Here is a 72,089-nt window from a genome sequence, read left to right as displayed (position 1 = left end):
TGTTGTTGTGTCAGACCTGCAGGTGGAGACACAGCAGAGAGCAGAAGTGGGAGATTCAGTCACTCTGACATGTAAAAGCAGCTGCTCTCTGACTGAACAAACAACATTCATCTGGTACAGAAACAGAAAGATATTAACTGATCGAACAGAGAATCAGCTTCATCTGCAGTCAGTCAGTCAGTCGTTCTGATACTGGATACTACAGTTGTGCCGTTACAGGACATGATCATCTGATCTCTCCTGCTGTTTATCTCAAAGTAGGATGTGAGTACAAACTGATTCATTAATATTAGTGAAATATTTCACACACTTGGAATTTCCAAATTTCATTTGGAAGGTACAACAATCTTTGGTGTGTGTTGAAAAAAATACAGAAGAAAATGAAAGATTTCTGCTTTAATTATTTTCCTCATTTCTGTGTTTCAGGGGTTGATGGTCTGCAGGATCGGGGAGTGAATTACAGCCCTTCATATGTTTGTGCATTAAAGGGATCAACAGTGAAAATATCCTGTACTTTAACACATAATTATAAACTCATAAAAGGTTTCTGGACCAAACCTGTTGGAGAATCACCTGATCTGTGTTCAGATCAGGAGAAGAGAGGAGGGATTCAGTGTCAGAGTGAATATGAACACACTCACAGCATCACTTTGGTGAATGTAAGAGAAGCTGATAAACACGTCTACTACTGCAGATTTACAGGTTATCAGAATAAAAGATGGACAGTGATTCCTGGATCTTGGCTTGATGTCACAGGTAAAACCAGTGAACTCTTGGCTTTATGCATTTATTATATAGAGTAGTGCATAAGTGAAGTTCCTAAGTGTAATTTCAGGAGGAGTGAATCCATCTAATCTTTTTAAATGAACTGCCGGAGCATAAGCAGCGGTTCACCTTGCTCCGGCATCATCTGTATTGTAATCTCTCTTCCCCCCATCTCCACCAACATAATTCAGACATCTTGCTACAGACTCATCTTCTAAGCATTAGAAATCCCACTGGAGGGTTTATCTAAGCTCGAGTTGAAGCTGCTTCCTCGAGCCCCTCCACTGCAGACAGCAAACAAAATACTGTAAATGACGGGAAAATACAGGGAGAGACAGGAATGAAATGAGGACATGGTCCAGGGCACAACAGCTCTTTAATGAGTTTGTTTGCCCATATAATCTTTGGGGTATTAGGTTAGCTAATTTGGCTTTCTGTCCACTGAGGAGGGGCTCGATGAAGCAGCTTCAACTCGAGCTCTGATACACCCCCAAAAAGTGCTGAATAAATTTGGGACAGCAAGTTGGATTTAGCATGGTCCAAAATATAGTAGTATACAGGATATCCAGCAGATGCTTGATGACCCCCCAAAAAGGAGTGAAAGATTGAAGCGGTATGAAGAATAGAGGTGAGAGGTGTCGAGTGGCACTAGTGTTTCCTGTGCTGGAACAGCTGAGACTGAAGAGAGGTAAGCAGCTGCTTATAAACTCTGGCTGTTGACTGGAAGATCCTCCCTAAATTACGTTCAGGAACTTCACTTATATCAGAGAAGTTTGTCAGAAGTGATGAAACTGACAACATTAAGCATTATATTATGTAACTGTTTCTGTTTCATGTTTTTTATATTATCATTTTAATATTATCACATGATTCTAGGGCTGGACGATTAATCGAAAAGTAATCGAAACCGAAATTCAAATTTTCCCATGTCGGTTATTTCATTTTTTTAAATCCTGTTAATACTTCCCCCTTAAAACACTCAAGCTGAGCAAACGTGAAGATCGCACACACTGAGAGGAATGCAGAAACTAGTTGTCCTGTGATTATCACTAAAGTAGCTTAGAAACTCAAAACTTATAGCATATATTTTTCTACATTTGAAGGAACTATTTACAACCCACAGCTTCACAATTAATAGAGAGACTGTGTGACTAATTCACACATGCAATCACTCGTACTGGTACTGTGCTAATTTATCTTTATCTGATTTACAACGAGCAGAAATATGTAAGAAATGTTACAAACATAGATAAAATAACTGCTGATAGTGAGCTGTGATGTCAGATCGCTCTTTCAATAGGAAAAAATATCCCACCTTTAATAGTCAATAATATTTACAGTACAAACCATGTCAGTGAGCTATGAGGGCAAAAAAAAAAAGAAAAAGAAAGAAACAAACAAAATAATCGTTCATTAATTGTAATCGAGGTAAAATGTTCAGTTAATTGAGGTTTTGATTTTAGGCCATAATCGTCCAGCCCTACATGATTCTGATGTTGTGATGATGACAGTGAATCAGATGTTGTTGTTGTTGTTGTTGTGTCAGACCTGCAGGTGGAGACACAGCAGAGAGTGAAAGAGGGAGATTCAGTCACTCTGACATGTAAAAGCAGCTGCTCTCTGACTGAACAAACAACATTCATCTGGTACAGAAACAGAGAGATATTAATTGATCAAACAGTGAATCAGCTTCATCTGCAGTCAGTCAAACATTCTGATGAAGGAAACTACAGATGTGCTGTAAGAGGAAATGAACATCTTCGCTCTCCACCTGTTTATCTTAAAGTTTATTGTGAGTACAATTTCATTAATATTAATGAAATATTTCACACTTTTTAAAACTCAACAAGTTAGAATAACTCATTTTAATTGAGGAAGCAAATTGCCTCGATCCATTAAGTAACCATTAGTTATATGAATACTGTGAACTTATTTCATTTAAATTCACTATAAAAAGTGTTTTTCCTAATATACAATTAATCCATTCAAATACTTTCAACAGCTGAAATTTCACTGTAGTGATTAAAGCCAGTCGATTTAAAAACATGAACTCTTGCAGTTTTACCTGCTAGCTAGTGCACATGAGCTAATATAGCAGAGAAACTAAAACTGCATCAACAAGTGCAGAAACTGCCTTTAATCAAACAGAGTAAAGAAGTCTGAATAAAGTCTGATCACAGACTCTACTCTTGTTAGAGGTGCTCTAAGTGATCCTGGCTGGATCCTGTTGACGTTCGAAGTGTTGTCAAACAAAACAGAGGCTAGCTAGACCCTCCCTCCTCCTCACCTTCCTCCTCCCATCCGTGCTTCCTGAAACAGTCATGAACGCGCATTTAAAATCATTCTTGTTGGTTATTGGCTGGAGCATGTTTATTATGTTTCGTGGTCCAGGCTGCACCAGTTTGTTTTTATTACCATTTTCGGAGCTTGTGGCGACTACAGAGACCGCATTTTTTTACAGTGTGTTCAGGGGACAGGCAGCTAGCAGATAGTGAGGGGATGTTTGCTGTATGTGACAAAAAATGTTTTGGCCTAAAAACGCGTGACATCACTTAGAGGACCTTTAACATCCCAAACTCTGACACAACAGAAACCCTTCTAAATCCCAACACAACAACATTAAGCACTATCAGATCTGTCCCTAGATTAATCTTGTGCAAAACACATAAAATAACACTTAATTTTAACATTCACTCTCCTTTCAGAGGCTGAAGCAAAGCATGCTGGGAACTAGAAATAACTCATTCAGTGCTTGAAAGACTTTATTTTCCTCATTTCTGTGTTTCAGGGGTTGATGGTCAGCAGGATTGGGGAGTGAATTACAGCCCTTCATATGTTTGTGCATTAAAGTGATCAACGGTGAAAATATCCTGTACTTTAACATATCCTAATAATCATAAGCTCATAAAAGCTTTCTGGACCAAACCTGCTGGAAAATCACCTGATGTGTGTTCAGATCAGGAGAAGAGAGGAAGAGTTTGGTGTCACAGTGAATATGAACACACTCACAGCATCACTTTGACGAATGTAAGAGAAGCTGATAAACACGTCTATTACTGCAGATTTACAGATGATCAGAATAAAAGATGGGCAGTTATTCATGGAGCTCGTCTTGATGTCACAGGTAAAACTAGTAAACTCACAGAAATTGACCACAGAACATTTTTATGAACTTTTAAGTAAACTACTATCTGTGCGTCAGAAACATCAAGCTGTTTATTATAACTGCTGTCTGAAGTGCTTTAGTGTTTTAATGTTATTATTTCAGTATTATCACCATGACAGTCAATCAGTTGTTGTTGTTGTTGTTGTTGTGTCAGACCTGCAGGTGGAGACACAGCAGAGAGTGAAAGAGGGAGATTCAGTCACTCTGACATGTAAAAGCAGCTGCTCTCTGACTGAACAAACAACATTCATCTGGTCCAGAAACACACAGAGATTCACTAAAGGAATTGAGAAAGAGAATCAGCTTCATCTGCAGTCAGTCAGTAGTTCTGATGAAGGAAACTATCAGTGTGAAATAAGAGGAAATAATGATCATCTGATCTCTCCTGCTGTTCATCTTGATGTTGAATGTGAGTACAAACTGATTCATTAATATTAGTGAAATATTTCACAGATTATTCAGAATTTAGTTCAGATTTGTTTGATAATTTCAGACCCAATCATAAAGACTGCATGACATTTTTTGTTTATTAGACATGATTTATTGTTATTCATTTATCATTATGCAAAATTAATTGAAAGCATGAATCTGTGTTTAATGATCTTTTTCATTAGGGTTGATAAATCTGTAAATATAAAATTGTTTTATTGACTTTGCACCAGTTCAGATGTAGATTAGCACCTTTTTAATCAAAATAGTCATGATCAAAATAGATTTCTACACAGATCGACTTCAGTAATTTAATAATGATAATGGAATTAATGGCATAAATATATATATATATAAATAATTATTTTATTTTCTGTTTTACATGTATTTCATGTAGATCCTCCAAAGAGCGTCTCAGTGTCCATCAGTCCGTCTGGTGAAATAGTGTCAGGAGATTAGTGATCTCTAATTAAATAAGGAAGGAAATATATATATATATATATATATCCAGAAATATATATATATATATATATATATATATAATATATATATATGTATATATATATATATATAATTAAATCATAACACGTTATGATCAATTATAATATAAATAGACCAAAAAGGGAATTATGCACATATATTGTGAATTATTTACAACGGATTATAATTAATTACATATATGGTTCAGGATTAGTTCCAGTTTAATAGTTAATTTAGAAAGACTGGTCTAGTTTGTCCAGCAAACTATCAGTTTCCTTATCGACTATTATAAAAGGGAATTATGCCTCTGGCCATGAGAAATAACTTCCTATTATAGCATTAAAGTGTAAAGCAGTTTGCAGAATCGAAACGTAGAAGTGACTTGATTTGCTGAATGAGCAAAAGAAACAATCAAGCATGAATATAATGGATTTAATATATGAAACTAAGAAAACATAGGCTAAATATACACCAAGAATATACAGAAGCGAAAGTAAAGACATGAAAAGAGAGAAGACAAAGAGTAGCAAAACTTGCAGACAGTCTTTAAGAGCCAGCAAAGCATCAGTCTCACTTGGTTAGGTCGTTTAACTTAGAGCATCTAAGATAGATAGAAGCGGTACTTGCATGAGTTTGCGTGCTGAGTTTCAAAAAGATACATGTGAAGATTCAGTGCATCCGTGGCTGCAGTTCGTTCTTCCGTCTCCGCGGGAAGTTTGAACTCCCCAGCTAACAGAATTTTGTTATAAGAACGTTCTCTAAATATTCAGTGTTGGTTCTGGGAACATTAAAAACATCCAGTTTTCTTGAAGTTATAGGAACGTTTTTATAAGGTAAAATGTTCCTCAGACATTCTTTCAATTTAATTTTGATCTAAAATTCAACATTGTAGGAACGTTGATTTGTAACATTCCAAGAACATGAAAATGTTCAGTTTCCTTAATGTTAGTAGAATGTTATTTAAAGGTTAGTATGATGTTCCTGAAACATTCTTTCAATCATTCAAACACCTGCTGTGAACAAACACTGAAAGAAAGAGAAATAAGAACACAAACTACAACTTTCTTCAGCCACAGCCTTAGATGAACTGAAGATAAAAGACATTAAATCTCTGAAGATCTGATTCAACAACTCCACAAACAGCATTACCAGCTTCACTTATTACTAACCAGACTGACTTTATTTCTGTCACACGTCTGCAGAAGATCTTACTGAGAATTAACAGAAGTTTAGATGTTTAGTTTGAGGTCACCATCATGGAGGTTGGTGGTTGCTTTAGTTGAGCTCTTGACCTTTGATTGTGATGAATGTGACTTAAAGAGAGTCCTGGTATGTTCTTCTGAGTGTGCGCGTAAGTGTATTGGAGTTTGACGACGTCTGGAATGTGGCCACATGGCTTGCAGTAATTTGATCTGAGTTGATCGCGATCGTTTGAAGTCACAAAGAAGAGATTCGTGGTTGTCAGTGGTCCATTGACACGGCCATAAAATGTGTCAAGTTGGCTGTTAATGTTAGCCAGGCCAGAGTTAATGTGAGATTTACAAACAAAGTTCCAGAAGTTAAAACTTTATCGAAATGTACAGTTGACTTGCTAATCTGATCCTGTGCAGATGCTACATAATCTACTTCCAGTGAGTTTTGTTATTGTAGATGAGACTTTTTTTTTTTCTATTTCAGATCCTCTAAAGAGCGTGTCAGTGTCCATCAGTCCGTCTGGTGAAATAGTGTCAGGAGATTCAGTGACTCTGAACTGCAGCAGTGATTCAAACCCTCCTGCTCTGAACTTCAGCTGGTTTAAGGAGAATGAAACCTCAGCTGTTGGATCTGGACAGACTTTCAGCATCTCCAGCTTTAGCTCCAGTTTCAGTGGACGCTTCTACTGTGAGGCTCAGAATAAATATGGATCTCAGAGATCAGCGTCTGTTTCTCTCACTGTTAAAGGTATTTTCTATAAACAGACACTCTTTCAGGTTCATCTGTCTCACGTGTGAAATGATCTTCATGATCATCTTGTTTCAGGGGTTCAGAGAGCTGCTCTGCACACAGTTTCTGGGATCGTGGCGGGATGTGGAGGATTGATCTTCATCATCATCATCATCATCATCATCATTGTGTTCATAAAGTAAGTGAAGTTTATCTGCACACTAAATCTATTCACTAAGAAATCTACAAAAATCAATCTCACATCTAAAGTAAATGGACTCTATTTCAAGCTTTTTTAAAATATATTTTAATAATTTTTAATAGTTTTCTGTCTGTTTTCAGGAGGAAGAAGAGGAGAGAAGGTGGATCTGAAGACAGGAATCAAAAGCAGGCGAGTCGACAAACACACTCCTCCATCTACAACTGAAACACAGTGTGATTGTATTGTTGTATTGAACTATGAATACAATAGTGTACATGAAGCAATATAAGTGCAGAAATCTCTCTCTATAGACGGCTGACGCGAGTGACGATACATACACAGCTCTGGATCCAGCGTCCAGAACATCTGCTGACATTTACAGCACAATCACAGTCAGTAAATGTCTCCAACACTTTTTACAGTCAGATTCAGCAGATCCACACATAAACAGGCTGTTTGTTGATCTGTCTCTCACAGTCTGTTCAGTCCAGAGCTCCTGATGACACCTACACGGCTCTTGAGCTTCAGTCCAGATCTTCTGAATATGAGACTCTAGCAGTGACTTCAGCAGATCCACATTAAACTCTCCTCACTGTATTACTGCTAATATGAAACAACTGAAGCTCCTCAGAAACTGCCCATCATTATCAGCTCATGAACATCATTTCATCATCAATAACATTATGATTTATTAAACTGTGTATATTGTAATTGAGCTTATAAGAGTTTGCAGAATATTTTTTTCTATTAGTCTTGTAAATCTATATTTTAGCCTGCATGTCATATTTTATGTTTGTGCTTCATAAGCAAATGCATTTTAGGAGAAAACTTGTGCAATTCAAACATTTAAAGTAATCATCATAACTTGTAGTCAGGGGCGTAAATCGCGGGGGGGACGGGGGGGCATGACCCCCCCTATCTGAGTGCTGTCCCCCCCAAAAAATATAATTAAAAACCACTCTAAGTATTGTAAATAAATGATATATCCTTAAAATAATTGTGTAAGAAGTAAAGCAATACAAACGCAAACAGGCGTTTTAAGTTTAGAAACATTTTGAGTGACCCCTCCCTTGCCTCACAGTGGTTTGGTCCACCGCGCACGTCACACTCGTGCGTGTAGAAATCGGGCGGCGCCGGCGGGAGAGAAGACAGACAGTAGTTGAGAGGAGCTCTAGTTAGTAGGCTGTTAAGGCTATTTTATTCAAAAACATCGGATGAAGTGGTTATTTTTGCTTTAATGCTGACGACGCTGAGTAATTAGTCATAACAAAAAAAGCAAGATGATAACATGATTTTTTCCCCCCGTGAGTCCGCTATTTTAGCGATTATAATGTTACCTAGCGTTTGGTAGCTTGTTTACAATAGCTTGTTGGATACTATGTCACCCACACCAACAACAATTAACAGTGTGATAAGAATATGTGAACTCTAATAAGGCTAGTAGATTTACTGTTGTGTGTTGGGTTTTGCTCAAAGTGTATTCATCGTATTTTGGTGACTTGGTTGTAAACAACTTCAAAAATATTCCAATAAATAAATGATTTTGAATATTTTGGTCAATTTAGTCAGTTTTTTTATTGAACCAAAGAGAAACATTGAGCATAATGGCAGTCTACATGCTACACTAATAATAGTAGTAAGGTTTTCTTCTGTGTAACATTACATATATCCAGGGGTTAAATTGGGATTTCTTATGTGGGGGGGGCTCTGTGGTTTCAGGCTTTCGAGGAGTGCACATGTGTATGCAAAGCCTACAAAATCTTATCAATTGACAAACTAAAAATAAGTCGACAGAGCCCTCTGCTATGAACACTAAAATGCAGATCAAAATCATTCTAGATGCTGGCAGTGTGCAAAGCTACATCTGATAACAAAGTCTTTCTGTAGGCCTAAAGGAGAGCATATCAATACAAAATACAGGGTATTGTCCTTTGGACAAGTAAATTGGTCACTTGTCTGACCAAAAAAGTTGTCTGGAAAAAATTTGATTTTTTTTGGTGTAAATATAGTTTATTCTGAAGCTATATTCTCAACAGTGTTCCGTCAGCTTTTGCATATTTATATCTGCATATTTGTGATATTTACCCCAAGGGCATTTTTTCCCCTTATCTTATTACATGCTTCATCTTTTATTTCATTTTTTTTTTTTTACATTTGATCAATAAATTCAATAAGAAAAATAAAGCAGGACTGTTATGAATCAAATTAAATAATTTACACTGAAAAATTACAACTGCATTAAATAATGTTATGATATTCTTTAAATATTTTTGAATATACAAATAAGAAATGTTGGGAAAATTTAAACATGAAACTGAACCGGCAGTAGGTGGTGGCAAGAGACTGTCCTAGTCATTCATTCAAACGATTTGTTCAAACGGCTGATTCATTCAAGAATGAGGCAGGAGTTTTGGAATAGGCTATTACTGAATCTTTGACTCAACCGATTCGTTCAAAATGCTGAATCATTCATTAATAAAATATTTATTATTAAATATTTATATTATCCATTATCAATCGCCACTTACACTAAATGTAATAGAATCATGCTTGCGTTTTGGTGATTCCCTAACTATTTTTGTTATTGATGTTTTAATCAGGACAAGTAAAGCTCTCTTTCTCTTGCCACTTCAAAAAATTAAGCGTTAATGTCGAGCCCTGATAAGCCTATTTGCCGGGGCTCAGCCCCGGACGGCCCCGGCCCAATTTAACCCCTGCATATATCCTTTATAAGTAAAATTTTGGCTGTATTATTTGTGTCCCCTTCAAAAATTGCTCTTGAGAAATTTTATGTTTATTGTCCCCCCCTACTGTCCGATGAAATTTACGCCCCTGCTTGTAGTATGTTATGTATGTTAATTTCACAGTTAAGCAGTATTTTCATGTTAAACTCAGTCTGAATCTGATTGTATTAAAGTCAGTTTCTCTGTCATGTCTGACGCTCTGTTGACTGGATTTTATTCTACTGTATCTTTACTGAAGGAACTTAATCATTTTTGTAGTGTTTAAAAGACTGAGATCTCAAATAAACATTTCTCTCATAGCTGCTGTGTATTTTATTATTATAACTAACATTATAACTGATATTTCATGTGTGTTCAGACTGACATCTAGAGGATATTAGTCACATTAATAAACATATAGGTTTTATTAAGTATTGTGTGATTGACTGGAACTCACTAAAGTCTGAAGTATGATGTTTAATTTGGGACAATTTCCAGGTCTAACCTCTTCTGGAATGCAGTACATGTAAGCATATCGCCTTACAAGAAATTTAAAGTTTGCATTAGTAGGCTAGATGTATTTTAATAGGCTATTGTTTAGATGTTACGTTGATGTTGAAGTGAGTCAAGAATGTTTGTTAACTTTTGTGTTTAGGTGTTATGTTGATGTTGAAGTGAGTTTTTCTTTTACAAAAAGAGAAGTCAGCATTGCCCTGTTATAAAATGAGACTATGAGGTACATATGTCAACTTATTTTATCACTGACTCTAGCCTATTATTTCACAAAATATTAAGCTTTATCTCATGACATTAAAGAACAATTCAAGACAATATTTCAAACTACTTCACCTCAATATCCTTATTTGACTTTCAGTTCTGCATATCACTCAACATCAAATGAGGGAAACTTCACTGATTTTTGAGGCTTAAATGACAGAATGAAAAAAATGAAAAAGAAAATTCACAACTTCAGACAAACGTACAGGTTTTATGTGTAACGGAGGCCAGCTAGCAGTCACTGTGTGAGTAAACCTCACACTTCTGATCTCAAGACATGCTCTAGGGACTGACACTAGGGGTCGCATCCATAGCCTCCTTGTTAGAGCGTCCGACTCCCATGCTGCAGACCCAGGTTTGAGGCCCGCGCAGAGCTTGGCGAGTAGGACCTGGATAGACAGGTTACATATGCACAGTTGAAACATCCAAACTGAAACCTGAAAATGGTGTTATAAAGGGGAGACCTGGAGTAAGCATTTTCTTGCATTTATTTACAATATCGGTAAATTATAGCATATTTTCAATTCAAAATGATGAGATATAAATAATTATTATAATAATAAAAACAGTAGTTTCATCATTGGATATTACTATTATTATTATTATTATATGGAGAACAGAGATTCCTATGCCAAACATTTATTCTTGGCTTTTAATACTATTATTGCACAAACTGGTTTGAATCCAACTCTGTGTAGTTGGATACTGGATTTTCTAACAAACAGGCCACAGTGTGTTAGAGTTCACAACCTCTCATCCTCCACCATCATTCTTAATAGCGGCGTCCCCCAGGGCTGTGTCTTGAGCCCCCTGCTGTTCTCTCTATTGACCTACGATTGCACAGTCACACACTTGAGCACTCATATTGTTAAATTTACAGACAATACTGTAGTGGTGGGTCTAATTTCTAACAATGAGTCAAAGTACAGGCAGCCCCAGTGAAAAAAAGTATACTTTATTGTATTTTAAATATATTCCCTTTTTCTATAGTACATAGCAAATATACTAACAAAAAATGTACTATCTTTAAATATATAAAAAGTATATTAGCATCATATTTTCACAATACAACTTTTAACACACTCTAAAATAATTGTACTTTAGTATATTTTCTAAAAAATATATTTTAGAAAAATATACTTGGTGTAAGTTTAGTTTATTTTTTAAAAGTGTATTTATTTGCACTTTATAAAAATATATATGAGGTGTACTTTAAAGGATTATTCCACTTTTAAATAAACTTTTCCTGGGCCCGTATGTATAAAGCCGCTCAGAGTAAAATTTTAGTCTTAAGGGTGTCAAAATTCTAAGAATGATGTAATTTTACTCTTATTCTTAGACTTAAGACTAATTGTGATTCATAAAGGTTCCTAAGTGTCAAGACTAGGTCTTAGCTTTTAAATTATTTAACAGGGCTGTAGAGGTGTCTTAACCTAGTTAAGAGTAACAAGATGCACGCTTTCCAATGAAGATATGATGTATTGAAGTTATATGATGACATTGAGTTGATAAAATGATATAAACTTAATTGCCAATTCTTTTTGTAACTGACCTAATAAGAAATGTAATAACTTTAAATAAATGTAATAAATATTACTTAAACATTAATTAATATGTTTAATGCATTTTAACACATTTAAAGGTGCTATATGCGATTTCTCAAATTCGTTGTTGAACACTGTTGATATTTTAAATAAACAAACACACCCCTCTCTTCATTGCTCCGCCTCAAACTCACACTCCAATCTTAACCCACCCTGCTCTGAGTCGGTCTCGAACCCCGGCCCAATCACTGCTGGCATGCAAGGCATATGCACTATCAATGACGATAAACACCTCATTCTCTAGCGGACGTCAGTGTGCAGTAGTTTACCTGCAAAACTCGCACTATCTGGCCTCTGTTACACAGGTAATGAGACTGGATGTCTGTTTATCACAGCTGACATGAAACAAAATGCTTAATGAAAAATAAAGCGCAGATGATGAACGAATGACAAGGAAGCACAAAAGATGAACATACAGTACACAAGAGGAAATTCAAACAAGAGTTTGTTAATCGCCAACAATTTAGTTTAAACCATAAAGATATGAGGAAAATATTTTTATGTTTATATTATTTAAATGTTTTTAAATATGCCATTGACTACAACATAATCAGTTTTTAATATTTAATTGGTTCTCTCTTGTTTTTGCATGTTCATAATTTCTTTGCATGACAGACTGGCCAAAAATAATTTGAAATTTAATTTTATTATCACACATGAAACAATTGACTCCAAGCACAGCTACACAATATGCTTACATCTTTTAACACATTTTTAAAAATATTTGAATTAAGGTTGAAGATGTCAGTTTTCATATGGCTGGACATCACATTTGGCCGCTACTCTATGGCAGTTCATTGACTTTCCAATTGACCATCAAACCATGTGGCAAAAGAAAGCCACTTGTATGTTGACTGTGGGCTTCCCTGGAGTTGTTGGAGCCGTTGATGAACTCATGACACATCATTGCACTAACTGTACATGAGGAGACATAAATCAATAGAAAAAGATTCCACACCATCAATACTAATTTGTGATAATTTTGCACAATGCAAAGCTATGGCTTTTAAATAAATGTAAATATTAAAACGTTTGTGTTTTTCTTTTTATTGTTTTATATAATAACATTAAATGATTGGTATCGTGCTGCTGTGACTTCACCCTTGCAGGCTCGCTATTGGCTGATTCAGAGGTTGAGGGCGGCCATTTTGAGTTGACATCATTGTAGTTCTTAATTCACAACACTTAAATCAGCACTTAAGAATCCGTCTTACACTTTACTAAAAGTTGCTTTTAGCTTCTTTATGAAAGTCTCTTAGAAAACTCCTACTCTTTACTAAGAATTTTTTGACACTTAAGACTATTCTTAAGAGCATTTCTGAGAAGTTTTATACATACGGGCCCTGATAATTTACTCACCCCCATGTCATCCAAGATGTTCATGTCTTTCTTTCGTCAGTCGAAAAGAAATTAAGGTTTTTGATGAAAACTTTACAGGATTATTCTCCATATAGTGGACTTCAATGGCCTCCAAACAGTTGAAATTACAGTTTCAGTGCAGCTTCAAAGAGCTTTAAATGATACCAGACAAGGAATAAGAGTCTTATCTAGAGAAACGATCTGTCATTTTCAAAAAAATACAACTGTTTATGCTTTATAAACACAGCATATAGCCTTGAACGTACTTCCGGTAAAACACTTACCCTAAATGTCATGCGCCTTCCCTATTCTACTTACGGAAAAAAACGAAACTGGTGCCGCCAATTAGTTGTTTTAAAATAGCACACTTTAAGTTAACTAATCATTAACACACTTGAAATATACTAATAATTAGTCTGCCTGCAAGCATACTTGGCATACTTTTTTCACTAGGGAGGAGGTGGAGCGAATGGAGGTTTGGTGCAGAGCAAATAACCTCTGCATTAATGTGAAGAAAACACAAGAAATGATTGTGGACTTTAGGAAAGGTGGCAACATCCCTCCTCCTCTAGACATTGGAGGAGCAGCTGTTGAGGTGGTCTCCATCTTAAAATACTTGGGAGTGTATATTACTACCAAGATCAGCTGGAGTAACAATATGGCCAGCTGAATAAGAAGGCCCATTTATGTCTATATTTCTTGAGGGAATTGAAACATGCTGGCCTTGGCATTTCAGTCCTCACATCCTTCTAGAGATTTATGGTGGAGAGTGTCCTAACCTCCTGTAGGACCTCCTGTAGGTTTAGATGTTCCAGGCTTATAATAACAAAGCAAATGATGCAAATGAACAAACAAGCAAAGATGACATATTCAATTAAAAGACAGAATATCCTCCCCCATCATGAGTGGACACACCCCTTACTGCTGATTGGTTCTCACTCTCTCTCCTCCCGCATCATGAGTGGACACACCCCTTACTGCTGATTGGTTCACTCTCTCTCCTCCCCCATCATGAGTGGACACACCCCTTACTGCTGATTGGTTCTCACTCTCTCTCCTCCCGCATCATGAGTGGACACACCCCTTACTGCTGATTGGTTCACTCTCTCTCCTCCCCCATCATGAATGGACACACCCCTTACTGCTGATTGGTTCACTCTCTCTCCTCCCCCATCATGAGTGAACACACCCCTTACTGCTGATTGGTTCTCTCTCTCCTCCCCCATCATGTGTGGACACACCCCTTACTGCTGCTCATGAATGGACCAGTTATGCCATCTCATCACAAAGTCACATGTTCTTGGAATGTTACAAATCAACGTTCCTAGAATGTTGAATTTTAAATCAATATTAAGTTGAAAGAACCTTTGAGGAACATTATACCTTATAAAAACGTTTCTGTAATGTCAAGAAAACTGGACGTTTTTTATGTTCCCAGAACCAACACTGAATATTTAGAGAACGTTCTTATAATAAAATTCTGTCAGTTCTTTCATAATGCTCATCTTGGTGTTTCCATAGCGTTTTTTATGCGATATCCCATAATGCGCATAAAATAGGTGGGTGGAAACATAGCAGGGCTTCTGTGTACACAATACAACTTTAAACATGTTTTGCAAAGACTTTCATGCCTAATTGATTGGTAATCAAGGTCTGTTGGGAAAAATTCAGTCTTCAGGGAAGTATACTAGAGAACACAAGGAGGACTGAAATTATTTTTGACTGAAATAGATTTTTTCATGGCTTTTTTATTTATTTATTTTATGGCCATGATTTTTTTTTTTTTTTTTTTTTTTTTGTCATTATTCTATTGTTGAGGGCCAAAAGTTGAATCCAAAGGATGTTACTTTATAAATAAAATTACTTTACAGGTGCATCTCAATAAATTAGAATGTCGTGGAAAAGTTCATTTATTTCAGTAATTCAACTCAAATTGTGGAACTCGTGTATTAAATAAATTCATTGCACACAGACTGAAGTACTTTAAGTCTTTGGTTCTTTTAATTGTGATTATTTTGTCTCACATTTAACAAAAACCCACCAATTCTTTATCTCAATAAATTAGAATACTTCATAAGATCAATAAAAAAGGATATTTTAAACAGAAATGTCAGGCTTCTGAAAAGTATGTTCATTTCTATGCTCAATACTTGGTTGGGCCTCCTTTTGCATGAATTACTGCATCAATGTGGCGTGGCATGGAGGCGATGTCTGTGGCACTGCTCAGGTCTAATGGAAGCCCAGGTTGCTTTGATAGTGGCCTTAAGGTCATCTGCATTGTTGGGTCTGGTGTCTCTCATCTTCCCCTTGACAGTACACCATAGATTCTCTATTGGGTTCAGGTCAGGCGAGTTTGCTGGCCAATCAAGCACAGTAACACCATGGTCATTGAACCAGCTTTTGGTACCTTTGGCAGTATTGGGTAGGTGCCAAAACCTGCTGGAAAATGAAATCGGCATCTCCATAAAGCTTGTAAGCAGAAGGTAGCATGAAGTGCTCTAATATTTCCTGGTAGATGGCTGCGTTGACTGTGGACTTCAGAAAACACAGTGGACCAACAGCAGCAGATGACATGGCAGCCCAAATCATCACTGACTGTGGAAACTTCACACTGGACTTCAAGCAATGTGGTTTCTGTGCCTCTCCACTCTTCCTCCAGACTCTGGGACCTTGATTTCCAAATGAAATGCAAAATTTACTTTCATCTGAAAAGAGGACTTTGGACCACTGAGCAACAGTCCAGTTCTTCTTCTCCTTAGCCCAGGTAAGACGCTTCTGATGTTGTCTTTGGTTCAGAAGTGGCTTGGTACGTGGACTGTGACAGTTGTAGCTCATTTCCTGAAGATGTCTGGGTGTGGTGGCTCTTGATGCACTGACTCCAGCTTCAGTCCACTCCTTTTGAAGCTCTCCTAAGACCTTAAATCGGCTTCGCCTGACAATCTTCTCAAGCCTGTGGTCATTCCTTTCACTTGTAAACCTTTTCCTACCACACTTTTTCCTTCAAGTCAACTTTCCATGAATATGCTTTGGCACAGCACTCTGCACACCAACCCCCCCCACCCTCTCTTTTTTGAAAACTATGGTCAACGTAATTAAATAGATCTGCTGGTCATGCTTTAGACCATTAATACTATTTTTCCTGTATCTGTTGTCGGTCTGGTGTCCGAGTGCTTGTGCTTCTGTCAGAAACTGGCACTGACCCACTTAAACACAATGCTGATGGTTAAGACTGTGGTCATGTGTGTGAGTCACCCATCGCTTCGTGTGTTAAACAGAGTTTGTGTCAGGAAGTGAAACTATGAGCTGTAAAGCTTGACCTCTGATGCTGCTCAATCGCTCCTGCAGACATGATGAACATCTTTAACTGTTCTTTCTCAAAGCAAACATCTTTCACATATTCTCTCACAAAGATTTAACAATAGTGAGCTCTACAGAGATAAAGCTTGTGTTTGACATCTGGAGACATTAACTCTCTTCTCCAGTTGTTCTTGTGTAGTTGAGATGAGGTCACACATCAACAGGAAGAGGAAGACCAACATTTTTAGATGCACTTTATAAAGTGTGATGATGATTTTGTCATTTGTGCATCGACACTGACACATTGACACTGCAGAGCGGTAAGAACATTTTTACCATTATTGTTTATGAGTTAAAATAATTCAGCAGGGCTACGACTGATATTTATCAATCTGTTTTAGGTGAATGTTGATTTGATGAAGTGATTTGAGCTCCAGAAGCTCAATATCTGTTGTAGATTCATGTGTAAATATTGTGTGAAGCTCTTTAGACACACGAGGCCTGACATGAGAAACATTATCAGTTCACGTCAAGCCTTCAATGAGCCGTGAATTATTCTGAAATCATCATGTGCTTTATCTGTCAAATAGAGTTTGTGATGTTGTATAGAGATGAGGCTCATAATGTGATAATCGTCAGTTTTCTGATTGCAGAAGTCACTATGGTGTCGTCTCTCATAAAGTCTCTTCCTCTGATCGTAGTGATCATGACTGCGGGTGAGTCTTCAGTTTCACTCACTATACAGATATTTGAACAAAAGATGATTGAGATCTTCACACTTACAAACTGACATCAGTGTTTGTTGCTGAAAGTCTGTTTAATTATTTTCCTCATTTCTGTGTTTCAGGTGTTGATGGTCAGCAGGATTGGGGAGTGAATTACAGCCCTTCATATGTTTGTGCATTAAAGGGATCAACAGTGAAAATATCCTGTACTTTAACATATCCTCGTGGTCATGTGATCAGAACAGTCTTCTGGACCAAAACTCCTGGAGAATCACCTGATGTGTGTTCAGATCAGGAGAAGAGAGGAAGAGTTCGGTGTCAGAGTAAATATAAAGACACTTCCAGCATCACTTTGACGAATGTAAGAGAAGCTGATAAACACGTCTACTACTGCAGATTTACTACAAACATTGATGGTGGAAAATGGACGGGGATTCCTGGAGTTCAGCTTGACGTCACAGGTAAAACTAGTGAACTCTCAGAAATAGACCACAGAAACACACACACACACACACACACACACACACACACACACACACACACACACACACATCAAACACTTTCTTATGTTACTGAATCTGACGAATGACCTTCTTTATTTGTTGGAACACAAAAGGAGATATTTTATAAAATGTCCTGATTGTTCTTGTTCATATAATGACAGCAGGCTCCTTCTTCAAGCTTTTTTAAAAAGTGCAGAATTGTCTTAAAATCATGTGACTTTTGACTGATATTTGACACTGATATTCAAGTGTTGTGAAGGTGTGCAATAGAGTTTAATCGAGAAACAAAGTAACAAACCACAATGTAATGTCGTATTTAGCACAAATCTTCACGTCGGTCAGGGTGAACTGCTGTTCTCAAACACTCAAACATGAAAGATCAAGATTTGTACTCAATAATAAACTGCACTGGTTTCTTTCTCATCAGAGATTGTCGTTTGCCTTCAGAACACTTGAATATACGCACGAGTTTCATACGAGTGTTTTGATGTTTTCGTATTCTTTTTAAATCTTGAGGAAGTTAAATCATTCACATCTCATTTTACTGTTTAACTGAACAAGTGACTTGTATTATCTTAGAGCCATATATTATTGTCATTGATTAGACTCTGAAATGCTTAATTCTGATTGGTCATTTGCAACATTCCGTTGTCAGTATGCATTGATGTCACTTTCCCACCGGAACACGCTCAGCTGGACTGAGTGGCAAAAGAACCTGCTGCATGACTGGATTTAATAGGGAAAACTGCGAAAATGTGATTAAAACAAACAATTACACTAAAGGTTGGACTCGAAAGTGTTTCTTATAACATGTCAAAGAAACCTAATCCATGGATATTGACATGCAGCCAGGAATCGTGTTTCCTGACATTTTTATGTGCCTGATTTCGACGCCGGGGAAATACATAAAGCAAATCTGCCTGTGAATATTTCATATAACCACAATAGCAGTGGCGTGCGGTCCATATAAGCTGCGAATGCTCTGCATACCCAAGACATTCGTGGACTCGGCAACTAATATTAACATTAAAAAAATATATTATTAAATCCCTTGTTTGAGGTGTACCATAAAGCCTACATGATTGGTAATGCGTATGTAACTGTCTGTAATTTATTTATTTGCCAAACGACGGTAAAGGTGCGTTCACGCTGCCTCGTAATTCCTGTAGTTACGAGATTCTAGCTTGTAAAGAGCGTTCACGTCCTCGTAGAGCTCGTAATTACAGCTTGTAAGCTGGGAGTTTTCTGAAAGCTCCCACATCCCACTGAGCAAATTACATCCAGAAGACGTCTTTTTGAGGTCTTGTCTCAGGTTGAAAAGACGTCCACTGAGGGGCCAGAATGAAAGTTTTTATGACGTCTTTTTTGGACGTCTTCTGGACATCCGATATAGACCAACACGCAGAATCACCAAAGGAGAAAAATCACAATTTTTAAGCCTCCATCGTGGAGATGAGTGTTTGCTTTAGTTGGGCTCTTGTCCCTTGCCTTATTAATATTAGAGTTTGAGTCATAACAGCCAGACAAGCAAAGAGAAATGATCAGGTGTTGGTTATGTTTTCACATAATCATTGTTTGACCTGAATCACTGAACTCATCTGGAGCCCAATCTGTGAGTTAGATTTACATTATTGATTACAGCATCACTGTGATTCTACAGCACAAGATCAGCTTTATCAATATGATTCACATGATTTCAGAAAAGGTGTGTTGAACAAAAAAAAGCTTTTATTTTAGGCACACACAGACATCAAGAATCATCCTGTGAATCTCAACAGTGGTGACCATCAAAAAGCATGTTGCAGTGCATTCTGGGAGCAACCAATCAAAATTCATCCATGGCTCCCATCATGCATTGCTGCATGAATAAATTATGAGCTTAATTGTCTTAGTAATTTCCTTTATTCTCATATTTTATTTTGTTCTGTTTATGTGACTTTTTAGTAGCTTGTTTTCTAATGTTCAGAGTTGATCTGTTGATCAGAATATGTTGCTTGTCACCGTCATTGAGATTCACAGGCTGATTCTTGATGTCTGTGTGTGCCTAAGAGAAAGATTTTTTTTTTTTGCTCAGAACAACTGTTTGTGAAATCCTTTATATTATCTTGATAAAGCTGATCTTGTGCTGTAGAATCACAGTGCTGCTGTAATTAGTAACATTAATATAACTCAGAGATTGGGCTCTAAATGAGTTCAGTGATTCAGGTCAAATAATGGTTATGTGAAAACATAACCATCACCTGATCATTTCTCTTTATTTGTCTGGCTGTTATGACTGAGTTAACAGCCCAAACAAACTCTAAAATTAATAAGGCAAGGGACAAGAGCCCAACTAAAGCAAACACTCATCTCCACGATGGTGGCTTAAAAATTGTGCTTTTTCTCCTTTGGTGATTCTGCTTGTTCGTCTATATCGGATGTCCAGAAGACGTCCAAAAAAGACGTCATAAAAACTTTCATTCTGGCCCCTCAGTGGACGTCTTTTCAACCTGAGACAAGACCTCAAAAAGACGTCTTCTGGACGTAATTTGCTCAGTGGGATGTACCACGTGGCCGCTGTACCGCCTGACCGCTGTAGATTGATTTATTAGGCATTGATAGTGGTGCCATGGAAACGCATAATTCCCAGTCCAAGGACCAAAAGGACGTGAACAGCTCCGAATATAACGTCACGTGTTGTCATTTCAAGATTCTGGTAAATACGAGGTGATGTGAATGCAGCTTAAGTTTCCTTAAATCTGCCAGTTACGGAGACTTCCAGGTAATCTGATCTACTGCAGTTTTTTTTTTTTTTTTTTTAAATGTACGATAGTCACAATAATTTATTTAAAACATTACAAAAATCAGTATACAGAACAGACAAAATGACGCGTGTGCTACATTACCAGCAAAACATAATTTTATGTGAGTTACAGAATGAAATTGAAGTGTTTAATCACTGCAAACATTCCCCTGATCTACAAGTCCATCCTCCAAAGCGTCGCGCTGAATCTAACTCAACACAGCAACTCAAATTCGGCATGTCGCAAACACTCTATGGTAGTCACAAATCAAATGTTTTTTTTTTATTATTAAATGCTTAAAAGAAAAGGGGAAAAAAAACACTAACAACAATTATCATCATTGTCACATAACAATAAAACAATACGCCAGAGTCCAACAGTCTTTCAGTCCAGATTAAGTGCCAAGTCCTTAAACACAGCCACTGTTCTCAAAGCCTTCAGGTTTTTAGAGAATTCAATAGAGTCAAAATACATTTTCATCTCATGTTTAAATCTTAAAAAAAAAAGAGGTTTGCACTTTGCACTTTATTTTTCTTTTCACATTCATGAAAGTCAAAAATTACATTTCTATATGTAAATTTGAAATTTGGATTCACATAACATTTAATAAAGTCACAAATGTCACACCAAAATGTCAGTGTGTGAGAGCAATTCCAAAATAAATGTAAGTTAGTTTCAGGTTTCTCTAAACAAAAAGAACAGAGGGTATTAATATCATTCTTAAGTCTTCTGAGAGAACACTTATCTGGGTAAAACCTATGAATTAACTTAAGGTTATTTCTCTTATTTTGTTAGTTATCAGATACTTGTGAGGTAATATCCAAACTTTTTTCCAGGGAATGTCACTTACAAGTCCATTCCAGTAAGAAATTACATATGGAATAGAAACACATTCCTCCTGAAACAAGACTCTAATTCTCTTATTGTTTTTTGATTTATATGAATAAAGGCACTGTTTACCTACAAATGTTTTACATATATCCACCGAGTCACAAAAGGATGAAAAAGAAATCCCTTTAAAAAGCATAAGAACTCCTTGTGGCACTGCATCTGCCACAATCACAAATTCTTTTGGAGTAACAGGAATTCCATGCTTTACTAAGAACTCAGAATAATTACAAATTAAACCATTCTCATTGAAAAGATGAGATCTACTGCAGCTTTTGCGTCCTCGCGCTTTTGTTTTTGAACGTCAGTAAAAACTGCTGTGTGACAAAGTGTGCAGCAAACAAGCTAAAAAACCCAGAACTAAAATTTTCATAAGCTACCGAACCGTAAAAGCCAGCCTTTATGGAGACAAAAGTGGTTAAGGCAATAAGAAGTGAAGCATCAGCAGGAAGAATGGGTAAATTTTGGGATCCTGACACTCAGTTTGCCTCAGTATGTCCACGTGTGCAGTAAACATTTAGTCACTGTTAAGTCAAATATCCAAATGTCAGTTTTATATATTATATTTCCTGTCACTGATTACGTTCCCCTCCAGTGGGCGTAGTTCTCAGTGTAATATAACATGTCACGCTCTGTCTCAATCGCCTGTATCCACTTTTGTGTCCTTAAACGCTCGTTTTTTGGGTCGACAGCTTATAAAAACGTGTGGGTTTTTGGTTCTGGGTTTTTTAGTTTGTTTGCTGCACACTTTGTCACACAGCAGCTTTTAGACTTTGTTCTGTTTGTTGTTATAAGTCAATGACAATGACAAGCAGGCAGCCTCACGCAATAGGGATGGGCGATACCACTTATTTTGTTTTCGATACGATACCGATACTTTCAAGGCCAAAATCGCCAATATAGATACAGATACGATACCTCTAGTCTGAATTTAAGTTATTAAATTATTAATAATTTAAGTCCTTAAATTATTGAATTACTATGAGTAAAATGGGTAATGGTACCCACTTAACATTATATTTGAAAGGTATTTTAACATTCAATACACCTTAATTGCTATTTATTAGATTATATTTTTGTTTACACATGACACTGACGAAGGCGAAGAGCCGAAACGTTTGTTGACTTATCTCCTGTGAACTTGTATTAAAGTCTCTTTTAGAGTGCAGACCTTCTTTGTCTCCTTAATTGAAATATAGGTCATTGCACCTTATTAGCTGGGAGAGCGCGGTGAACGCTTTAATTTGTTTACACATGGTTAAAATGTTTATTTGTAGTGGTAACCATGGAAATCTACAAATACTATAGGCTTAGCTGAACTATGGTCACTGTAGTAATGGTTCAGTTTCATAAGGGACTGCCAGTGACAGGCTGTTGCACCCATAAAATGCAAACTTTGTATTCTGACAGTGTAGTTACAGAACAGAACATCAATACAAACTTTTAATGTTCAATTTAAATAAAAAACTATGTAGGCTACTATTTAATTTTGTTTGTTGTGAAATAACTCAAACATATTATGTTGTTCTGTCTGCTGTTAAGCATTGTTCTGGGCTGCGTTTCCCAAAAGCATCAATGGTTTCTAACAATATTAAATGCATGCAGCCGTTTGAATGTAGTCGGCAGTGAGTGAACGCTTTCTGTGATTGATTGGTTCTGACTTGCAGCATTTGTGTGTTCAGATGAGCAGGAAAATAGTTCTACAACACATATTTTCGCTATCATAGGCTAGGTTATTTGTCCAATTCAATGCATATTGTATGCATTACATTTATTGTTAATTAAACAAAATCACTAGTAAAAAAAAAAACACCTTAGTATCGATATTTTTATTTGAGTATCGATACTTTCGATACTCAACGTCAGTATCAATATATCGATACTTTATATCGATATGCCCATCCCTATCACGCAATACAAATCAATGGAGACGGTTGGATTGTTTTCCCCCGGTGGGCGTGGTTTTCAGATTATGATGCGTGTCGCTCTGTCTCTATCCGGTTGTTAAGTCTGACGTCACGCGGCAGCGCTTCCGGGTCCTAAGGCTCTATCCCATACCAAACCTCTTTTTTTAAGATTTAAACATGAGATGAAAATGTATTTTGACTCTATTGAATTTTCTAAAAACCTGAAGGCTTTGAGAACAATGGATGTGTTTAAGGACTTGGCACTTAATCTGGACTGAAAGACTGGACTCTGGCGTATTGTTTTATTGTTATATGACAATGACAATTGTTGTTATTGCTTGTTTTTTTTTTCTTCTGTTAAACATTTAATAAAAAAATAAATAACATTTAAAAAAAAAAACGCTCTATCCCATACCACAAGAAAACAACAAATGATGCTAATATACATACACGATGTGGTGTAATACTACAAAAATATATATAATTATAACCTTTATCTCCATACCAAAATTCCAGATGGCCAGACAATGATTCATCTTTTATAAATCGTTAAAATATTAATATTTGTCCCTGCAAACAGGGAGACTGTTGTGTAGACTGTAAGTATTTAAAATGTTTAACTTTTTTTAAATGATTGATGTTTAAAATGAATAAATAGCGCTCATAAACGGCCGTCGATGGCATTCTCAAGTGAAACGAGTAGAGGGTTGGACCCGGAAACGGCGTTCCTTACGTCACGACTTAACAAGCGGATTCCCTGATAATGTCCGTCGTCAATAGCAACACTGTAATAGTAGACCTTTTTTTTTTATTTTATTTTATTTTATTTTTTTTATTGATATATAGAGACAAAAATTACAGTTCAAAGAATAACAACAATAGAATTATAAGCAAACACAAAAACAGTAAGGAAACAAACGAGAAAATAAATAAATATATGAACAATGGAGAAAACAAACAAACAAACAAAAAAAAAAAAATAATAATAATAATAATAAAAAAAAAACCCTATGAGCCAGAGGTAATAGAACTTAAATTATACTGAAAAAAGAAGAGAAGGGTCCTTTTTTTTTTTTTCTTATCCTTTTTTCCTTTCCCTTTCCTTCTTCTTTGAACATCATAAAAAGGCATAAATATTATACTTTGTGCACAACGAATTGGACTTTAGGGCTTTGACATTGCTGGAAGAGGAAATAGTGCCCAAATAACATTTCAAATCTTGACAAAAAATAATAAAAAGAGGTTTAAGAGACAAAAATAAAAAACTTGGCAAGAAAAATAAATAGATTTATAAGAAAGTACTTGTCTTTTAGATTTTTATCGGAGTTATATAATCCAAATAATACATCCTTAAATGTCAAAGAAAAATTTTCAAAAAAAGAAGCATGTATAAATAAACAACATTTCTTCCAAAAAATAGCTACATGAACACACTCCCAGAAAAGGTGAGGGATAGACTCATCTTCCGCCCCACAAAAAGAGCATAGAGAATCCTTCTCAGGAAACATTTTTTGGATATAAAGATTGACAGGGTAGAAACGGTATAACAACTTAAATGAAACCTCTTTAACCTTATTAGTGATTAAATATTTGTTGGGTAATATTATTAAAACAATTACTCCAATAAGATATTACAGAAGGGACAGTGATGATATCATTCTGAAAGAGTTGTCTAATCCTTCTATTCCTGAGAGAAGGACTGGACAAAAAACAAACCTTCCCTATTGTTGTCTCAAAAGGATGAGCCCAAGAGGTAAAAAAGGTGAAGAGTCTCCTGAGTTTTTTAAAAGAGCAATAGCTCCACTAGGGATAGCATCCATCACTATGGCAAAGTCTCGTGGGGTGACAGGAATACAATATTTAGCTAAAAATTCAGAAAAAGAAAACAAAAGACCATTTGAATTTAAAAGTTGAGAAACCAAAAGAATATTGTTAGTAAACCAATCTGGAAAAAAAAGAGTTTTATTTTTATATCAGATATCATGGTTATTCCAAATAAAATACCTGTGGGGACTAAAATTATGTTTGTAAATTAAATGCCAAGCCAAAAGCATCTGTTTATGGAAATTTGATAATTTGATGGGCAATTTAGAAATATTGTAGTTACATACTAAGAGAAAGGGAAGACCACCGACTTTAGAAAAGATATAGTTAGGAATAGTGTTCCATATGGAATCAGAATCAGTCAGAAATTGCCTCAACCAATTGATCTTAAACGTATTATTTAAAGAAGCGAAGTCAAGAAAGTTAAGACCTCCCTTATCAAAGCTATTTATGACAACAGGTTTTTTTAAGTAATGTCTCTTGTGTTTCCATAAAACGTCAAAGAGCATTCTATCAACCTTCACACAAATTGACTTATCTACATACAAGGAAAGAGCAGGGTAGGTCAATCGAGAAACACCTTCGGCTTTAGCGAGGAGAGCCCTTCCCCGTAAAGATAAGTCCCTTTGGAGCCAGGAGTTAAATTTTTTATTAGCTTTAGTAATTACTGGATCAAAGTTTAATTTTCCTCTCATTTTACCATCTTTACAAACAATCACACCCAAATAACACACTTCGGTCTTAACTGGAATACTATGCAGGAAAGAAGCAGAACAAGACTTTAAGGGAAGGAGTTCACATTTATTTAAATTCAAAAATAAACCGGAAGCTTTAGAAAATAGTTGAATTAGATCAAGAGCGATAGGGATCTGTGAGTCATTTTTTAAAAAGAGTGTAGTATCGTCGGCTAATTGGGTTATAAGAATCTGTTTATCAGCTATATTGATACCTTTTAGTTGACTACTCAACAGAGAAGAAGTAAGGAGCTGAGCAGCTAGTAAGAGCAAGTAAGGCGATACCGGACAACCCTGGCGAACCCCTCTAAACACATTAAATCTTGGAGAAGTGCCAGATTTAAGATTAATTGAGCAGTTGCCATTTTTGTATAAAGTTCGGACAATTTTGCAAAAGAAATCACCAAAACCAAATTTATACAGGGATTGTAAAATAAAATCATGTTCAAGGGAATCGAAGGCTTTATAAAAATCTAAAAAAAGAATAAAACTTTCATCGCTAATCAGATCATCATAGTCTAACAAATCTAAAACTAGGCATATATTATTAGCAATATGGCTGTTAGGAATAAAACCTGACTGAGTTTCTTCTATTATTGTACCCAGAACACGTTTCAGTCTTTTAGCCAGTAACAAAGCTAATATCTTATAATCACAATTTAACAAACAGATTGGACGCCAGTTATCAATCAATAAAATGTCTTTCTTAGGTTTAGGTATTAAAGTAAGTAATCCCTGTGATAAAGTAGGTGGAAGTGTTTCAGAAGCAATACTCTCCAAATACATCTTAAGCAAGAAAGGTGCTAGCTCTAGGGAAAAGTGTTTGTAAAGTTCGGCTGTCAGCCCATCTGTGCCCGGGGACTCTGTGAAGTTCTTAAGAGCTTCAATAGACTCCATTACTTCATCAATGGATATATCTTTATCGCAGGCGATCTTATCTTCATTAGATAATGTCCTAACATCCTTCAAAGACTGGAAAAAGGACAGAGCTGAGTCCTTGCAGTATTTTGATTGGTAAAGATTAGAATAGAAGCTTGCACAAAATGTGCCAATTTCCGTAGGATCAGAAATAACAGTACCGTTGATATTTAAAGAATTAATAGTTAAACTTCTATAATTATTCTTTTCCATTCTGAAGAAATATGCTGTACTTTGCTCTCCTTGCTCTAACCATCTTCTTCTAGACCGAATAAAAGAGCCTTCTGCCTTAAATTTATATATTGAGTCTAATTGAGTTTGTAGATCAGTAAGTTCTACCAACTCAGCTTCTGACAGACCATCCTGCATTTTACCACAGAGAGTCATTATTTTGGAAATGACAGTCTCCTCTTCACATTTTTTAAGTTTAGTTTGATGGCTGCCGAAGTTTCTAGCACATTTGCCAAGTTCGTGTTTAAGAAGCTCCCAATTGAGGCTGTATTTATTTTCCTTTTGTGCTTTGATCCAGTAATACTCAATCAAAAATAAAATATTTTTTCTCAGTTGGTCATGCTTAAGCAAAGAAGAGTTAAGCTTCCAATAAGAAGTTCGAGGACTTGAAGAAGAGAGAGCTAAGGATAGAGGGGATTGAAAAAGAGTTGCTTTGTGATCAGTCATGGGGGAAGGTAGGATACTAACAGAAACATTAAAATCTCTGAGAGATTGTGAAACAAGCCAGTAATCAATGCGGGATTGTTTAGAACAACTTTTGTTACTCCAAGTGTAGGATTTAATGCTTGGAAATTTCTCCCTCCAAATATCAATAATATCAAATTTGTCCATAAATATCTTTAATTTAGAATTTGTAGAGGCAGACTGTTTAGGTGGTAGTCTATCAAGATTATTATCAGGCACAATATTAAAGTCCCCACCAATGAAAACTAAGGCATTTGGGTATGCATTAAGCCACAGCAATATCTTCTCTTCTATCACTTCAAGCAGTAAGTCATTTTCATGAGAACTATTGTAACCATAGATATTAATTAGTATTACCACAGTGTTATTTAAACAAATGACCATAAGCAAAAAATGTCCACTTGGGTCACTAAAATGGTGTAAAACCTCTCCAGCAAAAAAGTTTTTCAAAGTCAGAACTCCCGCTGAACGCTCCGAACCGTGAGCCATCCAAACGTCATTGTTCCACTGATTTTTCCAAAATGCAGTATCGCTGGCAACGGAGTGGGACTCTTGAAAAAAACAAAAGTCAGTCTTGAACGATTTGGCATACAGGAACAAAGCCTTTCGTTTAGTAATGTCTCTTAGACCTCTGGCATTGAGAGAAAAAACAGAAATAGACATACAAAAATAATAATAATAAAAATAGAACTCTGAACAATGAACAGCGAATAAGAAGCTTACTTGTGGAAAAGTGGAAAATACTAAAGCAGCTGACAACAAGGTCAAGTCAAGTAAATTTTCAGCCTTCAAATGTGTCCTGCTCCACAATAAAAGGTAGAGCTAAAAAAAAGCCGACCCTATGTAAGTCAGTTGGCCGACTTACATAGGGTTAATTTCAGAGCCTTCGACGAATGCACGATGACCCACAAAATGCGCCCTTTTCCCTTCCTTGCGGGCCTTCTCAACAGCCGGCCATAGCAGCTGCCTCCTTTCTCGGTCAAAAGCAGTGAGATCCTCAGTAAACCGAAGCTTGTTCGCCCGCAGGAACTCTGACGATTTCGCCGCTCTCCACACACCATCTCTCGTCACGCGTGAGGAAAACTGGATAATGATCGCACGCGGCCTTGAAGAATTGGGAAGTCTCTTTCCAACGCGGTGGACAGTATCAATCTTATCTGGAAGGGTCTTGCCCTCCTCTGGAAAGGTGGCTGCACAAATGCTGATAGATTCGGCTCTGACATTTTCACTTTCTTTTTCAGGTACTCCATGTAAACGCAGGTTCCAGCGGCGAGAGTATCTTTCCAAATCTGCAATTCTTTTTTCGCAGAGTTCCATCTTCTTTTCCTCTGTATTTAGTCTAGTTTCAACATGGCCAACCTTACCCTTAATTTCATTCAGCTCAGCACATACAAAGTCCACAGTTTTTTTTAGTCCTTCAATCTTAAGAGCGTTGTCCCCCACCATTTTCTCCAGGGCGTCCGAACGATTATTTATCAGCTGAGAGAGAGTGGAAATCACGGCGTCGTCTTCTGCTTTACCTTTCTTTGTAGGGGGCTTACCAGGGCTCTCTGGAAACGAAGTAGATAAGAAGATCTCACCGGGAGACGCATAGCTGTGATGGCTCACATTATCAGATACACGTGCAGCGCGCAACATCTCTTTTTCTTTCCTTTTATCTGCGACAGACTTCATATTTAAAATCTCGGGGAGCACTATGAGGTATTTATAGAAACTAATAAATGTATCAGAGATATAAGTAGTGTAATTTGGCTGTTAAAAGTAGATTTGTCAGCAGAGCACGATAAAGCAAACTTAGCAGGATGCCATCTTGGACAACCCCCCAATCTGTAATAGTAGACCTACGGTAATATAGAGAATGAAAATTACGTCACGATGTTTTCACTCTGCATTGCATTTCGGGAAGGCGCCGCCATATTAGGCTTGTTTGAGATGCGCCTAGCCTCGCCTGAAGTTCAGCCGAGAGTAGGCGGCTGCAGTTAAGGGAGGAGTGAAAAAAGTGCAGGCAAGACGAACAGTTCTCTGTTCTCGTAGTGGATCAGAACCTATGAGATCAAAGGCGGATATCGTGGGATTCACACTCGTGCGCTGTGTTGCTGATAAACTGGATGTAATTTAAGTTCTGTTGCTTTTATATGAAAATAAACATAATGAACAATACACTCAAAGTACTTGTTATTTATTTCCATTCGAAAGATGTGTGTATCGATCATTTTTACTTTAATTATAGACATGTTTTTATATATTTTTTTATAAATGACAACGTTCGCATAACCCATAGAGAGATCACTGTGTCAGAGAGTTTGGGAATATTCACACATTATTTTTACACATAAAAACATGATATTAGAGTTTTAAAATCAAACATTTTAAATCAGATCAATACATCACGGTTGTTTAAACCAATAAGCTTTAAGCTGTGTCGTCAGCAAGTCGTTTCCCATCGTGCTTTTGGTCAGCGCAGTCGGTGGAGAGCAACTGCGCTCGACTGCAGAATCCGACACGTCCGCCTCGCACTCGCGAGAGGTTTTTGACACACGTCGGCATGACATCAGAGCAAGGCGGCCCACCCTCGGACACATTTCTAACCGGCATGCATCTGGCGGTGATCACCGGTGATCGGTTCTGCGCAGAATTTGCTCATCTCAAACAAGCCTAGTAGCAGGATACGCTAGCCGTTGCTATGGTAACTTCTTCAGTGAACCCGAGATAAAGCGCAACCAAGCGGCAACCTCCCCCTTTCTCACGTGAAGCCAATACGGAAGTAACTTAAACTGCGATTCATCGACTGGCCGCTAGGGACAGGCTCCAAAAGAGAGCAGAAACTCATGTCCCATGTTAAATTGACCAAGTTTATAGACCTTATTTTCCAGAGAAACATGCGCGCCGCCATCTTTAGAATATTGTCTTTGAACTTCCGTTTTCGTGGTAGCCCTGTATATTTCTATGGCATCGCTGTTGAAGAATAATTAGCTGGTGAAGTGGATTTACGTGTTGTAGAGTTAACAAAAGTTATCATGAGCATTGTAATGTTTAAAGCGGGTGTCTTAGCAAATGTCAGTAGAACGGGAAGATTTTAAAATGAGCAGTTCATTCATAAATACATACGATTGCTGTGGAAATACAAGCCGGAAGTCAAAAGACAACTAGCGCAGCGCTGAAAAGGGGCGGGGCTACATAAGGTCTATAGCAGAAAAAAACATGTTTACAAGTTGGTTCAAATTGTGGTTTTGGTCTATACTGCTATTTTTGCCCTTCATGACAACTCTGAGGGGGGTGAATTTTTTTATAACTTATCCGTTTAAATTATATTAAGCCTTAAAGTTCTGCATAATTAAGGGCGTGGTCACTTGAGTGACAGGTGGATTGCTCTGCTGTCTGTGAGCCGTCATGTTACCTCAGCTGCCGCTGAATTTGGCATCTCAGCCGTTTTTGTGCTTTTTTTTCTCGATTATTTTATGGCTTGCTGCATAATATTCGAGACTGATGTGTCTGTGTAGATGTGCATGCATGCGGAAGAAACAGAACACATGTTGTTGGATCGTGGCATTGGCTGAAAGTTTTGGTTGTGAGATTGACAACTACAATGACAATAGACCCTTTTCACATGACGTCACACAGCTTCCGTTAGGACTCGATGTAGTGTATCATCACTTCCGTCAGTACAGTAGAATACTAGCGCGACTCGAATGAAGTGCACTCAATATTTGTACATATGCCACAAATGTGGTTAAAGGATGATTGTAGTCGCCTAATTTCATGTAAATTCAAGGTGAGGTATTTGGCAGCCGCAGATCTCAAACAAACTTACCAATCGACGCGATTTGCTGCTTGAAGTCGGAGGAGTTTGTGGTGTCCTGTTATTCAGTGCAATACTTACTGAGACCACTAGGGGGAAACAGATGTTATATTAGGTGAGGAAAAAGAATAATGAGAAGCACGAGTTGCATGGGTGTTAAGAGAATAAAGAAAAAGATGTATCCCGTTCACCTGCTGTGGCCTGCTTCATATTAATAGCCTACCACCAACACCACAAATTGGCGACTAGGCGACCCACAATTGCTGCAAAGATGGCATCGTCTGCACCATTTCCTAACTTATTTTTGCCTGCTCCGGGTGACCCCGCGATTCCCTTTAAGACATGGGAGCGAATGTTCCAGAATTATCTGCTAGTGATCGACGTTGAAGGACAGGAATGGTCGGAAGCCAGGAAAAGAGCCCTTCTGTTACATTGCCTGGGCACGGAGGGGCAGAGAATATTTTACACGTTACCAGAAACGGGCGATACAATGGCCTCTGCTATTACGGCTTTACATGCTCATTTTACACCCAAGTTGAACGTGGTTATGGAAAGACACACATTTCGGAAAAGAACTCAACAAGCTGGTGAGTCTGTAATTCAGTATGTTGCTGCACTGAGAGAACTTTCGTCTACTTGTGAGTTTACAAACGCAGATGATATGATTCGTGACCAGCTCGTGGAAAACGTCACTAATCCGCGTATCCGAGAGAGACTTTTGCTGCATGACAAGTTAACATTGACGGATGCGGTTACAATTGCACAACAAGTTGAATCCGCGGGAGAGCGTGCTAAAGCAATAACGAGTACACAGAACTTTTCCGTACAGACTATGAGTGTGCATAGACACGCAAAAGTACGTGGACGCGGCGCCGGGGGATCTAAAAATAGAACGGCCAGCGCGCGCTCGACTGCTCCATTCACATCGCATCGGACGGTTACTTCTGCTACACGTACCTGCTTTTGCTGCGGATCAGATAAACACCTTGCAAATGCAGTAGAATGTCCAGCAGCCAAGGTAACCTGTAAAAGTTGCAAGAAAAAGGGACATTTTGCACGTGTCTTTAGAACAACGCAAACTCACACAGTGCATGAATTAGTAATGCCTGAGTACACGTTACTGTTATTACAAGATAAGGATGTAAGCGCTAAACTCCTCTGTACTGTTCAGGTCAAAGCTGGTGCAATTCAGAGGCCTGTTACACTGACTGTTGATACTGGCGCTTCTGTCTCAGTACTGCCTAAGAGCATATATGATGACTACTTTGAGAAAGTACCTCTACAGCCACCTGCAGCATGCTTAGTCACTTACTCACGTACTCCAATTAATGTGATTGGCTGCTTGCACGCAACAGTTGTAAAAGACTGCCGCCAGTGCTCTGTGAACTTCTATGTGGTGGATAAAGGGACTGCATTAATGGGCATGGATCTCATAACAGCCCTTAAACTATGCATTAAAGGAGATACGATCCTGCCAGAGCCTGCTACAACCTCCGCATCTTTCTCTTCAGCACCAGTGTTACAGCTTTCTACTCAAGTGGACTCCTCAGTAGGCTGTGTTGCAGGGTTTATGCATAAAGTCAAAGTGTCAGACTCAGTTGTGCCAGTACGACAGAAACTAAGGCGCCTTCCCTTTTCTGTGAGAAAAGCTGTGTCTGCTGAGTTGGACAGATTACTTTCTGCTGGAGTTATAGAGCGAATTGATGCATCTCCGTGGGTGTCACCAATTGTGGTTACAATGAAAAAGACAGGTGGCATAAGAATGTGCGTAGACCTCAGGGAACCAAATAAGGCTGTAATAATTGACAGTTACCCCCTGCCTCACATGGAGGAATTATTGACTGCTTTAGCTGGGTCTACGATCTTATCCACCATTGATCTTGAGAGTGCGTATCATCAAGTGCCTTTACATCCTGAGAGCCGTGATTTAACAGCGTTTATTATGCACGAAGGACTGTTTCGGTTTTGCAGGGTACCGTATGGTTTGGCTTCGGCACCATCGGTATTCCAGAAGATGATGGAGTGCATACTCAAAGGTGTACCAAACGTGCAGAACTACCTCGATGACGTCATTTGCTTTGGCCGCACAGAAGCGGAACACGACGTTGCACTGAACACAGTACTGAACCGACTAAAGGAGGCTGGTTTACGGTTGAACGAACAAAAGTGTCAATTTAGGCAGAAGAGTCTGCGCTTTTTGGGACACTTGGTTACAGCACAGGGCGTTCAGCCAGATACTGAGCATTTACAGGCAATTGTACAAGCGCCAGCTCCTAAAGATGCACCAACCCTACGCTCGTTCCTGGGTATGCTGTCATGGTATAATAAATTTATACCCAATTATGCTACCATAGTTGAACCATTACGTGCATGCCTCCGCCAAGAGGGACCATTTCAGTGGAATGAGGAAGTGGAGAGCTGCTTTGTCAATGTGAAGCAATTGCTGATTTCAAGCCCTGCATTAGCTTTGTATGACCCTGATTTACCGTCCATAATCTCTACAGATGCGTCAGATTATGGTCTTGGTGCAGTGTTCACCCAAATCCACCCAGACAACATGGAGCGTACAGTCGCTTTTGCCTCTAGATCCTTAACTCCGACTGAAAGGAAGTATGCAACAGTGGAGAAAGAGGCTTTGGCATGCGTGTGGGCGGTGGAAAATGGAGGACCTATCTGTGGGGGCGCAAGTTTACACTGCGAACGGATCATCAGGCTCTCACGACACTACTATGTACAAAAGGAGCGGACAGGGCTGGAATGCGCATAGCTAGATGGGCTGCGCGCCTGCTATGCTTTAATTATGACGTGGTCTTTCGTGCAGGTTCGTTGAACTGTACAGCTGATTGTCTTTCAAGGTTGCCCTTGCCGTCTACCACAGACTTGAATTCAGACACAGAACCTGAGCTAGTTGCGTTGCTGTCAATGTGTCTTACGTCAGTTACTCCAAAGGAGTTTGAGTCTGCTTCTATGGCCTGTACTGAGCTTTCTGCCCTGCATGCTTAGATTAAAAAGTGTTGGCCAGCTTCAGCAAAAGCCCTGGATTCCCAGCTGCAACCGTACTTCAAAATGAGACATGAGCTTTGTGTGACGAACAATCTAGTGTTCCGGGGTTCACGGTTGGTGGTGCCAGTGACATTGCGCAGAACCATGGTCACCTTAGCCCATGAGAATCATCAGGGTATAGTAAGGACCAAACAGCGGTTGCGTGAGCTGTATTGGTTTCCAGGAATGGACGCTATGGTTCAAACTCAGATTGGAGCATGTTCATTGTGCCAAGAGTCAGACAGGACGGCAAAGACTACTGCTTCTCCGTTACAGCCGGTGCCTCTCCCTGATGGCCCATGGTTGAAGATGGGCTTGGACATAGTAGGACCCTTTGAGACAGCTGCTTATGACTGTAGATACGCCATTAGTTTGACAGACTATTACTCAAAATGGCCTGAAGTGGCATTTACACCCTCCATTATGACATCTGTAGTAATTGGATTCCTGAATTCTGTTTTCAGCAGACATGGAAACCCTGAATGTCTGGTAACAGATAATGGACCGCAACTTACCTCTTCCATCTTTACTGCTTTCTTGGATGAACGGAATATTGTGCACACCAAAACATCCGTATACCATCCTGCAGCCAATGGGGCTGTGGAAAGATTCAATAAGGTTCTTAAGGACTGTGTGCAAATGGCCATTCTACAGAAGCGGCCATGGAAACAAGCAGTCTTGGACTTTTTGCAAACCTACCGTTCTACCCCACATGCGATGACTGGTGTTTCACCTTTTGAACTGTTGTGCGGAAGGAAAATGAGAACTAAACTTACTGTGTTTACACCTCACTCCAGTAACACACAGGACCAGGAAGTCAGACAACGAGTCTCAATTCGTCAAAACAAAATGAAGCAATACTCTGATGCGAAACGTGGGGCTCGAGTGCCTACATTTCAGGTGGGGAATAGAGTGCGTGTACGCAAACCAACGCATGTTCCCAAAGGACATTCAAAGTTCACACAGCCTTTGGAAATAGAGAAACAAGTGGGCCCAAGCACGTACAGATTGGCAGATGGACGACTGTGGCATTCTTCTCACTTGTCCTTGGTTCCAGAGGTCCTAAAGCCGACCTCAGATTTGTCTGCTGCTGATGTGTCAGTTACAAATGTTCCAACCACTGAACAGAGTACAGAAAGACGTTCTGTTCGACAGCATAAACCACCTTTTTGGATGAAATATTATGAGAGTAAATAAGGGTATACAGTGGATTGACTGTATGTAGGTATAGCACAGATGGAGGTTGAATATAGTCATGTTATGATGCTGTTATTCTGTTGAATTTATGGAGAAGTAAAATGTTCCTAAGAGTTAGAATTTAATGGATGTAACTGCAGTTGCTTAACTACTGGAAAGGAACGTAGTCGTAATAAGGTGGAAGCTTATTGGTTCATATTGAAATTAATAACTGTGTTTGAGTTAATTGATACTAAGTGAAATAGCTTTACGTAATGGGGGAGATGTGGTGTCCTGTTATTCAGTGCAATACTTACTGAGACCACTAAGGGGAAACAGATGTTATATTAGGGGAGGAAAAAGAATAATGAGAAGTTGCATGGGTGTTAAGAGAATAAAGAAAAAGATGTATCCCGTTCACCTGCTGTGGCCTGCTTCATATTAATAGCCTACCACCAACACCACAGAGTTGAATACGTACTGAAGCCATACATACACTTTCTGCTGCCCGTATCTTGCAAACTTTGCTGTCTTTATTGCAGATTAAGCTGTTTGTATATATTTGTGAAATAAAAGCGTTTCCAACATTTACGTGCAGTAAAAAACTAATCATTCAAAGCTTAATGTACTACTTATTTCAGTGCCTATACAGGCCCATGTACAATGAAGATCAACATAAGCTTATTCTTTTTAAATATCAAAGTCTTTTTATACTTTTATTTCGATAAATATGGCATACATAATAATACAAATTGTGTTTAATATAATACTATTTCTACATGAAGACTGTTAATGTTGTAAAAACTGACTCATGTGCATGGCATTTTTACCATACTAAAAAAACATTGTCATCATTGGTCTCTTTATTGCAGAACAAGATCGTCGCATATGAAAATATACAGAGGACTTACAACTACTCATTGTTATAGCAGCATTAAATGAACGAAATCAAATTATTTCTCCAGGGAATAACATTAAATGAACACATAGGCTACTCAAATCTTCACACCATTAATTCTTTGGAGTATTATATGTGGACGTTACTTCCAGATGTCCATTACTCGTAAATAAATCTCACAAGAACAATATCCATTATCATAGCCTACCAATTTCTAAAAATAAAGATTTGTTTTTAAAGACAATATTCTTGTTATTCCGAATAGGCTAACAGATTTGTGTGGACACACAATCGTTGTGATAAAACTCAATTCAATGACAACATTGCTAAAGTTTCTGCTCGTGGAAACCCTAACCAAGGCAGTTACAGAAAGGAAATAATAAATATCATTACCAGAAGAAGCCGACTGTAAATCCTTGACATAAACAGTTCGCATTTAAAGTTATTAAAGCATTTTCCCGAGAAGTCGCCGTCGCTAAGGTAAGACGGAACAACTGATACACTGCTTTGCGGATAGGCGGAAGTTAACTGACGTCATTGTGAAAAGGGTCTATACCAGGAGGATATACAAATCTGGGTGGTTCAAGATGGCGCTCTAGCAACATGTGAGTTGATGTGCTCTGCAAACTCAAATGGTGAAATTGACTTTTAGTGCTGTCAGAATAAGACTATATCACTTTCTTTTAACTTCTATAGCAATCTATAGACAAATGTCTTACTAGTAAAGAGTGACACAATGGGCAAGTCCGAAAAAAGAAAAACAAAGAGCCCTTCGCAAGCTAATGCTAATCCTGCAATCAAATCCAATCATGAAACGCTGCAAGCCTCTAATAAACTTGCGACAGAGAATCTGCATAATTACGTCAAGACAGACTTGGATGCAATCTCTGACGAATTCATGTTGTGCGAGGAAGAATTCCCAGCACTTTTAGACACGCCATGCAAATCTCCTGCCGCCAAACAACGAAAGACTGAACAATCTGATATTGCTGACGTACTTTCACAATTTGGAGCACTTTCTCAATTAATAACACTCGGTCAGATTCCCTGGAGAAAATAATAGGAGAAAACACACACGCGCGATTACTAACATGAAGGAGGTAATAAATGAAAATACCAAGCAAATCACAAGTGTCAAGGAAGCTATCGAATTCATGAGCGAGGAAGTTAACTGTCTGAAAACGGAGCACGGAGCAGTGGAGTCCAAGGTGAGCAAAATGGAGCAAACTACCTTTGAGCAAGAGAGAAGATTAGCACATCTGGAAAGTTACTTGTGACGATGGAATTTAAGAATTTATGGAGTTCCAGAAAAGGAGAAAGAAGTTCGTCTGCAGGTTATCCATTTGTGTCAGCGACTCCTGCCAGAGGACAAGGACAAACTTCCAATTGCCATTGACATTGTACACCGGCTTGGTCGCAAGCAACCGAACAAAATCAGAGGAATTATTGTTCAATTTGCCTCCCGGCTCTACCGCGACGCTGTGTGGCGTGCAGCAAAGGAGTCTACTTTTCTCAGGGAAAATGGCCTGAAAATATCTGAGGATTTATCTCCTGCAGATAAAGAGAGGAGGAACAAGTTATGGCCGGCAGTAGAAAAAGCAAGACAAAACAACAAGCGTGCTTACTTTATTGGAGGTAGGGCGTTTGTAGAAGGAATCGAAATATTCCCTCCAGCCTGAAACTTCATGCAGCTGACCTGGATATACATGATACTTGTTTCACTATGTACTGAAACAGTGGGCTAACGAAAGTCTATATTATCTCGAGATTGTTGCCTTTAAATTTTTCTTTGTTTGTTTTTTTTTTTTGTTTTTTTTTTTGTTTTTTTTAAAGATGACAAAGAAAAAATAATTTAGTTGGTATTTTAAAGGAATTTTTTATAATTACTGCCATCCTAAGTTATAATTGTTTATATAATTATAAAAATATAAATACTATTAAATATACTATTATTATTTTATTTATTTTTCTCCTTTAGTTATGACTAAAGGTAGGGCTGCACGATTAATCGCATGCTATTCTCACGCGCATTTCGTCAGTAAAGCCGGTTCCCTGATTACCGCTAAATCGCCATCACCTGTTTTTAAACGGAGCGCCTTTTAATAGACGGAGCCGTAGTTCACGGACAAGCCACGCAATATCGCGTTCATTATCGCAGGCGATTCATCTGCGATATGAACGCGATATTGCGTGGCTTTTCAGTGACCTACGGCTCCGTCTATTAAATGCCGCTTCATTTGAAAGCAGGTGATGGTGATTTAGCGGTAATCAGGGAACCGGCTTTACTGACGAAATGCGCGTGAGAATAGCATGCGATTAATCGTGCAGCCCTAACTAAAGGCATTCTAATCTCGGGAATTTGTTTTTGTAACTCTCATTCCTTATGGAAAAAACAAGGACTTTGTTTGGTTCTGTTATTATATTGACTGTATTTATACTATAAAAATAAGAAATTTGAATTTACAAGATAAAAGATTACTTAGGTTCTATGGATGTTGACATTTAAATTCTGAATTGCACTACTTCATTTGTAATAATAGAGTTTGCTGTTCTCATCATTTTGCCTGTATAGTTAACACATTTTCAGAGACTAGTTCAATCTACTTATAGTAGGCTATTCTTTCTCTTTTATGTCTCTATCTATTATTTCTTTTAACACTAGAGGGTTAAGAAACATTACAAAAAGGAAAGCAATTTTTTTTGTTTCTTAAACAATTTAAATCTGATTTTTATTTTCTGCAAGAATGCCACTCAACCAAAGAGGATTACGTTTTCTGGAGATCTCAGTGGGGATCTGATTTATGGATGGCTCATGGAACAAGTAACTCGGCTGGTGTTTGTATCCTTAAAAACCATTTTGATGGGAAGATTATATGCTCTGATTGTGATCCAGGTCGACGTTATATCTGTCTTGTATTGGAAATTTCGAATGTAACAGTTATTATTGTTAATATCTATGGTTTTAATCAACAAAAAGATAACGAAAATCTTATTGATCAAGTGGAAGAACATGTGTTGATGTTGCTAGCCAAATATCCAAACTCTTTTTTAGTTTTTGGAGGGGATTTTAATGTGGCTTTGAATAACGTTTTAGACAGATGGCCTCCAAAATCTCCTGATAATTCAAGTTTGTACTTAAAGAGGTTTATGCAACGATTTTCGTTACTTGACAGTTGGAGAGAAACTCATCCCTCTCAAAAAATATTTACTTGGAACAATAATACTCTTTTAAATCAATCTCAATTCAATTCAATTCAGTTTTATTTATAAAGCACATTTAAAATCAGCCTGAGCTGGCCAAAGTGCTGTACATAGAGATTAAACGAAGAGGAGAAAGAAGAACATAAGAAAAAAAAAAAAAAAAAAAAAAACACATACAAATTATCAACAGTTAAAAGTGCAAGAAAAGAGATGTGTTTTAAGCATGGATTTAAATTCAGCAAACGTAGAGGCAGTTCTGACTGGTGGTGGCAAGCTATTCCACAGCTTAGGGCCCGCTACTGCGAAAGCTCGGTCTCCCCTGCATTGCAGACGGGATCGTGGTACCAATAAAAGATGACTATTTTGGAATCTAAGTGATCTCGAAGGATTGTACATAGTAATCAAATCAGATAAATATTTAGGAGCTAAATTATTGAGGGCTTTGTAAACGAATAGCAAAATCTTATAGTTGATACGGTGTCGTACTGGCAGCCAGTGCAGAGAACGTAGGATTGGTGTAATATGGTCATATTTGCGGCTACCTGTGAGTAGACGGGCTGCCGCATTTTGGACCATTTGAAGGCGAGAGATGGAAGAGAGAGGTAACCCGGAGTACAGAGAGTTACAGTAATCGAGTCGAGTTGAGATAAAAGCGTGGATGACTATTTCCAAACTTTTCCTGCTTAGGAAAGGTTTGACTTTAGCTAATTTGCGAATATGATAAAAACTGGTACTAACTATGGTGTTAATTTGTTTGTCTAATTTAAGACCATTATCTAGGTGAAATCCTAGATCTTTAACATCAGAGGTAAGATAAGGTGTGAGGTTACCAAGGTTGATAGAATCTTCATCTGGGTGCTCTTTTGGCCCAAACTGAATGATCTGGGTTTTATCATCATTGAGTATCATAAAATTATTTGTAAGCCATAATTTGAGTTCATGCAGGCAAGCTTCTAATCTCTTATATGCCGAGTTATCCTTACGTTTAATAGGTATGTAAAGTTGTGTGTCGTCCGCGTAGCAGTGATACGACACCCCAAATTTATGCATAATTGATCCCAGGGGTAACATATACAGCGAAAATAATAACGGTGCTAAGATTGATCCTTGGGGTACACCACAGGTAACGTGGGCCACGGAGGATGAATGAACACCTAAATTGACTGAATCTTCTGTTTGACAAAAAAGATTGGAACCATTTCAACACTGTACCAGTGTTCAAGCCGAGATAGAAGAATCTTGTGGTCAACAAAATCAAAAGCAGAGCTCAAATCTAAAAGCACTAAGGCCAAGGTATCACCAGCATCTGTGGCCATTAAAATATCATTAAGAACTTTTAAAAGAGCCGACTCCGTGCTATGAAGGGTTTTAAAGCCGGATTGAAAAATATCAGAGATAGAGTTGATTTGCAGGTAGTTCCTCAATTGTATAAAAACAGCTTTTTCAAGAATTTTGGATAAAAACGGCAAATTAGAGATAGGTCTGTAATTTGCATATATTGCAGAGTCAAGTACTGTTTTTTTGAGGATAGGAGTCACAGCAGCTAGTTTAAAACAGGCTGGAACAGTACCAGTGACTAAACAATTATTAATGATGCGCAAAATGTCTGGGCCGACTATATCAAAGATCTGTTTTAAGAAGCGAGAAGGGAGAATGTCGTGAGGGGGAAAAGTAGGTTTCAGTTTTGAAGTGATTTCCCTACATGTCTGAAGGGAGATCAATTCAAATTCACTCCACTGTGAACTGGAGAAAGAGGGATCAGGTAGGCTTGCAGGCTGTATCGAATTAAAAACTTGTGCTCTAGTAGTGTTGGTTTTGTCTAAGAAGAAGTTAAGGAAGTTTTCACAATCAAAAGAAGAGATCACAGATGGAGTCTTAACAGGAGGATTTAAGACAGAATCGATAGTCGTAAAAAGCGTTCTAGAACAATGTGAATTTTTAACAATGATATCAGATAAAAATTTATGCTTTGCAGCCCTGACAGCTTTTTGGAAATTTTTAAGGGAGACATTCAGCATATCAAATTAAATTTGAAGCCTGTCTTTTTTCCATTTACCTTCAAATCGTCTGCACTGCTATCGTAATGATCTGATATCATTGTTGATCCAAGGCTGAGACTTGTTTCGGGGATAAACAAGCCTTTGAGGTGCAACAGAGTCCAAAATGTTGGAACATTTGTTATTAAAATATTGTAGCTGCTCATCAACATCTAAATGTGGCGTGATGAAGTCATTGATAAGTGAGTTTTCGGTCCTCAGATACAAGTCAGAGAAGGCATGATTGGAGTATGAGGTCAAAATGCAAGACCAACGTGCTTGTAGTGGTAAAGTTTTAGGTGGCGTAGGAAGCAGTGTTGAAAAAAGCACTGGTCTGTGGTCAGAGAGTGGAGTATCACTAATGTCAATATCAGCCACTGACAGCCCATAAGTCAATATTAAGTCAAGTGTATGACCATGACAGTGCGTAGGACCATTTACCCACTGAACAATATTCAAGGAAGAAAGTAAATTTAAGAATTCCTTAGCTAAGGCATTGGTAGAGCAGCATACATGAATGTTAAAATCACCAAGTATTAAAATATGATCGTGTCTAGTCAAGACATCTCCTAAAAGGTCAGCAAACTCATTTATAAAATTGCTGGAAGAGGGGGGACGGTAGATTAGTAAGAGTAAAACAGGATGAGGGCAGTTTAAGTGTATTTCCTGAATTTCAAAACTGCTGAAGCTGGCCATGGGTAGAAGGCGACACTGAACTTTATTTTTAAAAACAGTCACGAGACCTCGTATCGATATGTGGCTTATCTCTAGAGATTTAAAGAATGTATCTTCTGATATTATTCCATCGCCGCTCTCTGATCACAAATGCATCTCTATATGCATTCCTCTTTCAGATACTGCTAATTTACAAAGAACTACCTCATATTGGAAATTGAATGCCTCATTGCTCAAGTACAATGAAGTAAAGGATAAAATTAATTTCAGAATCACAAATTATTGGGAAAAAGCTAATAAGGAAAACAATTTTTGCAGTAATTGGGAATTGGCGAAATATGAAATTGGTAAATTCTTGCGTACTTTTAGCAGCAATTTGACTAAAAAGAAAAAAAATGAAGAGAGTATTATAATATCCAAAATCTCAAATCTTTTATCTAATATGGTTCTGTCTGATGCTGAAAAAGTTGAGCTTGCTCATCATCAAATCATGCTAGATGAGTTTTATAAACAAAAAGCTGAGGGAGCTTTTGTTAGATCACGGAAAAGATGGATTGAGGAAGGTGAGCAAAACTCTTCTTATTTTTTTAGACTAGAGAAACAACAAATGAAAAAAAATCTGATTGGAAAGCTTATAATTGATGGATCTCTCTGTGAAGACCAAAAGGCTATTGCCAATTTGCAAAATGCAAAAAACGGTACTTCTCCCAGGTTTTCTCTAAATCGTGGTGTTCGTCAAGGATGCCCAATGTCTCCTTATCTGTTCTTAATTGCAGTACAATTTCTTAATTTACATATTAAAAGGAGTAATCTAAAAGGCATCACTGTTGGAAATGCAGAATTAACCATCAGTCAATTAGCTGATGACACAGCATTGTTTTTAGAAGACTCCTCTCAAATTTCTGTAGCTTTAAATATCCTTCAATCATTCTCTAAAGCTTCTGGTCTAAACCTTAACATTGATAAATGTGAATTATTTCCCATTAAAAGTTTTAATGTCTCTTCAATCTGTGGTATAGCTGTTAAAAGCACTGTTAAATATCTTGGTATAGAAATAACTAAAGAAAAAAATAGATGTGCAACAAACTTTAATCCGATTATTGAAAAAAACAAAGAAAAAACTTAATTGCTGGCTTCAAAGAGATCTATCTATTAAAGGAAGAGTTTTGCTCACTAAGGCCGAAGGTCTTTCACGCCTCTCTTATGCGGCCCAATCTCTCTATGTAGATAAGCCTGTAAACTGATTGATAGAGCTCTAACAGATTTTGTCTGGAAAAACAAAAGCCATTATATGAAGAAGTCTGTTATCTTAAATTCCTACAACAAAGGTGGCCTAAATTTTATTGATTTTAATTCTTTAAATTACACTTTCAAAATAAATTGGCTTCATCGATATTTGAAAAATCAAGATTCCATCTGGAATATCTTCCCTCAACAAGCTTTTTCATATATTGGAGGTATACAATTTTTATTGATGTGCAACTATAACTTATCAAAAATTCCTATCAAACTTTCAAATTTCCACCAACAGGCACTTTTGGCATGGGCTTTAATATATAAACATAATTTCACTCCACATAAATTTTTTATTTGGAACAATCAAAATATTTTATACAAAAACAGAACTTTATTTTTTGATCAGTGGTTTAATAATGGTTTACTTTTAGTCTGTCAGCTATTTAACAACAAAGGGTTACTAATGACTTATGCTGAATTTCTTTCAGTATACAATATACCAGTTACTCCCAAAGAATTTGCCATAGTTAAGGGAGCGATACCAACAGGAATCTGTATGCTTTTTAAGAATTATACTCACTCTACTACTATAAACACTACTTTCCCTGAACCAATAGATACTCTTATAGGTAAAATATGTTTTTCAGGAAAAAAAGATAGAAACAAGAAAGTTAGATCCCTGTTTCTTGAAAATATTATCTCGATATCTCCTGCAATCTTTTACTGGAATAATTTATTTAAAAATTTAAATTGGAAAAAGATTTGGTCTTTACAACAAAAATATTTTCTTACCAATAAAGTAAAAGAAGTGTCTTTTAAAATAATAAATAAATTTTACCCTGCTAAATATTTTATGATTAAATATAAAAACAATATTGATACAAGGTGCTCATTTTGCCAAGTTCACACAGAAACTGTCTATCATCTATTTTGGTCATGTTTATATACAGAACAACTATGGAAAGATATTGAAACATTTATTAAAGTTAATATCCAACAAGAGATATCTGTAACTTTTAAAAATATTATTTTTGGCCACTTTGATTCTGATTCTAATAAAAACAAAGCTTGTTTTGTTATAAATTTAATTTATTTTCTTTGCAAATTCTATATCCATAAATGTAAATTCTCTAACAACAAACCAATTTTTCTTGTTTTTTTGAAAGAATTTAAAATGTGCCTTAACACTATTTCATCCTCTGTAAATAAGAAAGCAAAAAGAACAACCTCAATTTGTAATGATTTTAATTTGAATACTCTAATTGAAATGTAAATTAATCTTACCCTCTTTTTTTCTTTTTCTTTTCTCTATTAATTTTTCTTTCCTCTTTTTTCTGTTTGCAAATGTCATATTTTTTTTTGTTCTGTATGTTCAGATGACATTGTATATAATGTTGATACATGTTGTATACCATATACATAAATGTATATCATTAATGTCATCTTTATAATGTTCGCAATAAAAAAAAAAATTAAAAAAAAGGATATACAACTCTGACAGCACTGCTTGGATATTATAACTAAAACTGCTGCACTATTTTGAAAAAATATATACTTTGGACACAGGCTCATTTGTTTATTAAATACGATCGTATACAGTTTTACAACATAAAGGCTGCTCAGATTGCATCCTTTCTTGAAGAACGATGACAGAGAGCAGATCATTCAGAAGAAATGTGACATGTTTTTTGTTTTGCAATGGACACTCATATTTTACCCAAGTGCCACAGATTGGATTCATCTCGCGATCTCTATTTCATTATAAAGGTATGAAGTCCCATTTGATTTTCCATATGTTGTTATTTGCACACCCAACACTACTGGTGTTGGAGGATCTATATCTTAAAAAACACCGTAGATTGACAGTAAACCTTTAGAACGTACTGATGATAAAACTTATCATCATTAATATTTTAGATCGTACCTAAGATAGATAGATAGATAGCTCCTTTGCTGCTAACATGGTCACGTTGAGCTAGGCGGGCATGGTTTCAGCAACCAGTCATATCAGCTCAAACCACCTCCCCGCCTCTTTGCCCATTTTCAGTTATCCGGGAGTGACGTGCGGTGACGCGCAGCTAAGATGGCCGCGGCCTCATTTACGCGTCAAAACTGCTGTTCAGTATCCATGGGTTTCATGTGACGTCACTGTATTCTATCGCCGCCATATTTGTGACCGGTCACAGCTGCGCGCTCTGTTTAAGTCTATGGTGACAGCAGCTACAACTAGCCTACCAGAGGAAGGCCAATGAAAAGCTCTCAGAAGGTTCACAACAAATTTACAATATGTCTGGGATATGTGGTGCTGTTAGCCGTTTCAACAGTCGTCAGAACTGCAAATTTATTTGATCCCAAAGGAGTTAGATCGGCGGAATTATTGGCTTCATTCAGAAAGGACCACACCACTGGCAGCCAAACAGCAACGCACAACATTAATAACTGCTGGGACTGTCATTTACATAACATTATAATTGTATACAATATTGTATTAAAATATTGTGAATTCTAGTTGCTGTGTTTCGGCGTGTTATTACAGGATGAACAAATTCACGACGCGAGCTGACTACATTACTTAGTTCATATAGCCTACATGCGTGCATGATTTTGTGCAAATATAAGTTGTAATTTTATGTCTATCTTGTATAAATATATATGAATTACCCTATATAGGATGTGTTCCGTTGAGTTAATTAACTTAAAGCGCTTCATTTTACGGATGTTCATTCAGCGCGTGCAGCTCAAATAATACTATCAAAATGAGATGATTTGAGAGAAAAAATCTGTTATTGTTCGTGATCCTTATTAATCAAACCACGTGTTGCTGAATATAATAAGAGAACAATATAAGAGCTAGTTATTAAAAATAATGCATCATTTTTAAAAAAAAAAAATATTAAAGTTTTAATATTACTGTAAACATTTTAATGACATAATCATTGCTGTTTGAGCTGCGCACGCTGAAGCTGAAGAGAATAAAAACCCGTAAACAAAGTTAATTAACTCAACGGAACACATCCTATATAAAACAATCCAGATATTAATACAAAATAAAAATAATATTACAACTTATATTTGCACAAAATCATGCACGCATGTAGGCTACTTGAACTAAGTAATGTAGTCAGCTCGTGTCGTTAATTTGTTCATCCTGTAATAACACGCCGAAACACAGCAACTAGAATTCACAATATTTTAATACAATGTTGTATACAATTATAATGTTATGTAAATGACAGTCCCAGCAGTTATTAATGTTGTGCGTTGCTGTTTGGCTGCCAGTGGTGTGGTCCTTTCTGAATGAAGCCAATAATTCCGCCGATCTAACTCCTTTGGGATGAAATAAATGTGTAGTTCTGACGACTGTTGAAACGGCTAACAGCACCACATATCCCAGACATATTGTAAATTTGTTGTGAACCTTCCGAGAGCGTTTTGTTGGCCTTCCTCTGGTAGTTGTAGCTGCTGTCACCATAGACTTAAACAGAGCGCACAGCTCTGACCGGTCACAAATATGGCGGCGGGCATAGCGGAAGTGACGTCTTTGAAACCCATGGATTCTATGGGTGACGTCACGGACGCTACGTCCATATTTTTTTACAGTCTATGAGCGCAACAGAGAGAGAGCAGATTAATTTAATAAATACATTTTGCGATACATACATAGTGATGGCAAGCAGTTTCTCTAAATAATGCTGCTTGCTAATAACTTAAACTTAAAAATTTGCTTTTAATTGCTTAAGGGTCTGAACTCTTGCACTGTGCCGCACTGACACCATAAAGCATCCCTGACAGCAACATAGTGTCGGGCCAGATCCGGCCCACATCTGGTCCGCGTGTAAACCACATGTACCAGATGTGGGCCGGATCTGGGCCACACTATGTTGCTGTCTGGGATACTACGGACAGAAACCCAGATGAGCCCAGAATATGAACGCAACACATTTAATTACACGTGTTTTCCTCCCATAAAGAAAAAGACAGTGCCAATAAAATAATAAACTTAGTAAACACTATACTAATAAAGCACAGAAAAATTGGGTTGTGCCGAATTTGTTTTATAATATCATTATAAGGCTAAATTAAGCGACGTTTCTCAACAGTTTTCTATGTGACGAAAACGCTTGTGAATTTAAACACGTTGCGTTCACATTATGGGCTCAACTTTACTTTATTAGTATGATGACTGAGTTTGGTCTGATCTATCACTGTCTTTCTTAGTACATTAAGTAATAAGTACAATATATCGGTTTTCTATGGGAGGAAAAGGTGTTATTTAGTCTCTGCCGATAGAGCCACTTTCCTTTCACTTCGTCATTATCCATTTCATTCAAAGAAACTGTGGCGTATCGCAAAATTGCAAACAAATATCACGCTATTTCTCTCGGTCTGACCGTCTCACTGTCAAAGTAACCATGGCAACGGATAGCGTATCCTTCTAATATGGCGACGCCTTCCCGAAATGCAACACGAGTCAAAGTGCTGTGACGCAACATTCTCATTCTCTATTGTTGAAGCGATTTTGTTGTTTCTAGAATGATTGTTCACTGTAATGGATTATAAGATAATAATCAGAAATAATGATGAAATTTAAGATGATAATCAGTTATGATTTAAAAAGTTTCTTCTCAAATCAATATTTCATGTCTCCATCATTAGGCTATTAATCTGGTGTAAAGCTGTGTAATAGCCTAAGTGATATGACTGTACATTATCTTTAAATGTTCATCTTGTTTGATCTTGTTTGTTGGTCTTGGCTCAAAGCTGATGCTGGGAACCTTTTCTTCACAGAAGATTTGTGTTTAATAAAGTAATAAAATATTTCAACTTAAATCAATATTTTGTGTCTAATTATTTACTAATGTGGCAAGTATCTGTATAATAAGTGGGATAATGTAGATCCAGCTGGTTGTTATCCCAGAATAATCCCTGACTGTCACACATCCTGATCACCCTGAAGAAGTTTATTTTGCAAAAACAACCGACTGGATGTACGAGCAGGATGTTTTTTTCTTTTTTTTTCAATTTTCTCCTTTTGTGTTTTGAAAAAAAAAAAAAAAAAAGCAGCTTTAGAAAAAAAGTCATAAATAATGATAAAAATGACTGATTTTAATTTGTGAACTCTCTAAACTGACAGTCAATCAGATGTTGGTGTTGTTGTTGTTGTTGTTGTTGTGTCAGACCTGCAGGTGGAGACACAGCAGAGAGTGAAAGAGGGAGATTCAGTCACTCTGACATGTAAAAGCAGCTGCTCTCTGACTGAACAAACAACATTCATCTGGTACAGAAACACACAGAGATTCACTAAAGGAATTGAGGAAGAGAATCAGCTTCATCTGCAGTCAGTCAGTCATTCTGATACTGGATACTACAGTTGTGCTGTAAGAGGAAATGAACATCTGATCTCTCCTGCTGTTTATCTTTATGTTGAATGTGAGTACAAACTGATTCATTAATATTAATTAAATAATTAAATATTTCACACTATATAATTGCGAGAGAACACAAAAGCATAGAAATATATTTTTTCCTCCCATGTCATAATATTTTTCCATCACCATGTCCCTTTAGGCGCTCCGTAGAGTACGTCATTTCCTTTCTGAACATAGTATTCGGCTTCAGGCACATCCGTTCTAGACACCAACTGAAATCTCTGATAATGTGTTATAAAAAGTGTAGAAGAAAATTAAAGATTTCTGTGTTTGTTGCTGAAAGTCTCTTTAATTATTTTCCTCATTTCTGTGTTTCAGCGGTTGATGGTCTGCAGGATTGGGGAGTGAATTACAGCCCTTCATATGTTTGTGCATTAAAGGGATCAACAGTGAAAATATCCTGTACTTTAACAGATCCTTATTATAAACTCATAAAAGGTTTCTGGACCAAACCTGTTGGAGAATCACCTGATCTGTGTTCAGATCCAGAGAAGAGAGGAAGAGTTCAGTGTTTGAGTGAAGATAAAGACACTCACAGCATCACTTTGACGAATGTAAGAGAAGCTGATAAACACGTCTACTACTGCAGATTTACAGATTATTATAATAATAGACGGACAGTGATTCCTGGAGCTTGGCTTGATGTCACAGGTAAAGTGAACTCCAAGAAACATTTTTATTATCTTATGAATAAACTATCATCTGTGCCTCAGAAACATCAAGCTGTTTATTATAACTGCTGTCTGAAGTGCTTGAGTTTAGTGTTTTAATGTTATTATTTCAGTATTATCACATGATGCTGGGGGTTTTCCAGAAAGCAAGTTTAACTTATCGTCACATAAACCCTGAACTCTCGTTGATTAACAAACCTTGATACTCGAGGTCTGGAGTAAGTTCAGCCAACCCGCACTGAAAAAATTTTTTCATTCATCCACATAAAAATTTAGGTTAATGGTTCACATCTATATTTTATAACTTGAGCCAATGAAAAATAAATTCATATTATTTCTTAAATTATAATTTTTGTTTTGAATAAATCTATATCTTTTTGTTTAGATCAAAACCAGAATTTAAATTAATTGACTTTCTTCAACAAGAAAAATATACTTTGAGCCAGGTTTTAGAAAATAGTTTTCAAAGGCATAGAAAATATTGTTTAGAGCAAGTTATTAATTTTCATTGGTTCAAGTTATTGTCACAGTTCCCTTCTGTCCTGGACTCCATTTCCCATCATCCTCCTTGTTTCCACACCTGCACTCACTTCCTCTTCATCTCCCCATCATCACTGATCACCTGCACCTGGACTTCATCATCTGCACACCCTTTATAATGGACTCACTCCCTTTTTATTGTTAGTAAAGTGTGTTTTGATTGTGTTCCTTCTCCTTCGTTTAATAAATAATCCTATTTTGTAGAAGTCCGTGTAAACTTCGTCTCTGCAACAACCTACACCGTAACAGTTAAAAAATATAGATGTGAACCATTAACCTAATTTTTTTTTTAATTGGATGAATGAAAATATTTTTTCAGTGCAGAGTATGAAACTCAGAGATAACGGTGACCATATGAAGACATTCTCAACCTAGAGCGAATCCAGGAGTCACCATGGAAATGGACTCTAAAAGAAGAAGTTTTCCCAGAGATTGTATATAATGGGGAGATAAGAGGGTCTGTATCTCTTACCATTGGAGAAAGCGTAACGGCTAACTTAATCACGTGTGGCTCCTCTCAGCCTATCATGTAGTCGCAACATTCCCTAGTCTGCCTTCTCTTAAAAAAATACATTTTTATCAAGCTAAAATCTACATATAGTTCCCAACGAAAGTATAGTTTAGTGTAAAACATGATGAAGATTGGCAAACAGGCTGTCGATTAATTAAATGATTAGCTATTTCCCCACAAAAGCTGTTTATTCAGCATAGTGAAGCCTCTCATCCACTGACATCCATTCAAAAACAGCCTCTGGTCTCATTCCCTGTGTACCGCCGGGGTCAGAGCGTTAGCTTTAGCCGTTACGCTTTTTTGCTAAAGCTTGCAGGCTTGCCTTCCAGTGGCTTTGAGTGTTCCATAGAACTTCTTTCTTCTTCTTTTGTTTAATGGCAATTTACATTCTTAGTGCATATCGCCACCTACTGGGTGTTTTTTACATATTTTTTAATCCTATCTTTTAATTTTAATCTTTCATTAATCAGTTTTTTATTACTGTGAACAATAATTATATTGTTTGTTTGATGCTAAATATATAAATTAAAAAATAGATGAATTGACCTAAAAAACAGTCTGTGCTTTCAAAGGTAATATGGCTGTATAAGTTTTTATGAATGCACATCTATGATCATCATGCGCTGAACACCTCTGAAAGAAACTAACGCTGAAACACAAGCTGCTCCAGAGCAGGTTTTGTTCAGAGAGTAAGTTATTTATGGTTACTTACCCTGAAAGTGACCTTTCTGGAACTGAAAGTTGAGGTTATCTATTTACTCTGAGTAAACTTACCCGGATATGTTGGATAACCTGCTTTCTGGAAAACTGCCCTGATGTTGTGATGATGACAGTCAATCAGTTGTTGTTGTTGTTGTTGTTGTTGTTGTGTCAGACCTGCAGGTGGAGACACAGCAGAGAGTGAAAGAGGGAGATTCAGTCACTCTGACATGTAAAAGCAGCTGCTCTCTGACTGAACAAACAACATTCATCTGGTTCAGAAACACACAGAGATTCACTGAAGGAATTGAGGAAGTGAATCAGCTTCATCTGCAGTCAGTCAGTCGTTCTGATGAAGGAAACTATCAGTGTGAAATAATGATCATCTGATCTCTCCACCTGTTTATCTTAAAGTTGAATGTGAGTACAAACTGATTCATTAATATTAATGAAATATTTCACAGATTATTCAGAATTTAGTTCAGATTTGTTTGATCATTTCAGGCCCAATCATACAGACTGCATTACATTTTTGTTTAGACATGATTTATTCTTATTAATTTATTAATGCGCAAAATTAATTGAAAGCATGAATCAGTGTTTAGTGATCTTTTTCATTAGGGTTGATAAATCTGTAAATATAAAATTGTTTTATTGACTTTGCACCAGTTCAGATGTAGATTAGCACCTTTTTAATCAAAATAGTGATGATCAAAATAGATTCTACTAGGGATGTCCAGATCCGATCACATGATCGGAAATCGGGCCCGATCACGTGGTTTCAGACTCGATCGGAATCGGACGTTACCTCCCGATCAGGACTCGGATATATATGTATTAGGGGTGCAACGGTTCTCAGTAAAAAATCGAACCATACGGTTCTCCACTTACGGTTAGGTACGCACTTGCACCGCGGTCCATCTCGAATGACGACGCATCTATTGGTTAATATGGTTTGTTTAAAATAGCAACGTGGAAAACAGACAGACAGAGTTCAAATAATGTAGGCTATGTTTCAGTCGATGGATGCGCAAAACGTTACAACAACGATAATCAGAAAGCGAGGACAAAACAGTCACTCTTTGTCAGGGACGTGCACAGGGGGGTTGCTCAGGTTGCCCGGGCAACTGCCCATATGCCCTTCTCCACTCACCTTGCCCTTCCGAGGTGGAAAAAAATAAATAAAAAAATCGTACAATGGATGCAGAATTTCACGTAGGCCTAGATAAAAAAAAAATCGCAAAGCCTCATTCACTTCCATATTCGGGCACCCGCCCGAAAGCGAAAGTCAGTAGGGGAAGGGCAAACTCTGTGGCTGCAGCGCTGCACGCGACTGGCACCTGAGCTGAGCCTGCATGAGCGGCACTAGAAGGAGATTGTCGCGGTTGTCGGGTGAGACAACTTAACGTTGTCGGAAAGGTGAGTAAGGTTATAATCGTTAACGAAAACGAACGGAAAAACGAAAACTAGGTGGGAAAAAACATCGTCGTTAACTGAAATAAAAATAAAAACGAGGCATTACAAAAAAAAAAACGATAACTAACCAAAACTGTAATGTGTGTTTGGCAAAACTAACTAAAATAAAATTATAGATTAAATGTCCTTAGTTTTCGTCTTTGTCAATGTCTTTCATAGAGCAAACGTTCAGCTGCATTTCATTTCCCTGCATCTCTCACTCACGCGTCTCGCGCGCGCACAGACCCTCCCCTCCGTGCACACCGCGCCTCCATGAGAACGAGTGTTGGAAGCAAGTTTGCGAAAGGTTGGTATCTCGTGAAAACCTTTACACAATCACACATTAAAAAGTGGTATAAAAATATTTTTAATTCTGAATATAATTTTGTCAGTGTGTTAATGTCCCGAGAAGCGATTGCTACTTTAGAAAGTTAACTAGACGCAAGTTTGAGGTATAAATGCACTTGGGTTGGCGATGTCAAAACACTATTTAAGATGTGATTCAAGTAAGGAATAATTGACGACGGGCCGTTGAATTCTTAGAAAAATAATGCACACCTGAGGTGGTGATTCGGTCAGGACTCGAAGCGGAGTCAATTATTCCGCGTATACCACGGTTATTCTCAGTCCTTCATAGCCCGTGAGGTTTTTTTTGGGGGGGGGGGGGGGGGTTGGTAGCGAGTGCCGTATGCTCTAATGTCCAGTCATTTACACCGTCATCACCCGGGTGTTGATACAGGTGAGACCTGAACAGCACACGTTGCTGTCTGTGTTAAAAGTAACTCATTTAAGCCTTGCTGATTTAAACCTTCAAGAACAAGACGCGAAAGAGAACTCGCACGCGCTGTGAGAAGATTTGTGTGCACTCATCCGAAGCGCGCACACGCTTATTTCAGTCAGCGCGCAAATACTGAGTTCTCTTTCAAGTCTTGCGCTTCAGCGGACAAATTCATACAAAAATTATGTCAACATGCCCGTCTTAGCGAGTATCCTAGCAAACATAGTCGGTTATGTCTTAAGTGAACGTATATTAGTCGAGAAAGACAGCGCATGTGTAACAGTATGTACTGGATCGTGCATGTCTTATAGGGAAAAAAAACTATTCCTGCTGCCTGTTTTTAATGTTAAATCAAACAACAAATAAAGAAATCACTCACTGCTCTTGACTGAATAGTTTTTGTAACTTCAATAATGATTAATCTTTATTTATTTTATACAGTAAAGATAAGATGCAGTGATATTTTATATTTGATTACTTTATCCATTTTCTGTACGTGAAAACGATTGTTAGATTCCTGAAAAACCTGAAAAGCACTGTTCCTGGATCTGTTTTTTTCGCTCTTCTTTATTCTTTTTCATGTATTATAGAAGTATCGGATCGGGACTCGGTATCGGTAGATACTCAAAATCAAATGACTCGGACTCGGACTCGAGGGCAAAAAAACGTGATCGGGACATCCCTAATTTCTACACAGATCGACTTCAGTAATTTAATAATGATAATGGAATTAATGGCATAAATAAAATAATTATTTTATTTTCTGTTTTACATGTATTTCATGTAGATCCTCCAAAGAGCGTCTCAGTGTCCATCAGTCCGTCTGGTGAAATAGTGTCAGGAGATTCAGTGACTCTGAACTGCAGCAGTGATTCAAAACCTCCTGCAGAAATCAGCTGGTTTAAAGGAGGAACGTTTCTAGGATCTGGCGACACCTACAGCATCAGTAATATCAAGTCTGAGGCCAGTGGAAACTATTATTGCTCTGCTAGAAATAAACATGGATCTCAGTCCTCTTCTGCTGTGGCTGTGAATGTCATGTGTAAGTCTGTCTTTAATTTTGATCAGTTCTGGATGATTATTTGCACAGTTGTTTGTATTACTGCATGTCATTTTACACTTTTTGTCTTTTCAGATCCTCCAAAGAGCGTCTCAGTGTCCATCAGTCCGTCTGGTGAAATAGTGTCAGGGGATTCAGTGACTCTGAACTGCAGCAGTGATTCAAACCCTCCTGCTCTGAACTTCAGCTGGTTTAAGGAAGGAAAGTCTGTAGGATCTGGAAGAATCTTCAGCATCTCAAACATCAGCTCTGATCACAGTGGAGAATACAAGTGCAGATCCAGAAATAAACATGGAGAGAAAAACTCTGATACTGTGATGCTGAATGTCATGTGTGAGTGAACGCTTCTGCAGAAACTGACAACAGATCCTCTAGTTCCAGTGAGTTTTGTGATTGTTGATGAGACATTTTTTATTGTATTTCAGATCCTCCAAAGAGCGTGTCAGTGTCCATCAGTCCGTCTGGTGAAATAGTGTCAGGAGATTCAGTGACTCTGAACTGCAGCAGTGATTCAAACCCTCCTGCAGAAATCAGCTGGTTTAAGGAAGGAAAGTCTGTAGGATCTGGAAGAATCTTCAGCATCTCAAACATCAGCTCTGATCACAGTGGAGAATACAAGTGCAGATCCAGAAATAAACATGGAGAGAAAAACTCTGATACTGTGATGCTGAATGTCATGTGTGAGTGAACGCTTCTGCAGAAACTGACAACAGATCCTCTAGTTCCAGTGAGTTTTGTGATTGTTGATGAGACATTTTTTATTGTATTTCAGATCCTCCAAAGAGCGTGTCAGTGTCCATCAGTCCGTCTGGTGAAATAGTGTCAGGAGATTCAGTGACTCTGAACTGCAGCAGTGATTCAAACCCTCCTGCAGAAATCAGCTGGTTTAAGGAAGGAAAGTCTGTAGGATCTGGAAGAATCTTCAGCATCTCAAACATCAGCTCTGATCACAGTGGAGAATACAAGTGCAGATCCAGAAATAAACATGGAGAGAAAAACTCTGATACTGTGATGCTGAATGTCATGTGTGAGTGAACGCTTCTGCAGAAACTGACAACAGATCCTCTAGTTCCAGTGAGTTTTGTGATTGTTGATGAGACATTTTGTATTGTATTTCAGATCCTCCAAAGAGCGTGTCAGTGTCCATCAGTCCGTCTGGTGAAATAGTGTCAGGAGATTCAGTGACTCTAAACTGCAGCAGTGATTCAAACCCTCCTGCTCTGAACTTCAGCTGGTTTAAGGAAGGAAAGTCTGTAGGATCTGGAAGAATCTTCAGCATCTCAAACATCAGCTCTGATCACAGTGGAGAATACAAGTGCAGATCCAGAAATAAACATGGAGAGAAAAACTCTGATACTGTGATGCTGAATGTCACGTGTGAGTGAACGCTTCTGCAGAAACTGACAACAGATCTTCTACTTCCAGTGAGTTTTGTGATTGTTGATGAGACATTTTTTATTGTATTTCAGATCCTCCAAAGAGTGTGTCAGTGTCCATCAGTCCGTCTGGTGAAATAGTGTCAGGAGATTCAGTGACTCTGAACTGCAGCAGTGATTCAAACCCTCCTGCAGAAATCAGCTGGTTTAAGGAAGGAAAGTCTGTAGGATCTGGAAGAATCTTCAGCATCTCAAACATCAGCTCTGATCACAGTGGAGAATACAAGTGCAGATCCAGAAATAAACATGGAGAGAAAGACTCTGATACTGTGATGCTGAATGTCATGTGTGAGTGAACGCTTCTGCAGAAACTGACAGTAATTTAATAATAATTGTAACAAATTACAACAGATGGATAAATTAGCTCAAATTATGGCTGAAATATATATATATATATATATAATTAAATCATAACACTTTATGATCAATTATAATATAAATCGACCAAAAAGGTAATTATGCACATATATTGTGAATTATTTACAACGGATTATAATTAATTACATATATGGTTCAGGATTAGTTCCAGTTTAATAGTTAATTTACAAAGACTGGTCTAGTTTGTCCAGCAAACTATCAGTTTCCTTATCGACTATTATAAAAGGGAATTATTCCTCTGGCCATGAGAAATAACTTCCTATTACAGCATTAAAGTGTAAAGCAGTTTGCAGAATCGAAACGTAGAAGTGACTTGATTTGCTGAATGAGCAAAAGAAACAATCAAGCATGAATATAATGGATTTAATATATGAAACTAAGAAAACATAGGCTAAATATACACAAAGAATATACAGAAGCGAAAGTAAAGACAGGAAAAGAGAGAAGACAAAGAGTAGCAAAACTTGCAGACAGTCTTTAAGAGCCAGCAAAGCATCAGTCTCACTTGGTTAGGTCGTTTAACTTAGAGCATCTAAGATAGATAGAAGCGGTACTTGCATGAGTTTGCGTGCTGAGTTTCAAAAAGATACATGTGAAGATTCAGTGGCTGCAGTTCGTTGGCTTCTTCCGTCTCCGCGGGAAGTTTGAACTCCCCAGCTAACAGAATTTTGTTATAAGAACATTCTCTAAATATTCAGTGTTGGTTCTGGGAATGTAAAAACATCCAGTTTTCTTGACGTTTCAGGAACGTTTTTATAAGGTATAATGTTCCTCAAACATTCTTTCAATTTAATTTTGATCTAAAATTCAACATTGTAGGAACGTTGATTTGTAACATTCCAAGAACATGAAAATGTTCAGTTTCCTTAATGTTAGTAAAATGTTATTTAAAGGTTAGTATGATGTTCCTGAAACATTCTTTCAATCATTCAAACACCTGCTGTGAACAAACACTGAAAGAAAGAGAAATATGAACACAAACTACAACTTTCTTCAGCCACAGCCTTAGATGAACTGAAGATAAAAGACATTAAATCTCTGAAGATCTGATTAAACAACTCCACAAACAGCATTACCAGCTTCACTTATTACTAACCAGACTGACTTTATTTCTGTCACACGTCTACAGAAGCTCTTATTGAGAATTAACAGAAGTTTAGATGTTTAGTTTGAGGTCACCATCATGGAGGTTGGTGGTTGCGTTGAGCTCTTGACCCTTGACTGTGATGAATGTGACTTAACCCTTTCGCACATAAGTTTTAAATATTCTGGCTGACCCCCCAGCGTGAGTTTTTTGAAGCAACCGTTATTTAGAACGTATCACTTTATGGTTTCCATGGTGACGCGTCATTGCTTGTTATGTGACACACTGCAGCACTGTATGAATGATAATCTGCTTTCATTTAATTTTTCCTTTGTTATTCAAAATATTCACAAATTTGTTGACTATAGCATGAAATATCTAATATTCCGATTGACAAATATGTGCAAGTGGATGTGTTTTGCTGTTTAAACACCTTTATTACGATCATGCTAGTTGAGCCATATGCGCGATGGGCGCCGCCATGTTAGTTTGCGCCGCACAGAGAATCGGATCTGTTGGATTTACAACCCGTGAATTCATCCACTTCTCCCGAAATACATGAAAGTAAGTGAGTCGGTGAACTGGGGAAGAATAGAGTAAGCTTTAAAGTTACTTTCACAATGTGTATCTGATATGAATAAAACGTGTCGTCTAATTATAATGGAAAGGGTTGTTATTTCCGCTTCTATAGACATCATTGTGTATTTTACAAACTCTAAATATATTGTTTTGTTAGTACTCATGTGTATTTAAATGTCTGAAACCTACAATAAACATTATTTGGTTGAAAACACTGCATATATGTAATATATGAAAAGCGCTGCGCGCGTCCATCTCTGGTTTAGCGCCAGCCAAAGCACTCACGCACATTTGAATTTGGCAGTTGATCACGCGATGCGCTGAACGTTCTAATCACACCGGTGTGATCGTACGTGTTAAAGGGTTAAAGAGAGTCCTGGTATGTTCTTCTGAGTGTGCGCATACGTGTATTGGAGTTTGACGACGTCTGGAACGTTGATCACGATCGTTTAAAGTCACAAAGGAGAGATTCGTGGTTGTCAGTGGTCCATTGACACGGCCATAAAATATGTCAAGTTGGCTGTTAATGTCAGCCAGGCCAGAGTTAATGTGAGATTTACAAACAAAGTTCAAGAAGTTAAAACTTTATCGAAATGTACAGTTGACTTGCTAATCTGATCCTGTGCAGATGCTACATAATCTACTTCCAGTGAGTTTTGTTATTGTAGATGAGACTTTTTTTTTCTATTTCAGATCCTCTAAAGAGCGTCTCAGTGTCCATCAGTCCGTCTGGTGAAATAGTGTCAGGAGATTCAGTGACTCTGAACTGCAGCAGTGATTCAAACCCTCCTGCTCTGAACTTCAGCTGGTTTAAGGAGGATGAAACCTCAGCTGTTGGATCTGGACAGAGTTTCAGCATCTCCAGCTTTAGCTCCAGTTTCAGTGGACGCTTCTACTGTGAGGCTCAGAATAAATATGGATCTCAGAGATCAGCGTCTGTTTCTCTCACTGTTAAAGGTATTTTCTATAAACAGACACTCTTTCAGGTTCATCTGTCTCACGTATGAAATGATCTTCATGATTGTTACGTCCCCTGGTGGCGTAGAGGTATGGGGGAGACGCACATAATAAATATTTAAACAACCTATAAACTTGGTCTCTGGGAAGTACTGTGGGTGAGTGACACAAGGACAAACAATGTAACAAAAAGTGGTTCGCTTTATTTACAACGGAATATAAGTTTACACAAAAGAAAACACCAACCAAAAATCCCTATTTACAGCTATATACAAAGCAAAGAAATTATAATAAATTGAAACAAGCCACGGAGAAAAAGAAAGTGAGCGGCGCTAAACCAGAGGTGGACATTCCAGGGGTCAGAAAGTAAAAGTCCTGCCATATTTTTATTCCACCCACTGAAGCATTAATGAGATAAATAAGTGATTAATTAAGTGATGATTGAGCATTATTGAAGACACCTGATGATAACAAGCAGAATCACCAAAGGAGAAAATCACAATTTTTAAGTTACCATCATCGAGGTCAGGGTTTGCTTTAGTTGAGCTCTTGACCCTTCACTTTTTAATATTAGGTTTTGTTTGGGCAGTTTTAACTGCATTAAAACCAAACAGACAAGCAAAGTTAAAAGATGGTCAGGTGGTGTTGGTTATGTTTTTACATAAACATTATTTGATCTGAATCACTGAACTCATTTAGAGCTCAATCTCTGAGTTAGATTTACATTATTGATTACAGCAGCACTGTGATTCTACAGCACAAGATCAGCTTTTACAATACAATTTTTTTTTTTTTTAGAGTTCTGATTTAAAAAAAAAAGCAGAGCTCATTTAAACACACAGACATCAAGAATCATCCTGTGAATCTCAACAGTGGTGGCCATCATAAAGCATGTTGCAGTGCATTCTGGGAGCCACCAATCAAAATTCATCCATGGCTCCCATCATGCATTGCTGTATGAATAAATTATGAGCTAAATTGTCTTAGTAATTTCATTTATTCTCACTATTAAAATTTTGCTGTTTTTCTGTGACTTTTTAGTAGCTTGTTTTCTAATGTTCAGAGTTGATCTGTTGATCAGAATATGTTGCTTGTCACCGTTGTTGAGATTCACAGGCTGATACTTGATGTCTGTGTGTGCCTAAAAGATTTTTTTTTTTTTTTTTTTTTGTGATAAGGACAACTTTTAAAAAAAAAAAAAATTCTGCATTGTATAAGTAAATACAGATGTAAATCTAACTCAGAGATTGGGCTCTAAATGAGTTCAGTGATTCAGATCAAATAATGATTTTGAGAAAACATAACCAACAACACCTCATCATCTTTTAACTTTGCTTGTCTGGTTGGTTTTAATGCAGTTAAAACCGCCCAAACAAAATCTAACACTAAAAAGGCAAGGGTCAAGAGCTCAACTAAAACAAACCCTGACCTCGATGATGGTAACTTAAAAATTGTGATTTTCTCCTTTGGTGATTCTGCTTGTTATCATCAGGTGTCTTCAATAATGCTCAATCATCACTCAATTTATCACTTAATTATCTCATTAATGCTTCAGTGGATGAGATAAAAATATGGCAGGACTTTTACTTTCTGACCCCTGGAATGTCCACCTCTGCGCTAAACAAACGAAAAGAACAAAACAAAACGTTCAATAACTAATTCCCCGCCCTCTAAACTAACTAAAAACAAAACCAGAAAATAAAGAAATCTTCGGCGTTCACGCCATAACTAAGGCTTCACTAACTATTAAACAAAACTTACATAAGGTTGCTCCCGCTCCTTCCCTAATGTGTCTAAACAGAGTCAATCCTGCGTGTTGGTAAGATGTAAGTCACGTGACATTCTTTCCTTTTCTTGATCTCCGGGCTGATAAAGTTTTCAGTTCAGATAAGACATTCTCTGTAACAAATATTCAAGGAAGCAAACAAGCAAGCGAACCACCACTAAATCACAGCATTGAGCAACAAAACTCCAAGCTCCTCCTCTTCCGTTCTCCACGGCGTCCTTTATCCCGTACCCGATAATGATTGGCTGGTGATTCATCATGACAGACAGGTTATTTGACCAATCACGATACCTGCAACAGAAAGACAGCAGAGAGCGGAAACACAAGAAACCAATACCAAGGGGGAGAAAAACAACCAATAACAAAAAGGGAGGGGGCCACAATCTGAACACGTAACAATGATCATCTTGTTTCAGGGGTTCAGAGAGCTGCTCTGCACACAGTTTCTGGGATCGTGGTGGGATGTGGAGGATTGATCTTCATCATCATCATCTTCATCATCATTGTGTTCATAAAGTGAGTGAAGTGATCTGCACTCTAAATCTATTAACTAAGAAATCTACAAAAATCAATCTTACATCTAAAGTAAATGGACTCTATTTCAAGCCTTTTCTTTTTTAAAATATATTTTAATACATTTTTAATAATTTTCTGTCTGTTTTCAGGAGGAAGAAGAGGAGAGAAGGTGGAACTGAAGACGTGAATCAAAAGCAGGCGAGTCGACAAACACACTCCTCCATCTACAACTGAAACACAGTGTGATTGTATTGTTGTATTGAACTATGAATACAATAGTGTACATGAAGCAATATAAGTGCAGAAATCTCTCTCTATAGACGGCTGACGCGAGTGACGATACATACGCAGCTCTGGATCCAGCGTCCAGAACATCTGCTGACATTTACAGCACAATCACAGTCAGTAAATGTCTCCAACACTTTTTACAGTCAGATTCAGCAGATCCACACATAAACAGGCTGTTTGTTGATCTGTCTCTCACAGTCTGTTCAGTCCAGAGCTCCTGATGACACCTACACGGCTCTTGAGCTTCAGTCCAGATCTTCTGAATATGAGACTCTAGCAGTGACTTCAGCAGATCCACATTAAACTCTCCTCACTGTATTACTGCTAATATGAAACAACTGAAGCTCCTCAGAAACTGCCCATCATCATCAGCTCATGAACATCATTTCATCATCAATAACATTCTGATTTATTAAACTGTGTATATTGTAATTGAGCTTATAAGAGTTTGCAGAATATTTTTTTTTTCTATTAGTTTTGTACATCTATATTTTAGCCTGCATGTCATATTTTATGTTTGTGCTTCATAAGCAAATGCATTTTAGGAGAAAACTTGTGCAATTCAAACATTTAAAGTAATCATCATAATAACTTGTAGTATGTTATGTGTTAATTTCACAGTTAAGCAGTATTTTCATGATAAACTCAGTTCAGTCTGAATCTGATTGTATTAAAGTCTCAGTTTCTCTGTCATGTCTGACGCTCTGTTGACTGGATTTTATTCTACTGTATCTTTACTGGAGGAACTTAATCATTTTTATAGTGTTTAAAAGACTGAGATCTCAAATAAACATTTCTCTCATAGCTGCTGTTTATTTTATTATTATAACAGACATTATAACTGATATTTCATGCGTGTTCAGACTGACATCTAGAGGATATTAGTCACATTAATAAACATATAGGTTTTATTAAGTATTGTGTGATTGACTGGAACTCACTGAAGTCTGAAGTATGATGTTTAATTTGGGACAATTTCCAGGTCTAACCTCTTCTGGAATGCAGTACATGTAAGCATATCGCCTTACAAGAAATTTAAAGTTTGCATTAGTAGGCTAGATGTATTTTAATAGGCTATTGTTTAGATGTTACGTTGATGTTGAAGTGAGTCAAGAATGTTTGTTAACTTTTGTGTTTAGGTGTTATGTTGATGTTGAAGTGAGTTTTTCTTTTACAAAAAGAGAAGTCAGCATTGCCCTGTTATAAAATGAGACTATGAGGTACATATGTCAACTTATTTTATCACTGACTCTAGCCTATTATTTCACAAAATATTAAGCTTTATCTCATGACATTAAAGAACAATTCAAGACAATATTTCAAACTGCTTCACCTCAATATCCTTATTTGACTTTCAGTTCTGCATATCACTCAACATCAAATGAGGGAAACTTCACTGTTTTTTGAGGCTTAAATGACAGAATGAAAAAAAAATGAAAAAGAAAATTCACAACTTCAGACAAACGTACAGGTTTTATTTGTAACGGAGGCCAGCTAGCAGTCACTGTGTGAGTAAACCTCACACTTCTGATCTCAAGACATGCTCTAGGGACTGACGCTAGGGGTCGCATCCATAGCCTCCTTGTTAGAGCGTCCGACTCCCATGCTGGAGACCCAGGTTTGAGGCCCGCGCAGAGCTTGGCGAGTAGGACCTGGATAGACAGGTTACATATGCACAGTTGAAACATCCAAACTGAAACCTGAAAATGGTGTTATAAAGGGGAGACCTGGAGTAAGCATTTTCTTGCATTTATTTACAATATCGGTAAATTATAGCATATTTTCAATTCAAAATGATGAGATATAAATAATTATTATAATAATAAAAACAGTAGTTTCATCATTGGATATTACTATTATTATTATTATTATTATTATTATATGGAGAACAGAGATTCCTATGCCAAACATTTATTCTTGGCTTTTAATACTATTATTGCACAAACTGGTTTGAATCCAACTCTGTGTAGTTGGATACTGGATTTTCTAACAAACAGGCCACAGTGTGTTAGAGTTCACAACCTCTCATCCTCCACCATCATTCTTAATAGCGGCGTCCCCAGGGCTGTGTCTTGAGCCCCCTGCTGTTCTCTCTATTGACCTACGATTGCACAGTCACACACTTGAGCACTCATATTGTTAAATTTACAGACAATACTGTAGTGGTGGGTCTAATTTCTAACAATGAGTCAAAGTACAGGCAGCCCCAGTGAAAAAAAGTATACTTTATTGTATTTTAAATATATTCCCTTTTTCTATAGTACATAGCAAATATACTAACAAAAAATGTACTATCTTTAAATATATAAAAAGTATATTAGCATCATATTTTCACAATACAACTTTTAACACACTCTAAAATAATTGTACTTTAGTATATTTTCTAAAAAATATATTTTAGAAAAATATACTTGGTGTAAGTTTTGTTTATTTTTTAAAAGTGTATTTATTTGCACTTTATAAAAATATATATGAGGTGTACTTTAAAGGATTATTCCACTTTTAAATAAACTTTTCCTGGGCCCGTATGTATAAAGCCGCTCAGAGTAAAATTTTAGTCTTAAGTGTGTCAAAATTCTAAGAATGATGTAATTTTACTCTTATTCTTAGACTTAAGACTAAGTGTGATTCATAAAGGTTCCTAAGTGTCAAGACTAGGTCTTAGCTTTTAAATTATTTAACAGGGCTGTAGAGGTGTCTTAACCTAGTTAAGAGTAACAAGACGCACACTTTCCAATGAAGATATGATGTATTGAAGTTATATGATGACATGGAGTTGATAAAATGATATAAACTTAATTGTCAATTCTTTTTGTAACTGACCTAATAAGAAATGTAATAACTTTAAATAAATGTAATAAATATTACTTAAACAATAATTAATATGTTTAATGCATTTTAACACATTTAACCCATTTTAGCCCACTGGCAACTATAGTTGCCGCAGTGTATGGTTGTCATTTTCCTTTTGTAAGTTTTTTTCTAGATGTTTTCCATGTTTTATGTCTCAATGACATGCAAGAAAACATCCAAATAAAGGATTTCAAGAACAAAAAAAAGGTATTCACTTCCTTCCTGTGACATGAGGCTGTCAACTTCCTACCCCTATTTCCAGGAAGCAAAGAAAAGTAATTTTCATGTTAATATTAGGAATTTTTTTGTTGACATATATATATATATATATCTACGTAATCATGAGGGTCTCTAGAATCATCCAAACAAAACAAATCTTACAAGAGATCTATAGTTTTTTCTATACTTAGTCTTTCCCAATAGGTTAATATACAGCCTATTATGTATACCATAAATAAAAATGTGAAAAGAAAGAAGCTTTTAATAAATATTTGTAATGTGCGTGAATAAATCCAACCACCCCTGTTAAGTTTCACTTCCATGATCCGTGACCGGCAGAGGAGCATCTTTGCGGCAGGGATTAAATCTTTAACAATGTCTGGGATAAAGTGTACAATTGGATGCACTTTGAAATGGTAAAATATGATCCAAAAAACGTATGATGCAAGTTGTGCCAACAGCTCATGTCCTAGAACTCAACAACCACAAACACTGTGGCGCGTTTCTGCCGGCCAACGAGCTGACTATAGCGCGCTATTTGAAAAGAGGTAGTATCTCTCTCAATAAGGTAGTATAGCTACAAGTGATTTCAAACTATTTCAGCCGCTTGTAATTTGATTTTTGAATGTTTAGCTAAAAAGACTGCCACTCCAGTTGAGCGTTTATTGTCTCTGCAGTTAAAAAGACAAAGTTGACAATTCTGGCTATGCTTTCGTTATTTTAAAAATTTATTTAATTTTAATTTATTTATTGATCACTCTGAGTTATCTAATTTAATTATTTGTGGCTTGTGTTTTGAATATGTTCCCCTGCACTTCAGGCATTTTTTAGTTTGACTCGATCATATTTCTGTTCTAATTCAATTCTGTAAATTAATGTTTGATTAAAAAAAAAAAAAAAAAAAAAAAATATATATATATATATATATATATATATATATATATATAAATTTTTTATTAAATGAATTAAATTTTTTGGTGCATCAATGTTGCGCTGTAGAGTTAAAGCTTCACTGTTAGCAATTTCTGTAAATTACACAGTATTTTACTGTAATATGAACTGTATTTTACTGTAAAACAGTTATACAGTATGTTACTGTATTTAAAAGTTGCATTATGGGAAATATCCCATTGGCGTCAATAAAATACAGTATTTTTCATTTACTGTAAACTGAAATACAGTAAAAACAAATGAGCGTGAAAACTGACCAGTCACAGAGAGGCTTATTTTTCCGCTTGGAGAAAGAAGAAAAGGAAGACACCGATGCAAGAACCAGGCAGCTTCAAAGGTGTGTACAAATATTCATGCTTTTTATTAACATAATTTGTATTTTTGGTTTAACTAAAAGTGTACATATATGAGTCCATCTTGCCGGGTGTTAAAAATGAACACTGAAGCAGTGTTAAAGTTAATGGGATAATTGATTGATGATTGAGTGATGATTGACAATTAGTGGAGACAACTGATGATAATAAGCAGAATCACTGAAGAAAAGAGAGAAAAAAGGTCTTAATTAATGTTTTATGGAGTTTCATTTCAAGTCACCATGAAAGAGGTCAGCGTTTGCTTTAGTCGGGCTCTTGACTCTTTACCTTTTATCATTAATTTTTCTCTGATCGCTCCAACTTTGTGTTTGTAAAGCACATTTGTTATGGTCAGAGAAAATATGATCTGGTCACAATATGTTTGGTGGTGATATTGTCATCATGTGATGGCCTGCTGTCGTTAGTGTCGAAATCTCTGACAATTTGCTTGATGTGTAGCTTTAGTATTAATGATTGTAGTCCTGTGATTTTACAGCTTGAGATCCAACAGTAGTAGAAACTTTTCTTTTTTAAGAAAAATACATTATGCACTGAAGCTTCAGTGTTTAAACACACACAGACATCAAGAGTCAGCATATGATTCTCGAGAACGGTGACGATAAATAAATACAAAATACTGACAAACAGATCAACTCTGAACATCACAAAACAAGCTACTGTCACAACAAAACAACAGAAAAATAAAAGCAAACATGAACAATCTATGAAAATTACAGGACAATTCAGCTGCATAATTTATTCATGCAGCAATGCATGATGGGAGCCATGGATGAGTTTTGATTGGTGGCTCCCATCATGCACTGAAGCACATGAAGCACTTTGTTTGATTGTCACCATTGTTGAGGGTCATATGCTGATTCTTGATGTCTGTGTGTGTTTCAAAAAAAACCTTCAGATTATAAAAGCTCTGCTGGATCTCAAACGGTAACAGTGATGTACTGTAAAGAAATATTACAAAAATCTATGTAACCGGGTAATACTGGATGTTACCAATGAATCTGTGCTTCCCAAAGCATTGTAAACCTAAATTGATCAATTTTGGCTCACAGCACTTTTGGGAAATGCAGTCTAGTTTCTCTGGCCATAACAAATGTGCTTTACAAACACAAAGTTGGAGCAGCCAGAGATAAACTAATGTTAATAAATAGAGCCAAGAGCCCAACTAAAGGAAATGCTTTTCACCATCATGGTGACTTCAAACTAAACTTTCATTCAAACATTAACATCTAAACATCTGTTCATTCTCAGTAAGAACTTTTGTTGATGTATGACAGAAATCAAATCAAACTGGTTAATAATAAGTGTAATAATTGTTTTAAAATGCTGTAATGTTAAACATTTATGTATAAATGTTACTGCAGGCTTAGGAATATCAGATTTTGTGAAGAAAACTGAAAGTTCAGTCTGCAAGAATATTAAAATGTTATTTCAAGTATTACAATTAAACAATTAAAAACAAAATTATAAACGTTATACAGTTGTCATTGTCTTTTTATTATTTACTGAGATCTGTTAAAATACAGTAATTTACAATTTGTACAGCTTTATAGTAAATAGAAACAGTGGACAATGAATTACAGGAAATTTTACAGTGTAAAGTTATATGTTTTTGATTGTATTAAAATATATTTCTAGAGAAAAGACCTTAAAATTATTGTATTTTTTTACAGCGAAAAAATACTATACTGTAAATATGTTTACAGCAAGTTAAATGGTACTGTAAATACTGTATTAATACAGTATTTTTACTGTAAATTCAATTTACAGTAAGTTACTGGCAAACTGCTGGCAGTAAGTTACTGTAATTTCTACAGGAAGTTTTTTACAGTGTACCACTTTTTGAAAGGGTCGATATTGTCCCGACCACGTTTTGAAACCTCTTGCGGCACGGATATGTAATACAAAAGAAACACCTCTAGTTGATTATCAGTTTGAGTTAATAATAGGCGATCTGGCGCTAGAATGTGTTGTTTTTGAAATCTTGTTGAGTGCTCGTTGTCGCTGGCGCTACAGTGTTCTCTTGGCGCTCGTGCACACTGAGCCGTGTTCACACGGACGAGCGCTTCAATCTATCGCTCTGTTGCAGAGACTCTCTATTTGTTAGGTTGAAATCACAAAACAAAATAGCTACACATAAACGTATCCCTGCTCTTGATATACAATCACTGATGAACATCTTTGGTTTTAATGAGAAAAAAAAAATCATTCATGGTTGGGTTAGAACCCAGAACCTCTTGCACGCTAAATGAAAATGCTGCCACGAGTCTATCAGGACAACCTTATAAGAATTGCAGATCCTCGTATTTATTAACTAATGTACATACTCTCTGGACTAATGGCATATTGTATTATAGCAGATGTAAGGAAAAAATCATATTAATTTACGCCACTGGGCATCATGAAATGGACCGTCATTTGAATCTAACAACTGTGTTGTGCTATTGATTCATCTACATTATAAACTCTGTGCAGCAGGGGCGCCCGAAAAATACTGTAAAATAACGGAAAATAAATGTCTTATTAAATGTTTTAAAATAACGGTTATTTTACATTATTTTCTGGCGCTCCTGCTGCCAGAAAAGTACCGTCTTTTCACTGTATTTTTTTTACAGTTTATCTATGCTTTTTTTCTGACAGTATTTTTCTGTTTTTAAACGGACATTTTCTGGCACCCCTGCGCCCCTGTGTACTGTAAATATGTTTACAGCAAGTTAAATGGTACTGTTTAAATGGTAAATATTAATACAGTATTTTTACTGTAAGTTCAATTTACAGTAAGTTACTGGCAAACTGCTGCCAGTAAGTTACTGTAATTTCTACAGGAAATTTTTTACAGTATTGCTTGCACAGACAGTTTAGCCGATGTAATTTGATTTGCCGACATATGAAATGTATATCTGCAGTGTGGCTTTTCTGCAGTTATTTGAAATATATATTATTTGAGTTATATATATTTTAAGGTTTATTGATCCAAAATGTTTTTATTCGTTTTCTTCTATATCTTTGTGTGGTGTTCTGTACATCGTGGCTGTGAATGTTTATCCACATTGCCTTTCATTTGTTTAAAAAAGATCAAATCATTGTCAGTTTCGTCTATCACTTGACAGGCAGTTTGGTCGGTTTATTAGAAAGACGTTTCTCTGTGCTGTGTGTGAAAGAAAATAAAAGTTGTCTTAAGCCGCGCCCGCGGGTAGGCTATAGGCCTAGGCCTACTTTATTTTCCGTGTCCCGCTCCATCTCGTGCACAGTTCAGCGCGCGGCCCTTTCAAAGTCCGTGCGCACTCTCTAGTGGACTGCTGTTTTTTAAGCTCAAATCAACCCCCCCCCCAACCCCAACCACAACATATGATTCGACTATCAGTCGAATATAGGCAATCTGATTCGAATCGGATTCGACTATGTAAATCCGTAGTCGAGGACACCCCTAGTTATTTGTTAATTTATATATTATATAATCTGGAATATGAAGGTGCAAAAAAAATCGAAATATTGAGAAAATTGCCTTAAAGTTGACCAAATTAAGTCCTTAACAGTGTATATCCATTTACAAAAAGAATTTTTAAAATATTTACAGTAGAAAATTTACAAAATATCTTAATTGAACATGATCTTTACTTAATATCCTAATGATTTTTGGCATAATTTTGATCCATACAATGTATTGTTTGCTATTGCTACAAATATACCCGTGTGAATTATGACTGGGTTTGTGGTCCAGGGTCACATATAGATGTCATTTTTTCTAATGAACAATGTAATTTAACATTTTGATTCACAATGCTCTGTTGGAGCAACTTAATGAATGCACTTTGTTCTGCACTATGTTCCACCACTTTAAAACAAACGGATTTGTTGTTTGTTGTGTTTTCATATTCAAGAAATTATAAGATAGATGCAGCTTTTTTATGTTCACATCGAATGTTCTTCAACTTTGATGGATCTGTTGATCAGTTCAAAGCAGTTATTTTGAGTTAGATGCATAAATGTTATCCTCCTATTTAAATTTTACATTGAGAGGTGCATACAACATATTTGCCCACCGGCAATATAGTTGCCGCACATTCAAACATGTTTTTTAAGAAAAAAAAACAAAAACCTGGGGAAAATAAATGCAGAACATGTTCACATAGGACACTATTAACAGGACTATATGCATGAAACCATTCAGAAAAATTTGGGCACAAATGGGTTAAAGGTGCTGTATGCGATTTCTCAAATTCGTTGTTGAATACTGTTGATATTTTAAATAAACAAACACACCCCTCTCTTCATTGCTCCGCCTCAAACTCAAACTCACACTCCAGTCCTAACCCACCCTGCTCTGAGTCGGTCTCGAACCCCGGCCCAATCACTGCTGGCATGCAAGGCATATGCACTATCAATGACGATAAACACCTCATTCTCTAGCGGACGTCAGTGTGCAGTGGTTTACCTGCAAAACTCGCACTATCTGGCCACAGGTAATGAGACTGGATGTCTGTTTATCACAGCTGACGCGAAACAAAATGCTTAATGAAAAATAAAGCGCAGATGATGAACAAATAACAAGGAAGCACAAAAGATGAACATACAGTACACAAGAGGAAATACAAACAAGAGTTTGTTAGAGTTTCATTGGTCCTCTCTTGTTTGTGTTCATAATTTCTTTGCATGACAGACTGGCCAAAAATAATTTGAAATTTAATTTTATTATCACACATGAAACAATTGACTCCAAGCACAGCTACACGATATGCTTACATCTTTTAACACATTTTTAAAAATATTTGAATTAAGGTTGAAGATGTCAGTTTTCATATGGCTGGACATCACATTTGGCCGCTACTCTATGGCAGTTCATTGACTTTCCAATTGACCATCAAACCATGTGGCAAAAGAAAGCCACTTGTATGTTGACTGTGGGCTTCCCTGGAGTTGTTGGAGCCGTTGATGAACTCATGACACATCATTGCACTAACTGTACATGAGGAGACATAAATCAATAGAAAAAGATTCCACACCATCAATACTAATTTGTGATAATTTTGCACAATGTAAAGCTATGGCTTTTAAATAAATGTAAATATTAAAACGTTTGTGTTTTTCTTTTTATTGTTTTATATAATAACATTAAATTATTGGTATTGTGCTGCTGTGACTTCACCCTTGCAGGCTCGCTATTGGCTGATTCAGAGGTTGAGGGCGGCCATTTTGAGTTGACATCATTGTAGTTCTTAGTTCACAACACTTAAATCAGCACTTAAGAATCCGTCTTACACTTTACTAAAAGTTGCTTTTAGCTTCTTTATGAAAGTCTCCTACTCTTAGAAAACTCCTACTCTTTACTAAGAATTTTTTGACACTTAAGTCAAAACTTAATACTATTCTTAAGAGCATTTCTGAGAAGTTTTATACATACGGGCCCTGATAATTTACTCACCCCCATGTCATCCAAGATGTTTATGTCTTTCTTTCGTCAGTCGAAAAGAAATTAAGGTTTTTGATGAAAACATTCCAGGATTATTCTCCATATAGTGGACTTCAATGGTTGAAATTACAGTTTCAGTGCAGCTTCAAAGAGCTTTAAATGATACCAGACAAGGAATAAGAGTCTTATCTAGAGAAACGATCTGTCATTTTCAAAAAAATACAACTGTTTATGCTTTATAAACACAGCATATAGCCTTGAACGTACTTCCGGTAAAACACTTACCCTAAATGTCATGCGCCTTCCCTATTCTACTTACGGAAAAAAACGAAACTGGTGCCGCCAATTAGTT

The 72,089-nt window shown here is 37.0% G+C and overlaps 3 protein-coding genes and 1 long non-coding RNA gene across 5 annotated transcripts in view; all 4 read left to right on the top strand.

Moving 5' to 3' along the window:
* The window catches only part of LOC125261675 (sialoadhesin-like), a 12,326-nt gene extending 8,683 nt beyond the window's left edge, over window positions 1-3,643 (top strand). For both annotated transcript variants that reach the window (XM_048180235.1, XM_048180234.1), the window contains exons 4-5: window positions 2,312-2,557; window positions 3,554-3,643. In XM_048180235.1, coding sequence (XP_048036192.1) covers window positions 2,312-2,557; window positions 3,554-3,618 — 311 coding nt within the window. In that variant the 3' untranslated portion in view covers window positions 3,619-3,643. The remainder of the gene's footprint in view (window positions 1-2,311; window positions 2,558-3,553) is intronic.
* Window positions 3,644-6,523: 2,880 nt separating this feature from the next.
* Window positions 6,524-8,520, top strand: LOC125261676. Its single transcript, XR_007183408.1, has 4 exons — window positions 6,524-6,781; window positions 6,860-6,962; window positions 7,106-7,357; window positions 7,443-8,520. It is a non-coding gene; the product is annotated as an uncharacterized LOC125261676 (long non-coding RNA).
* Window positions 8,521-16,672: 8,152 nt separating this feature from the next.
* On the top strand, window positions 16,673-52,006 carry LOC125261673 (sialoadhesin-like). Its single transcript, XM_048180232.1, has 6 exons — window positions 16,673-17,045; window positions 17,379-17,441; window positions 17,573-17,911; window positions 48,945-49,196; window positions 49,514-49,846; window positions 51,792-52,006. The coding sequence occupies exons 2-6, from the start codon at window positions 17,387-17,389 to the stop codon at window positions 52,004-52,006; spliced, it is 1,194 nt and encodes a 397-aa protein (XP_048036189.1). The 5' UTR covers window positions 16,673-17,045; window positions 17,379-17,386.
* A 2,881-nt stretch (window positions 52,007-54,887) lies between these two features.
* LOC125261672 (B-cell receptor CD22-like) lies at window positions 54,888-62,706 on the top strand. The gene is made up of 9 exons (XM_048180230.1): window positions 54,888-54,891; window positions 54,985-55,242; window positions 55,335-55,589; window positions 55,682-55,936; window positions 59,080-59,343; window positions 61,546-61,645; window positions 61,795-61,843; window positions 61,966-62,046; window positions 62,132-62,706. The coding sequence occupies exons 1-9, from the start codon at window positions 54,888-54,890 to the stop codon at window positions 62,234-62,236; spliced, it is 1,371 nt and encodes a 456-aa protein (XP_048036187.1). The 3' UTR covers window positions 62,237-62,706.
* Window positions 62,707-72,089: the final 9,383 nt, after the last annotated feature.

Source organism: Megalobrama amblycephala, unplaced genomic scaffold, assembly GCF_018812025.1.
Source record: "Megalobrama amblycephala isolate DHTTF-2021 unplaced genomic scaffold, ASM1881202v1 scaffold458, whole genome shotgun sequence".
NCBI classification, from domain to species: Eukaryota; Metazoa; Chordata; class Actinopteri; order Cypriniformes; family Xenocyprididae; genus Megalobrama; species Megalobrama amblycephala.
The sequence above is the reverse complement of the archived record's forward strand: the minus strand, read 5'-3'. Positions and strand labels throughout refer to the sequence as shown.

What these genes read in the sequence shown, in the direction of transcription:
- LOC125261673 (XM_048180232.1), top strand. Translation starts at nt 17,387, where the DNA reads ATGGTGTCGTCTCTCATAAAGTCTCTTCCTCTGATCGTAGTGATCATG. An exon ending in AGTTCAGCTTGACGTCACAG is followed by an intron (nt 17,912 to 48,944) that starts GTAAAACTAGTG and finishes TTGTTGTGTCAG; the next exon opens with ACCTGCAGGTGGAGACACAG. An exon ending in AGCTTGGCTTGATGTCACAG is followed by an intron (nt 49,847 to 51,791) that starts GTAAAGTGAACT and finishes TTGTTGTGTCAG; the next exon opens with ACCTGCAGGTGGAGACACAG.
- LOC125261672 (XM_048180230.1), top strand. An exon ending in TGTGATGCTGAATGTCATGT is followed by an intron (nt 55,243 to 55,334) that starts GTGAGTGAACGC and finishes ATTGTATTTCAG; the next exon opens with ATCCTCCAAAGAGCGTGTCA. An exon ending in ACATTTACAGCACAATCACA is followed by an intron (nt 62,047 to 62,131) that starts GTCAGTAAATGT and finishes TGTCTCTCACAG; the next exon opens with TCTGTTCAGTCCAGAGCTCC.